Source organism: Ptychodera flava, chromosome 22, assembly GCF_041260155.1.
Source record: "Ptychodera flava strain L36383 chromosome 22, AS_Pfla_20210202, whole genome shotgun sequence".
Taxonomy (NCBI): domain Eukaryota; kingdom Metazoa; phylum Hemichordata; class Enteropneusta; family Ptychoderidae; genus Ptychodera; species Ptychodera flava.
Window position 1 is genome coordinate 17,582,340 of NC_091949.1, and position 72,072 is coordinate 17,654,411.

General features: G+C 37.5%; 1 protein-coding gene across 1 annotated transcript; it reads left to right on the forward strand.

Annotated features, from left to right (window-relative positions):
- The first annotated feature begins 27,521 nt into the window (after positions 1-27,521).
- On the forward strand, positions 27,522-60,131 carry LOC139122841 (bifunctional heparan sulfate N-deacetylase/N-sulfotransferase 1-like). The gene is given in 16 exon segments (XM_070688648.1): positions 27,522-27,991; positions 40,372-41,335; positions 41,338-41,757; positions 41,760-41,888; positions 41,891-41,916; positions 43,955-44,197; positions 50,714-50,899; positions 51,862-51,990; positions 52,413-52,595; positions 53,299-53,395; positions 54,212-54,285; positions 54,287-54,336; positions 54,676-54,850; positions 55,365-55,535; positions 57,085-57,194; positions 58,458-60,131. Coding segments are annotated over 15 exon segments (2,664 nt in total). The 5' UTR covers positions 27,522-27,991; positions 40,372-40,881; the 3' UTR covers positions 58,675-60,131.
- Positions 60,132-72,072: the final 11,941 nt, after the last annotated feature.

Here is a 72,072-nt window from a genome sequence, read left to right on the forward strand (position 1 = left end):
TTCACATTTACAAAAGAAGAAGTTCAGCAAAATTGTCCGGAAGAGAGGAAGTCTGGATTATTGAGATTTCAAGTTTTGACATCAAGGCACAAAACCAAAATTACAACTTTTTCACCTGAAGTTATGGCAATTACAGGTACATGTTAACAATTTGTGGTTTTATCAATCAGTGACAATGTCACCACAGATGAGGATGATAAAGATATCAACAGGAAAAACCCCTGTCTTATCTGAAAGTTAATCCTTCCTCTCAACCTGCCTTCGTGAAAGGGACAATAAATTCCTTTTTTTCCCATAATACAAATATCTGTGTATTCCGCTCCCTATGTTGACATATAAAGTATTCATCTATTAACCAGAGACAGTGGTCTTTCCACTTCACTGTCTGTGGCCTGACCAAATGTACATGTAATATTTTGTATATGATATCCAACAATAACATTGTACATTGAACACATCCAGTACAGTCTGTGTGGAGAAGTTAGACTCTTGGCATTTTGACACGAATTTTAGTGTTAGAAATGGTATTTCACAAGCAGCACTAAAAATATTGGAAAATACATCAACATGTACAGTATGTACATGCAGCTAATGGAGATTTAAAACCTGTAAGGTTAAAACGCACCTCATGACAGATTTTTGGACTCTCAAACTTTTACTATAATTTTTAGCTCACATTTGGTATACCAATGTGAGGTAATCGTATAAGCTGAATCAGTTCATTTGCATGCCATTTGCATGTCTGTATGTATGTATGTATGTACGTATGTATGTATGTATGTATGTATGTATGTATGTATGTCCGTCCACATCAAAAACAGCTAAACGGCAGAACCTACTGTCTTAGTATTTGGTGTACAGGTGCACCTAGGGGTGGAGATGTGAATTTGTTCAAATGAACTTGTCAGTGTCAAAATATGCAAATGAGGGGGAAAAAAGGAAAAACCCTGCAAATTGCTAAAACTCTGTAACCGTTGGTCAGATAGGGTTGAAACTTGTTGTGCAGGTTCCTTTAGGTATTCTAAAGCAGATGTGTAAAATTTAGGATGAAATTTGCATGTTTCTATTTTTCAGGTAATTTTTTCAGTTTTTAGTCAAAAAATGTTTAACTCTGAAACCACTCATCTGATTGCTCTGTGCAGTTCATAAAAGATGTTCCTACATGTTCCTCAGGATGACATCAGACAAGTGTATACAAATTGAATTGAAATTTTTATATTTGTAATTTATTTTCAACTGCACTGTGCAGTTAATAAAAGAGTACAACATAATTGCTATAACACTAACCCATCTCTCTACATTGGATTTTAATCAGATTGTGCAGATAATGAAACCTCAATTTGTCTTCCTTGACAGGCTTTGCCATTCATAACACTTGCCAACCCGTTTTGCCAGGTGTAGAGATCAAAGACCGTAAGATCGTGTGCCACCATGCGGATTGAAAAATTTCCCACAATGTTTATTTTCTGACACCTGCCTATGATTCATTCCCACTCCAATGGAACTTGTCAGCAGTTACTACAAGACCCTTGATGAGTCATGGATTTGAAGTATATCCAAAGAATGCCAGACAATTTAAATCTCACTGAGCCAAACCCATATAAAAATCCTATTATCCCTTCCGTATGCATTTTCCCCCATGATATATTATTCTCACGTATCTCGTTTTCCGTCAGTGATTCTCACAATAACACATTATAGCCTTCTCTCAGTCTTTTTCCGTCAGGTGATAAATTTATCTATTGAGTCAGTGTCAAAATTTTGACAACCTTAGCCAATCAGTAGAAACAAACAGGTTGATGAAAGAGAAGAAGAAAGCTTTACCACGAATGTTGCATTTGTGCCTTTTCCTTCAAATTCAACTCAGGATCACCTATGCTAGATGGTTGACAGACACTTGTGCAGTTGTAGCCTCAAATTTTACTTTCATCTAGCTGTGAAAATTTAAAGCAAGTGTCAAGCCAAGCATTCAGCATTCATCTGTATGTATGGGAAAAATCCACTGTGTACTGAACAGTCAACTCATGCCCATAGTTCTCGTCCCACATATGTGCCATGCACAAGCAAAGTATACGACTGGCTGTGACATCAATCTGAACAAGCTTAAATTACAGATGAACTGCCAATAATCTACCTGTGTGTATTTTCTTGATATATTTATAATTAGCTATTTTACCTATGAAAAACAGAAACTAGATGTATTTAATGAAACAAATTAAAAAACAAATTGGTTGACTATGGAAATAATAAACATATGCAAATTATATAAATACAATGGGATTCTTAATGTGATTGAGATCATAAATTTAATGAGGGTGTAAAAAATGCTTATCAAGTTTGACAATGTGCAGCCTACATAAATAGATATTCATGCATAGTGTACAAATGCCATGGTATATGCAGCTATAAAAAAATGACCATTTGTCATTTTGATTGTTACAACTTCCTGTTTTGAGATTCATACCATGGTATACATGTATGCAGCAATTAAAAAATGATCATTTGTCATTTTGATGGTTACAACTTCCTGTTTGAGATCGAAACAAAGGAATTAATACACACATGTAGTTTAGGTCATCAGATTTTACGGGATTTGCCAGGAGATACTAGTAGTAGGGGCAGTCAGAAAAGAGGATAGGGAATTTGTTTTCACTTTTGATTCAGAGATTTTACATACCCTATTTTTATAGCAGTCAGAGCATGAAAGGTGTTTCTATGGAATTCCAAGTTTCAATCACGTGCCAGTCACTTGCATGTTTGTTTTGCCCCAATGTGGAGGCTAAAAAACTTTATAAAAGTAAGCTATCTGCAGATATATTTTCAGCAATAACCTCCACTGCAGACGACTTGGTGTACATGAGATTTGGGTACCATGCACAATATAATAGCAGCAAGTGCAATATGGAGCAAATTGTACCCATTTGAGTATATACCTACATCTGCCAAGGTGGGTTATTGCCACTATATTGTATCAATATTTGTGCTTATGGCAGTTTAAAGCTGTTACCCTGGTAGTTTTAGCATGAAACAAGGGAGAAAGCAGAATCTGTCGTACTGGCTATCGTCATCATACTGAAATTCGGCACCTGGGGGACTGAGCGTTGTTGATGTGAAGGATGCATAGAACACATACTAGTATTCCTATTGCAGTGGAAGTGATGTACCAGTAGACGCCAAGTGATGACGCTGATTTGGCCAAGAGCAAGCCAACTGCTCTAATACAACAGTTCTAACATTCTAAACGTCTACTGTGTTTAGTTTTAACACCAATTTGTCCTGCTATCAAAATGCTCTCTCTCTCTGTCTGCATTCAGTTTCTATGCTAGTTGAGGGGCCCATTTTAGCACAGGTAAAAGCATTTTACAATGGCCAGCGTGTGCTCTCGTCCAATCACAATGGCCAGCATGAGCTCTCATCCAATCATAACGACGCATTGCCGTGACTGACACGCTGATATAATATAATTTCTATTTTTTCCCACCCTTGGAAAGAATTATTTTTGTAAAAGATATGTTTGAATTGGAATGTATGAACAGTAAAAGGTACAACTTGAGGGGTATTTTGAAATTTACGAGGGATTCTTTTTGAATGGATGAGAAAATATCAAGCTAAATTTAGGAAGACAAATGACAGTTTGTAGACAGCCTGGCTAGAAATCCCTCAGAGGAACAAACATTCTGAAAAAAAAATTGAAATTGATTTTGAGATTTTGAGATTAAGCTAATTCTCATTATATGATATAAGCTGATTCCTTGTCACATCAGGTAATTAGCGATCTCTCACCAGGATCTTGTTATTCATCCCCAAACAGGATATTCAGAAACTTGTTTTATGTTCACGACATCTAACATTTGAAGCATGATGTCATAGTATGCATTTTCTCTGTTGAGGGGGAGCCCCTTTATATACATGTATGGTATAATGAATTAATTTTGTTGAAGCAAGAAAATGAAATGGTAATGATACATTATCTAAAATGAATGGCACATCTGAGAAACACCAGTCTCAATTCTCATTGTATAAACAGTAAGGTTCTCTTAAGGGGCTCTCCTGTACCTCTGCGGTGAACTAGACCCCTTAGGGTTATGTTGATTGGTAAAATTGCTGTATGCTGGCCCACTGTTCTTCAGTCTTGCCGAATGGGTGTTCAGAAGTCACACATGGAAGACTTTATTAATTCACAGTGAGTCGTGTGGTTTCTTTCATGGAATCTGAGATTAAAAGATCCTTCCTGCTTTTTAATAGCAGCAAGGCCAGGAATATAATTCATACCAACTGACTGCAAAGGGGAAACCCAACATGCTGTGTAGACCGGTTATCAATCAAATCGGTCACGCTGGGTGGCATTTTATTGATTTCAATTGATTGCAAGAGTGTAGAAACCCTGTAGTTTATCGACAGCCTGCTGACTAAATACAGACCTTACGCTGTGTTTGCTGGTTTGTTATTTCAGTACTCCTCAACAACAAAGAAATTATTTGAAGGTTGTATTACATTACAATTTCTCATAAGGACCTTCACAATTTGTAAGTAGAGAGGATATTGAAAAATTAGGGTTGTAATCACATGTTCTATTTTTACCGCCGACATGAAAAATGAAAGTGATCAAGAGCAAAGATGATATATTGCACAGAAAAGTAATATATCACATATACGAGCAATTAGTAGTGTTCCCTGTAGGTATTTATCGAACAGTCTAGTGGATGCAATATTGGCATTTAAATTGAAACAGGAATGTCGAGGCATTCTCATGGCATTTTATCTCCTGATTTGAAATTCCACTCGACAGTTCCATGTAATTTTTTTCCTGGTCATTTGGAATTCCATTTTATGTATGAATATTTCCTGAAACGTTTGTTTCACTTCCCCATTTTCTTCTTTCAGGTGTCGTGACTGGAAGACGTGGAAGCCATATGCACATGTACACTTCACATACACCATAGTGCCATCGCCTGAAAGTAGCAAATGCATTTTACAAAGATACCGTTGCAACGAGAGTGACGTCTCGAAGCTGAAAGGTTCAGTCATAACAGTGAAAGGTGCGTATCAAGGAACTTTAATTTTAATAACTTTAAACTGTAAAGAGTACAGAAGACAAACAAACAATGATTAGGAAATAGATTTTAGAGATTTACAATGTGTAAATATGACTGCATATACATGTAACTGTGATAACAATGCCCTGTGTGTGAAGTGTCAGGCCTGCAAATACAAGACGTTTTGTACCCTTCTATCTTTACATGCATACAAACACACACACCAGGTATGTGTATCTGCACACTCACCGTATACACACACAGACACACATAGACAAACACAGAATTCAGCCATGTGTTTATGTATGTTCAGGCATGAGTAAGACGGTCAATTACACCCTTGTGGATTTTTCTTGTCAGTTCAGAATAGTGTCATAGCCGGCGTCATAGCCTTGTATCTCTTCCTTGTCAGAGTAGTGTCATAGCCAGTCTGACAGTGACCAGTCAGCAGTGAGCAATTATAGGTATTATAGTGAGCATTGTAGGTAGCAATATGCCTTAAAGCGTATCCCCCACATGTAGTGGCTCTCCCCATTGCCAAGTGAACTTACGACAGAATTGCTCACTCTCTGGATGTTCAGAGTTTATGTGAAATTAAAAGCTAAAACCGCGCACAACACGCATCATTGTACTTGTGTATTAACTAGTATGTGTATCTGATACGTATATGTCCATGTATGCATGCAATTACGACACAGATGAGAGAACATGTAATGTAAATTATGCAAGTACTGTACAGACAGATTTAAGGAAAGGTATTGGATTTAAGGAAATGTTAAACTGGTATTGATGCTCGCCATTATTATGATACTGGAAAGCAAAGTAAAGTTAAACTAAATAGATGGGATTAGTCTTACTCCAAGACTGTAAGATACGAACGTGAGTGACACACTGGGAACGTGTCTGAGACACGATCCAAATCGTACCGTCTTGTACGTTTTCATAAACACCCTCTGGTTATACAATGTCTGTTTTCATCCTCATACTTTCTGAAAGTCCTACACGGAGGGTCTATTCATATCAACTCAGATTGTGTCTGCCAATGCTGTGTGGCTTCCCATTGAATTCTATCGAACACACACTGGTTGGTAGTATCACCAATCTTAGCAAACTGTACAGCGTCCAAGATGTTGTACATATAAAAATATGTGGAAGCTCCGTGCAGCGCCCTTTGGTTATTTATCTGGTAAAACGAAAGATAGCACATAATCATATCATCTTTGATGTGAGTAAGGAAGACAGCAAGACTCAAAGAAGGCGACACAAGAGAGCGAAAAGTTAGCTTTTCAAAATCAGGATAATGAAGTAATGCACACCATGGTAATATGCAGTGAGTATGTAAAAGTATTAAAACACATTTATATTTTAGAAGAGCTTTTAGGAACTAGCCCTAATTTTATTGCATAGTTTGATTGAATTTTATGAAAGGACTCTGCAGGTCGCTGTGAACCGCTGCTGATGCAGTGTGCCCACTCATAAATCTAATGTATAATTACGATGTTATTAGGAAACTCTCCCGGGATCAATGATTAATGGATTATGCCTTAGGTCAAAATATCTCCTTAGCTGACCTTCCCAACATTGCTAAAATCCTGGAATTATCAAAGTGTAGATCTGGGAAAAAGTTGTTTCGGCTGAACTGTATGGCCAATTATTGTACATACAGACATTGGAAATATACTATGACAGCTTTGTAGAGTTGATTAGCCAAACGAGATATCTCTGAGGAGTACACAGCCCATTATACAATTTAGTTTGTTTGTTCATAGCCTTAAAAAGGACACAAATTAGGTTGAGGGTAAAGGGGTCTTTTAATTATTGACAGTCAGTACAGGATGTGATGAACTATGGAAAAAACTGTCGAGTGAATTTGATACACACTTTCAGATATCAGTTTCTACTTTCACTGTCAAATTGTAGGGTTTCTGTAATGTCAACATTTTGCAACTGATTATTCTTCTGAGGCAACAAAATTCTTAAATACTTACTCATGCAAAAGTCAAGGAAACTTTTGAAAATCAAGTGATAAGGTTGTGTGCTTTAATATCTTGCAACTTTTTTCATGGCAGAATAATTTAGGATGAAAGTCTACCAATGTTTGAAGTTTTGAATGTACTGCCATTTACCAGTGAAATTGTACATTTCAATTGTTGATTATCTAGAGTAGGTATTGAATATACTGAAAAACCACCCATTGGCAACTGACCAATCACAACCAATCGCAACACTTCATTCTTGGGTTTCACCTAACGATTGCGTCATCGGTAAGGTTACAGTCCTACAGCTGTAGAGTTTTTCTAAATATGTGAAAGCCCTGTTGTGCTTTCTCTGTTGATCTTCCCGCCATCTGATGCATTTCAATGAAGTCCATCCCTACTACAATTTGCAAAATGTTTTGATCTGTGGCTTTGAAATTTTAAGTAGAGTTAGTCTATACAAGAAGATCCTCGCTTTCAGGACTTCATTCTATATAGAAGCTTGTGTCTCTCTATTACTAGTATATAAGCTTTTATGTCTCTCTCTGAGATATTTTATTAGGTAATAGCACTAAAATGTGCAGCAGTGATGCATGTCAAGGTACATCTCTCACTTTGGTTTTTACGGTTTCCATGTAGATAAGGCAATATACATTTAATACAATATTAGAATTATCGGCAGGGTATCGATCACAAACGCTACAAGGTACACAGATCCATTCCTAAACATGGCTGGTCAGTCAGCCAGTACTGTTAGCATTGTATGCCTTGTGCATGTAACAGGCTTAGTACTTTAGACATACACTTAACAGGTGTTCATTGAAGTTAGTCTGTATAGATATGTATACTGTACACACTCATTAACCATGATTCAATATGTTGATATGTAAACAGAGCACTCATGGATGGGTGAGTTTTTGGGAACTAAAAAGGGTTGAAGACAAATTGACTTGGTTTGACTTGAATGATTTATCCATTAATTGCCTGTTCATGTTTCTAAATTGCATTATTTGAAGACAGCAAAAGCAAGAAAATTTCTCATGAGATATGGTAATTATTAAGAGTTTTTTAAAATATCAGATTGGTAAAATATATGATATACATGTAGGTTCTCACAGTATATATCAATAACATTGTCATAGGTAGATCAGCAGGTATGGAGAATCGCAAATGTGAATATTGAAGTAACTATCAGGCAGACATACATCCATATTTACAACATTGGAAAGAATTTTTTGTGTAAAAGGTATGTTTGAACTGGAGTGTTATGAATAGTAAAGACACAACTTGAGGGGTATTTTGAAATTCACGAGGGATTCTTTTTGAATGGATGTGAAAATATCAAGGTAAGTTAGGAAGACAAATGATCAGTTTGTAGACAGCCTGGCTAGAAATCCCTCAGAGGACACAAACATTCTGAAAAAAAAAAATTTAGAAATTGATTTTGAGATTTTGAGATTAAGCTAATTCTCATTATATGATATAAGCTGATACATTGTCAGGTAATTAGCTATCTTTCAATATGGCCGCCACAAAGTCTGATTGGTAAATTACCTGGTGTGCGCACATATGTACATTCCATTAGACAGGGCAAAATGTGTCTCAATATCCGTGTTCGTGTAAGGATGTTGTCTCGTGTCGTATAATTGTGTTCTGCAAATCTGTGACCAGGTAAGATGCAATACCCGATCCTTCCTATGTGCTCTTAATACACTTGTCATTCGCTAGTCTTGGTCATAATGCTGTATTCAGCCGTTGAAATTCCAGGGCTTCGGATCATTAGACTGGCCAACCTTGTCAATTAATACGACATCAGATCCACATGTACAGGATGATTGCATTGTCTTCAGGAACATATACTCAAAGGTTGTATAGTCACATCGCAGTTTAACGAGACCAAGCGTTACGTTTATACTGGTAGCTATTAACCATCCATCCTTCTGCTGCAACTTTTGCATTTTTTTCTCTTTGTAAAATAATTTTTTTCTCACTCTATTCCCAAAGTCATGTCAGAATTTGAGTGTTCAACTTTAAGGACACAGTCCATATGTATGTTATTTCAATATTGTTGACCACTGAATTTTTAGTGCAGACTGAAATTCATAATGTTAAATATAACATAATTGTTAATACTTTGTGCAGCATACTTCAGGGAGGAGAATAAGAAAAGAGGTAGGGTAAGGTAGAACATGCCTTGGTCACAGATATTTGGACTCTCAAACTTTTACAATTCTTTTCTGATCTACCACGTGTGGGGTTTCACTTTAAAGCTCTTGGAGCAAGAAATTTGTCACTGACTTATTTTTTGAAAAAAAAAAAATTTCCCCGTAGAGTTAACACAGGGATGGTGGCCATTTTGAATTTCAAATATCTGTAAATGTGAGATAATTTGTTTCTCTAGTACCAAACTTTGTGACCCATGATTTCTATTCTTGATACGGTAAGAGATTGGTTGAAAGTTTCATGGAGGAAAGTTTGAGCAAAATTTTCAGTCTTTCACTTTTGAGGCGCGTACTACCTTGGTAAAACAAACACATAAATTCTTAACAGGAAAATTCCTTAAAAAATGCATCTTTCTATATTTCCACTTTAAAATTTATTAGTTATCATAACATTGCTGGTATTTTAAGAGCCAAGCTAATTGTACATTCCCAGAATATGATTTATCTATCAAGATAATTTAGAAGGACTGCAAAACTCCTAAATCATATTTCCAACTGTAAAATTTATTTCTTGGAAATTCAAGTCATTGTACAGTTCCTTTTGCCATCACTGTGCTCCGAAAACCAAATTATGGCATGCCTCCAACATTCAAATATGCTTGAAATCTGGGAAATTTTATATATTTTCATGCTCTGATGCAGAATTGACGCAATGAATTTTCCAAGTGCACTGTATTCCTAAACTGACTGTGCAAATCTTATGTAAATTTATGCACTCTACTTTCACATTTAAGTCTGGTGCATTACTACACTTTTCTACTTGATATTCAACTATGAAAATCACAATAATTTTATGTCTCATATTCTAAAGTCAATGACACAAGTGTATTTTTTACAAAAAATGTCAACTTTTATTTATCGTGCTTGTGTGCGTGTTTAAACATGGATGAAACGCTGATGTTAGAAGTTGATATTGAATTATGTAGTCAAATGACAAACATATTTTTAGAATATACCAGAGCTCAGCCTAACAGTGCCAAGAAAGGGTCCGTATTACAAGTTACCAGTACCATTAGTGGCATATACACTGCAGAAAATTTCAAATCAATAAACCTTTTAATGATTCTTTCAGGCTGAAAGAAGTTTCTGTCTGAATTTTTTTTCTTGAGATATTGGATTGCGGGTGGCTTTGTCTGATGTCATTAGGTAATCAGCAACCAGACCTGTACTGGGGATACTCCAAGCTGAAAGTAATGTTCTCAAAAATGTTTTCAAGAAATTCTTTCAACCAAGGGGATTGCATTTCAATGGTTTCGTTAATTTGAAGATTAAAATGTCCTTTACTATGGATGCTGAGAAGAGATGAGACGTGAGGACAGTTCTCACAGGAGAAGAATTACCTGCATAACATTCATTGTGCTGTGAGATACCGCATACTGCTGCAAGACTACGGGGACACAATCCGCATCTGATAGTATTGAGTGTAGTGTTACTGTTAATCTCATAATCTCATTGCTGAGCGATGTGGATTGGATGAAATCCGGTTTCCGTGTCAATGCTCGGAGCCTCTGCTGCAGGATCTCCTTTCTGCCATATCTAATGTACCACCTCTGTACAGCCAGTCATAATCCCTCACATTCCCCCCCTCATACTCCCCCCCCCCCAGTTTTCAAAATTAATAAATTAATAAAGTACATTTAATTTGTAAGTTTGGGAAGATAGTGAGTGAATTCAGACCACGTTTTTTTCCACAATCGGTTGCACACGCCAGATTCTTATTGAGCACAGTGTGAGCCAGGGAATAAAAGGAAAGAGATGTAATTGAAAAAATGCGTACTGATGCTTAGCTGTATCAATTGCCGTAACCAGAGGAGGCGGTAACCATGGCAACTTGAACATAGCTGCAACAAGCCAACGGAATGTAGGCATTCAATTTGAACAAAAGCAAACAGTCACCAGTGATGTTCTTATAGTTGTTGTCATTTTTTGGCTGCCAAGATTTATGAAACTCTTTTAACAAATTTGCCCCAAGTACCGTTCATACATCAGCATGTAGCCACTGGTTTTCACGTCAGAGCTTGCTTAGGTCGTATTTCAATTTGTACAGGGAGATTTACAGCAGATACATGTTGAGTCGACGTAACCCATGAACCTCTTCAAACATTATTTTCACTGTGTGTTGTCATGGCGAAATGTCATTGAGGGCAGCTTAATTTGTCCATGATTGAAAACACGATTAGTTTCCACAATGGAAGCACTGGTATCATGCAGCACACCCCGTGAAGTGCTGAACCATTGGCATTTTCAGAGATGAATTGTGGTTGACTGTCATTTCTTGCTCATCTGCGTTCCCTTAGATAATCAAGCTCATTCTGTTCCTACGAGTTTCTGCTCTTTGGCAAATCTTTCAAGGAGAGTGGTAGCTCTGAAGGATCGATAGTGATGGAACGTAGATTTTCCCCAGGGATATCAACAGTAGTTTTCGCTATTTTAGAAGTATTCTTGCATATATATCAATGAAACATTTATTAACATCTTACAATATTTACATCTTTCAGAAAGATAAGCCATTATAATATTAGCTAATGCGTCTTCTATGTGTAAACCCCCCATCCCCCACCCCCATTCCGGTACAGCTATTTGTGATAGTTATATAGGAGGTTTTTGGCATTTCAGTATTCTAGAACTAGTGTTTTGGAACCTAAATGCTTGGGAAATTTGGGACCAACTGTAACACACCCCATTTTCAGCAACATATACATCATGTATATGATGTAATTTACACTTTGGGATGTGCGCATGGTATTTTATATTCTCCTCCAAAAAATTTGGGATCTCTCGTAAAGGTCTGAAGTCACAGCAATGATTGAGAGACTTCATAATGACCCTCATGACACGCAGCTTTCTCATGTAATCTCCCTGTAGGAAATTGAAAGCTTAAAACTGCGAAGGATTGTTAAAATTATTGGATTTGTGATGTATCACTGTCGTGTTGATAAAATGCCATTGATGCGATAAATCTCTGGTTTTATGGCTGTCTTTTTCATTGTCTCTCAGACTTGAGAGTGTATTCATGACGGAATATTGCGTTTTTTCTCAGCTGCTTATCAAAGTGATAGTAATCATAAAAACTGAGGCTGTGGAAGACCCATGAATAATTGTAAACTTGGTTATTTTAGCTAGAGATAGTTAAGTTAAACAGCTCACTATTAATGAGATACATTTCCAACAACGTACAAATCAGTTACTTATGCCTGCATTGAAGAAAGAGGAATAGTGGGAATTCTAAATCTACAGTTTTTAAAAACTGAAGCATCAAGTCAATGCACACATATATAATCCTGCTTCATTGTAATGTTGAAGACGGCGCAGAGTTTGTTTTTGAATCAGTAAATGTATTTAAAGGTAGAAAACCCCTCAGGGACAGATATTCAGATTCACAAATTTTTACAATTCTTTTCTGATCTACCACTTGTGGGGGCTCATTTTAAAACTCTAGGAGACAGAAACATTTTTAATTTCTTAGTTTTTATAATCGGAAAATTTTATTTTAACCTAAGGCCTATAGAGTTAACACAAGGATGGGGCCTATTTTGAATTTCAAATAGCGGTTATTATTAGGCAATTCGCTTCTTTAATTTCAAACTTTGCACAGTGACCCCTAAATTTTTATCCCTGATTTGGTAAGAGAATAGTTGAAAGTTTCATAGAAGAAAGTTTGAACAAACTGTTAGTCTTTCACTTTCAAGGCGCGTACTACCCATATACCTACCGGTATTTGTATACGCCTCAAGAACACAATCACATTGGAGGAAAAAAATTGTCTACAGAGATATCAGTCCTTGTTTAAAATGTCTCATTAATGTCCGCATGGTTTTACAACAAAACATTCCAGCAGTTTTTCTCTCAACAAATTTTTGACTAAAAGCCTCAAGGCATTAAGGAATTTAAGTTAACTGTAGTCCGGAATAAGAATTCACCATTCTGATTCATTTTTTCCTCATAGTAGTCCTCAATCAAGAAGGTATAAATTGTTGAGTCAATAGTACCGTTTCCTCTGCCAGCCAAGAATGCAGGTGGTTTTTAAGAGTCCAAATAAAAAAAAGGCAAACTCACAAAGTAGCCATGATGTCTTCGTGCTCTCAAATATGCCTGTTCCATTCTCCCTTTTCATGATATCAGTCTTTGTGTCTCACTCCCATTCCTGTCTCTTTTCCCCACACCCCATTTTTCACAAATTCTTATGCACTGAACAGGTCAAGTATCGTCACTTTTCAGCAAACTTTAACTTTCTTCCAAACATTCTGTATTCTAATTGCACTAAGAAATGACATCATAGCGTACACTAAGTTGGCGCCAGTCATTTATTCTTGAACGTCTACTTCAATCCTGAACTATGCATGCAGATCTTGTCTGCTTCTAGTTCCAATTCTATAGATTGTCTGCCGATAGCTGTGTTCAAAAGCCAAGGCTGATGGGCGTTGCTCACAGGTAGTATCCGATATATCGTAATGCCGGAACATATTGCTCATAAAATAATACCATCGGATAATAGGCGTAGCCGTCATTCTTCTTCCAGAATATCTCCTAAAGTTTTATGAACATGACCAGTGTAGTAACAAGTATATTTAATGCCATGTCTGTGTTTTTTGCAACACCTTGTTCAGGTAATTGTGGTTACCTAGAGAAGTTACAAAGGAAGATAAGACAAGTGTTTAAGTCGTGATCCTCGAACATTGTCCAGAGCTTTTCTTTCGGCCACACATTAGGATTTTCTTTCAGGGATAATCTATTTTGTTTGAGCATAGGTTAGGTAACCAACACAAAACTGCCAAAGGTCTTTAAAGATTTCATTCAAAATTTTTTATCAAGAATATACACATATGTGCGTGCACATTTATTTTATTTCGGTTACAACATGGGGCTATCCAGTGATCATAGCAAGCTCTCTTGGTCTTTTTTTTCGGCTTCAAGCTAAATATCAGCCCTTCACTGTCAAGTAGCAGGCTTTGAGAATTCCCTCAAAGAAAGAATGCGGTTTGTTGCCACAGTAAAGGGTATGGCTTTTGCCTGAAAGGTTTACTTTCTCAAAGAACATCCGTCAGGGCCTTTGTGTTCAGCCACTGTTTACCAAGCTAGTAGATTATCCGTCAGCCTATCCTAGAGCATCTTTCTGTAGGAGACACAAGCTCAAATTTTGTTATTATTGCTCAAATCATTTTCGCTATCTCAACCATGCCATTCTGAAAGGTCACTGATACATTTTCATGGGATGTCTGTTTGATTTTGTCTTTTTGCTGACTTTGTAGGATTATTTGATATTTTTCGGTAATGGGCTGCGATAAAGATTCAGTGACAGTTGTCAGGCAATTCACATTCATTAAGAGAATTTATGATCGAAAGCTGGATGTCATTACAATGACCTAAAAGTAGATTGAAGAAAAGTTTTGATGAGTTATACAATGTGTTGGAGTTCCGGTTTTGCTACATGTATGTATTTTCTTTCGTGATACTGAACAGTATATTGAACTGACCTTTCGAAAACAGACCATAGATGGTGTTGAGTTTACTCTTTAATGTTGCCCACACTTCCTGTCAACAGACTAACCCATGGCAAGTACCATTTTACAAGTTAAAGCAATCATTAGGCAATCCCACCCTGTGAGAATGAAACGGTGGTGACCTTCCCTTGACATAAATGGTTCAGTCCTCAGGGAGGCATTTACTGGTGTGTGTGTGTGTGGTACGTCAGTTGTACGAGGGCGAGCAGTAATCTGCAGTACAGACATGTGGGTGCATAGGGATTAGTTTTCGTCACAGATTTTTCGCTGCCTACGTCTCTCTTCGAGGAAACTGAGAGAAAGAGGTCATTGTTTTGAGAAGCCTGCCACAGGTAATTCACATTGTGTTTGGATATTTTTAATTTGTACCATTCTTAAGCCTAGTATGGTCAGACAAGAAAAATTACATTGACTTGAAAACTATTACTGCAGAACCTAATGGGTGAAGAAGTCTGTATGTAGGCAGATATATTGTTCTAGGCAAAAAGAATTAGCAATCAGGTGCAGACATTGTATGGTAAAAGGAACTTACATGTGAAAGAGTGAATTTTAAGAAAACTAGGTAATTTCATGTAGTTTTAGTAGATAATTTAAACTATTCGCTATATTTGACTTGGTAGAACTGTATCTACAGCTGTATTTTTACTCACGTTTGGGAACTTAGGTACACGGTTTTGGAACCCGGTAAGTTACTAATGGCCCTACAGTGGGAACTCCAGTAATATGACCGGGTAACTGTGGTAAAACATTCATGTAACTACCAGTAGATATCACTCCATACAAAAAAACCTTTCCACTACTTTAGTTTTCATGTCCAGCTTTCAAGATTATTAATGGTCCAATTTTTATGCCACTGAAGCTGAAAGGTAGCATAAGAGACAATCCTTGCAATGGTTATAATGTATGCTGTGCGTTGATTTGACAGGTCCCTTGTCTGAGAATAATAATTGCCTTACAGAGTGTCATGATTCATTGAAGTAAGGTTTCAGCAGCTCATATTTTTATTGTACATGCAATGTGTACGTGATTTTTTTGAAAAACTTAAATATTACTTACTGTATAGTGCCACCTTTCCTGTATCTTCTGTCTATTTTTTGATGCCAGTTTCTGTAATATTGGACTGTCATTTCGCATTGTGATATCATTGTATGGAAGTATTCTCCAAACTTGGCTTGCAAAGTACTGAAAAGTTGATGTTGCATCAGTGTATATAGTTAAACACCAGACTGTGTACATGATGTGTGGTTTGGTGAAGTGTGACTGGATCAACAAATTTCAAGCGGCAGTTACAGGTGCCTCAGAGAAATAGGTGTATACCGATTCTTTTCAATGAAAGACAAGACATGTTGAAGTCGAATTCATCGTACACAATAGTCCAGTGTACATCCTCCACATTGTCACAATGTAACTGCCCAGACTTCTGATTCAGTTTGTTGGCTTTGTGAATTCTACTGTGAGACTTTCTGTTTGCTAGCAGTAATTTCAGGTGTTCATGTCAATTTTTCCCAACAGCACCCTGCATATGCGTATTCATTTACCGTTGATAGTTCTTCCAACCTTTTGTTCCAGTGGCAAAATCTGTTTCTTCTTTCCTTATTAATCTGCGCTGTCTTTATTTCCTTCTCAGACGAATCATCTGAGCCGTTTATGCAAAGTTCCAGATAAACTTTTATCCCCCTCAGGGTAAGTAGAAATTTTTTTTTCAAATTTGTATATTACCAAGGAATCTACTGGTGTCAGCATAAATTTCACATGAGAAGCTAAGATACGTTTAAATTTATTCTTCTTGATGAGCTGATCTTGATATTTCAACACAGACGCTGACCATTTAACTGGCTGGGAAAAGTGTAATGGATCCTAGTCAAACAATAAACGGAAGTTTTTAGAATGATTTTAGCTTCATGTTTATAGAGTGATTTAACATCATTCAATTGATATCAACGTGATATCTGTGAATTCATGTGAACCCCTTGGCAAACCAGGCCGTTAATTTCCTGTTCTGCTGACTCTATACTATGACGTTAATTCAGCTTGGAAAGATATTTACTTGATATGTATCTGACAGTCTGAAATTGAACCGAAGAGTATGAGATACTCTGATATTTGTGCTGTATAACCAAAGAAAAATTCATTTGGAAGTAAATTGGCACAAGTTGCAATTTGTTCGCTAGGGCTTCATGACAAATTTGTCAGAGAAATTTCCTGAAGCATTTCTGACGGTTTGGCTGTTCAAGAAATATTGTCTGATTTTATAGTCTTTTGTGAGTATCTGAATGATTGAACACAATCTGCTGGCATGCTTTCACTGTACCTTGTAGAGTTGTACTGCGGAGATGATAAATAGTCATGGCTAAAACCATTTGTCTGAGCCGCCACCATTGTTCACAAGGTTGTTTCTACGACTACGCAATTGGAACATTGATGGAACTTCATAATCTAGGATTTTTCTACTCTATTTCACATCGATCACGACTTCCTGGAAAATACCTGTGCACTTATGTCACAGGAAAAAGGCCATTTGCATAGTTCTTCAGGTGATGCTGACCTTTGACCTCGTTTTCACCTGTGATCCAAAATTACTGCTTGAATGAACCATCAACAGTTGAATGCTGAAAATACACTCTCATAACATGGTTAGGTAAATGTAAAACTTTTGAACATCTTCATTCAATCATACTTAAAATATGACAATGCTAGTGTCAAATACTTTGGTAATATTAGAGAAATTGTCTCACATGTGAAAGGTGTATATATATATATGTATATATATATATATATATATATATATATATATATATATATATATATATATATATACTAGACAAAATACTTGTGATATTTTCTATAAGTGATATTCAAAATTAATAAATCTGTAGATCAGTCACAATTGGATTTAGTTCAATATGAGCCATCTGTCATCTTGTCAGAGAAAAACGTGTTCTAATGACTTCAACTTTTGAAGGAAGACTTTTTCAATTGAAAAGAGCAGCAATTTGGCACGTCACAATTTGGCCCAGCAGAGTAGCCGGTATTGTGTAGAGGAGAGATATTATGCTGAAGATATTGTACAGACAGTGAAAAGAAATGAAAGAGAAATTGTGGAATGCGCCATGAAGTTTCTCTACTTCCTTTTCAGACTGCAAAAATAGGGAATCTTGAAAAAGATCTCAAAAATACTCGATTTGTAACACTATCTGCCGTCATCGGCATCGCCATGGTTACAGGCTACTTTTATCATGCCCATCAACTTCTTCTGTAAGAGCATGTGCAATACTGCCTTTGACAGCCATGTCGGAATTTGACTGTTGCCATGCAGCCCCAGTCAAGGGCTTTCTCCTCGTACTTATCAGGGAGATCTGTAAAAATGTAGTCGTCATAGCAACAAGGCAGTTTCAATGATGTGAAAAGGGGGAAAAAATGGGACGAGTGCCAGCCTTACGTGTAGGATTTGTGATGACGTGATCTAATACCCTGAGATCTGAGTCCAGGCTATAGATCGTACCGTCCTTTGCAAATTAGCGTTCTGTGTCAATCTCTTGAAGACTGCAAATTGATACGACTTTGAAGAGTAAACTGAAAGCTCCCTGCAAATTTGCTGTGAGGCAAGCACGATTGGTGAAAAGGTAGATTTTGTTCTTTTTACATTTGTTCAGTCAGTATTATTTGTGTCTGGTGTACGTAATTGAAACTGTACATACACCATAGATACAATAAAATTAGACATTTATCATTTAGAACTACACATACAATCTCTTAAGTTATCAATACGGCTCTTGCCTACAGAAAGCATTGTCCCACATCTCCTTGTGATGAAGTTCTTTTACATTTTGTTTATTTTTTTATAATATTTGTTTATATAACAAAATTTGAATCTGTCAAATTAAGCACCAATTGGCCGACAAGGTAGAGTATGCAAATATTTGTTCTCAGGTTTATCTTAATTTCAGATAAGTCCACATTGTAAAAATGAAATAAGTGGCACACGTGTAAGACGTATCTGGTGATTTTTATGACAGACGCGTATAATGTCACGAGCAATCTTTTAGCCACATCTGATTTATGTAGACTGGAATTGTAAGAATTTAAATCCATTTTGAAATTAAATGTCTGGTCGAGTTATGGAAAAGACTCATAAGTACCGTAAGGAGTCTGAGAAAGATAATATTCTGAAAAACTGTATGAAGTGAGAGAGATTTTGATAACAGTGGATTTGATCTCATTGTTGAAAACAGATCCCCTGATTTTATGGCGTAGAGCTTTCCGTCCAAGTGCTGAAACTTAGTTTTATCTTAAATGTCCACCTCTGACAGGTAAAACAGTGTTTTCCCTCTGTGAGATTGTGCTCAATTATGGATGCAGCCGTTGTTTAACGTGTAGTTATAGGGCAAACGCTGTTTAGCCGAGCCAAGTCGTGATTTGCCCAGTGAGTGAGCTGCATACGTAACAGCGTGCCGTTACCTTCACCCATTTACCCCCCATTTCATAGCATGATGGAACCAACCGCAGCATTTGAAATGATTGGAATGCACCAAAGTCTGATTTAGTGAGGGGGTGTTCTGCGGAGTGGTTTTAATGAGTGTTACTTTTGCCAGTGATGGGAAAGATAAGGAGGAAGAGCAACCACAATGGAATCAGCCAGTTGAAAGAATTACCCATGGATGAGTCAGAGACCTTAGCCAGACTCTCTAGAGTGATATAGTATGCTGTGTATTGTGGGCATGCATGCATTTTACGCAGTGGCAGCCGTGTAGGAAACTCCGAGCCTTTGTGGAAGGACTGAGGCTTGTAACGTGAGTGCGCCAGTTACCGTAGCGGGGGACAAATACGATCAATCAACACGTCGTCGTACATGCGTGTATGCAGCCCCGCAGTAGCCGCAAGTGCTCCTTCTCTGCCCTTTGAGTGAGCTGTAAAGACTGAATTTAAGCCCCATGAAGTACGTGTAACCAGGTAATTTCGCTCTTTGTGCCAGTTTTTCTCTACTCTCTTGCTTGTGAGAGTGTTGTTTTAGATCACCCTGTTTTGCTGTAGGCTAACTGTGTTTCTAATGTCATGGTAAGCGTTATACAGAAGTTGCTACCAAATTTTTTTTTTCAATTATACTCCTGAACCGATCCCCCTCAGTAGTCATTCAGTCAGAACACTGCATATGCGTGTGTGTTTGGTAATATTGGATATTGTTACTGTATACATGAGCATCATGTTTCTGGATAGCACTTGTAAATCAGTGGAGCTCCGATATGGCTTATCTATTGTACGTCTGCCATTACCATCACAGGCCGGAGAGGTGTGCGCTTGTTATCAGGGCTGTCAACCCAGCATCAACCCACTATCTCCAAATTGACCCCAGTGGTAGAAATTTCAAGGAGATCCGAGGTGAATTTGTGCCTTCCAGATTTGTTTTCTTTTCCTTAAAAAAAAGAGACATAACCTGAATGGGATCTTTTGTCATGCTGCAATCTGTTGGAGTGGCCGCTGAAGTGGTTCAAGGCTTTTAACTGTCAAATATTTGGCAAACCAACTCGAGGGTCATTTTCTCACCAGCATCTGGTTTGGCTTTAAAGGTCCGTTGTGTCCGTGTGTGGACGGTTCATGTTTGGTCAGTGCGCAGCAGTAGCAGATGGGAGCAATCGGGTTCTCGATTACAAAGGTATGGGAGTTACTCTCGCCAAAGCAGGAACTTTTATAGACTATCGCTGCTACGGCTACGAGTGCATATTTATTTAATATGAGTTTTCAATATGACAAATGGCTTCGTTCTAGACTTGCCTTGCTTTTTCACTTTTTTTAAAGTGGTCGATTTGAAATGTCAAACGGTCAGTGAGAACCAAGTCGGTGAGTTGTATACATGATGATATGATTGTGTCATTTCACAGGGTAGATGTATCCCCTGTTTGACACCAATCAATACCAAATGTATAATACTTTTGATCGCAGGTCATTGCTTTATGTACTGCAATAGGCTGCTTGTATCATTTGTCAATAGACTATGGGAAACCATCAACAACATGGGGCAGCATAATGTCAAACCGCAAAGGTACATACAGTAGTCAGTGGACTCAGTTAATCATCTAACAGTTTTATGTCAGAGAGTTAAAATGTTTCTGTCCTTCAGATGACAAAGGATGCATCTAGTAAAAATAGGCCGACAAGAGATTTTTTTTCAAGGGTCATTCTACTGTAGCCTGGCCTCCTTTCTGCGTGTCCTTGATGCCCCAAAGAGACTTATCCGAAGGTCTCTCGACTGGATGTGTTTACACTGTCCATACATGTACATCCAGGCATAAGCAGCCATTGTTCAGTTCACACACATCTGATACATCTTACACGGCTGGGTACACACACACACCAATGTGTGCATACATTGCATATGTGCTCCCATTGAAAAGGTTTTCTGTTCGTCAAAATTCCACGCTTTAAAAAGCCAATCAGGAATTTCGTGTCGGAATCAAAGGTTGTCTTTTGTACGATTGTTGATTTGCTTGTAGTGTTCATGTTTCCAACTTTGTGGCCGTCTTTTTCTCTCGCGGTCATAAAAGTTTTTAATTTTTATGAGGGAATTTTGAATTTTCGGTTCTCAGAGACATGGCCTCATCTAAGGTCCCAAGTGACAGCTAGCTGCAGTGTGAAGCACTCTCAGCGGCGTCTAGAGAGGTGACCCATCCCTCTGTTCTGACAGCTATGTATTTGCATACAAATAACTGTACAGAAGATGACATTTCCAAAACAATAGGCTATGCAAAGTATTCATTATTATGTAAATTAGTCACTTTACCCTCAATATTGACTAAAGTGGTTGCTGAGATTGATGTACATTGTTCAACTGATTTCAAATGGGTCTTGACACTTTCATTTATAGACAGTATGCTTCATTCCTGTTTTTCCATTTCAGAGGTCCAACTCCACAATTTGAACAATAGGGCTGTTCCACAATTTTATAGTAACAGGGTTTTTTCCAACCTAGAAAAGTAACCATAATCAAATAAATTCTCATGTGTCAGAAAACGAGAATTTACAATAGAGGGGTGTTTACTTCACAAATGCCATCAAATTAGAATGTGTGAGTGAGAATTGTATGTCAATAGCTTACCAAAATAGTGGACATTAAGGTGATTTGCCTCTCGAAAGTGAAAGACTTAAACTTTTACCCAAATTTCTTCAGTGAATCTTTCAACCATTTTCTTTCAAAATCAAGAATAAAAATCGGGGTCACTGTACAAATTTAATACTAGAGAAACAAATTACCCAAGATTTACAGATATTTGGAATTCAAAATGGCCGCCATCCCTGTGTTAACTCTATGGAGAAAAATAAAATTTTTGATTTTCGAAAAACTAAGATGGTAAAAAGTTTTCTTACACCAAGAGCTTTAAAATGAATCCCCGCAAGTGGTAGATCAGAATAGAATTGATAAAGTTTGAGAATCCAAATTTGTGTCCCCTAAGCGCGTTTTACCTTATTAGGTTATTTTCACTCTTGAAACACTACCTGATAAAGCACAGAACAAATAATTATCTGTATATCGATAAAACAGTTTGCAGTGAAAACTCAAATGTATCTTCTCCAATTGTCACTTTAGAGAAACCATGCTTCACCATAGACAGTCTATGCTCTTCATTATCTATGGCTTCATGCAAAAGGCTTTGGGACTTTCTCTTTGTGTCTTTTTTTCAACTTTCAAAAAGACGCTTCGGGTTTTTAACTCGAAAAGTTTTTTATTTACTTTGGCATGCACATCCAGAGACATCAAAACTTTTCCATTAATTGACTCACTGCCTTACTTTTGATCAAACAGAAAATCAATTTCAATATTCAGTTAAAAGTGTGCATCCTTTTACTTTGATTATGAATCTACTTTACAGTATTAGCTAACTTTGTCTTTGTTTTTCTAATGTGGATATCAAATCTCACTCTAAAAAATTCTCACAGACTCAGTTTTCAAATATTTATCAGATAGTGGAGACACCGAAAGATGAAGACGGCTTGAGTAAATCTCTGAGCAATTTTTTCCCGACGCCATTGTGTATCCTGTACTGTCAAATTAAAATCCCAAGGCCCCAACTTTGTTACAGTGACATTTTATCATTCAGAAATCTTGGGTTTTAAGATTACTTTCAGCTTGATTCAGTCTGATATAGGACACATTGCCTCGTAGATTACTCATTTACCATTGGAGACAAGTTTCCTTTTTGATTCCCAAGACAGACCCACGCTCCTAGAGAGACGGGAGAGCAACAAAACGCCGGTAACTGGAGTGACGGATAATGCATACAAATGACAGTCATGATTTCGTTATGATTGCAGAGTTTCCAATTAACTTTTACATAGAAGAAGTCAAATGGATCAACATACGTGTTGGAGATGCAGCCAAGTCCAATTAATGTTGAATTTCCCCCCAGATTTCTGATTGTTCGAGGCACGCTCTATATTCTAAAGCCCGATTAATGTGGAATTCCCAAAGATTTTCAAGTTTTGGGTGGGGGGTGTTCCCCCCTCGAAGTCTTTTCCTCCCCCCCCCCCCCCCCCCCCCCCCCCCCCCCAAGTATTTCTATAACAGAAGTTGTTGAGAAGTTCTTGTTGCGTGACATTGGTATGTTGAAGTTTCTTCTGCAGAACAAATCTTTGCATATATATTTTAAAGTGTCCTCAAGCATAACCCTTCAGCAACAACAGACAGTTTCATTTTCCAACATAGATTGACGTAGTTGACATATTGCAGTACATGTAGTAGCCTAGCATATATCTCAATGCCTGAGAGTCTGAAGTCATTATGCATTTGTGGGTTAAAAAGAATGACTATATTTACCCTTTCACCACCATGGTTTGGCCCAAAGTCATTGTCATCAGTGGTAATTATGGAGCTGTTTACAAGGAATTGGGGTGAACAGGTTAAAGAAACTGATGTAACTTGAGTGCTGGCGTCTTTTGCTAACAAAATTATACAGTACATCTGTTAGTTTGGCGTCTTTTGCTCCTGTCTTGTGTTTCTTCTCTCTCAATAAAAGAATCCCCACTTCAAGCAAAATTAATTGTGGCTTCTCTGTTGAACGTTGTTGATAGACTCTTTTGTTTTTTATGGTGGCGTCTTGACTCAAAACTGTGGCAAATTTGCTGTCAGGTTGTAATATAACATGTTATATGAGAGCTAGTTAATGTCAAATAAGTCCCTGAAATTCATGGAATTGTAAGAAGGAGGGGTGTGGGAGGGGGTTGCAACAGTTGAGTATATAACGTGGCTTTACTATTTGATATGTATTTGTAAATCTGGAAAATAAAACACGATAATGTAGTATAGTTACTGAGAATGGAGGAAGTAAAAATTCATAAATGTTCGTAGTAATCATAGACCAAATTACCACATTATTCCATCAATTAATCAGCAAATATTATTAGAAAAATTCCTTTTTTATCAAATTTCATCAATGGTGTAAATTTTTGATGCAGAAATTTTCATGGTACGGTCAACTATGAATTTATTACATTACAAAGAGTTTGTCAAATTTTCCTATTACCAAAAAAATTCATCTTTCGATTTTCTCGATTTTCTTTATTTTCTAAATACGTACATTTATTTGAATATGCAAATATACTGGTAATGAGTTCTCATTGGCAAAGAATAGTCATTGGCTGAAAACGAGAACAATCTAAAGAATGTCTCAAAAAGGTCTTATCTTGTCACTCAACTTTTGTATCGTACATTTGTAATCAAGAAGTATAGTTTATGTTCTTCTATATAGAGATTTATCATACAGTCAATATTGTGAATATTAGAGATAAATTTTTGAGTTTAAAAAGGAAACCGGGAACACAGTAAAAGGAGGTAGGCAGACAGCCGAAAGAAGCAGTCAGTCACTCAATAGAATTGAACTGCAATATGGAATGTAATAGAAAAGCATCAAAGGAGGCCATCCTTATTACTACAGTGGATTAAAGGTTTTGCCCCATCTGATCTGATCGTAGCGTAATTCTCGCCTGCAGGTTTAATATTCCATCTAACACGCATATATATCCCAATGGTCAAGATTGCACTAGGTGATCCTGTATTAAACCTAAGTGCTCGGTACGGTCTGATATTTGAACCCAAATGCTACGTTCATCATGAAAAAATGGATAAAAGATAATTTACTTGCATCATGATAGACACTCACATCTAGCCGAGAGGAATCTAGATAATGAACGCTGTGATTACATAAGAGCATTGCATTCTGGGTAGGACGGCCACTGATTGAAAAGCTATTCACCGACGTGCAGTGTACCAACAAGGTACCTTGTGAATTATTGTCTTTTTAAGCCCCATTATCTCCAGGGTTTATATTTCCGTGATGGGCTTCACTGAATGTAATTTAGTGTTATTTTCCATCTGCCGCACAGTCGCTACAGTAGTCCGAGATGTCCCTTCTCATCTTACTCCAGAAAAAAAAGCACACTCACTTAGTGCTGGGGTCTACCCATAATGATCATCACAGTGAAGAGGTGAGTGAGTGCATATGCCCACGATAGTAACCTTGTCATATGCCTGTCATACTGGAATGATTCTTAAAGGTCAAAGGGCTACAGAGAGCTGATTATTGCTGTGTTCATGTCGTTAAATGATGTAAAATCGTTTGGATACAGGGATGGTTATTGTTATTAGTACCTGATGGAATTTTACGCATGATTTCAACATAATCAACTTCGGAAATTTCTACTCTTGCAGTGAATTCACATATTTTGTTTCATGTCATGAAAATTTCAACTTTATCATAATTCACACATTTAAGACGGTAAAGCATTGTATTCTGTTTTGTACTGCTCTGTCAAAATGTTTGCTCGTATTTTGAAATCTTATCTTGGAGGTGTGCAGTCATATTTTCAAAATGTTTCACACCAGAAATGATAAAGCTCAATGGCTAAACATATTTCATGACACAAAAACAAATTCATATTCTGTTCTAAATATCAGAGTCTTTGCTGCATGTATAGGGAACTTAATTTCAGATTCATACTCGTGTACCATCGATTTGCTATACGCAAAACTTTCGAAATCGAGTTGTTAAATTCCCAATAATAGCAATCCATGAAGCTGTGAAGGCAGGTTTAGGAATATCCCTGCATTGAACGGTGGAAAGAATGACAGTGGAAAGCTATGGAAAAGGTCAGAGTTCAACATCCCAAGTGTCACTGTCAAGCAGGAAGGAAACTGCAAACAGCCAGGAATGTGATACAGCTTTCTCCTCATTGTCATTGACAAAGAGATGCATCAGTTACATTCCTGGCATGATGAAAGACCCTAACACCTGCAAAAAATGTATTATTAGACTCCTAAAGGCAACCAGTGACAGGAAGCTTTTTGGAAAGGGCTCAAAGAAGATGATTTCCATATTACAGATGAAACGATATCCTGTTTTCTGTTGTATAGGTACTAGGTCTTGATGTAGCTTTGATGTAGAGGTATATTTTGTACGCAGGATTTGATGGATCGGGCAGAAAAACCTTTTATACATCTGCAGTGTTCTAATTGATCTGGGACAGAGACAAGCCCCTTTAGCTCATCATTCAGCCGTGGTATCGCAGATACACATGGGTCTGCAAAATAAACAGTTGAGTTGTATCATCCTGCGCTGACAAGGTCGGGTACATTCTTGTTTTCATTACGTGGATGCTGAAATCACAAATCAGAATGTAAATGTACATGTACTCGATTCCTTGCGTATCCACACAATGGAAGAGAGATGTCAATAGCACCTCAGCTGATCAGACCAGTAACAGTGCCACCTGCCCCCATTGTACCGTGGCTTTGGGAGTCTCGGCTGTGATCAGACAGCAAGGACAACTGTTTTGACTTGATTTCAACAGAAATAAGTCATTGTGATGGTTTCAGCGCAAACAATTGTGTCAGTGTCTTTATTGCATCATTGAGGAAGATGATGCAGGCCGTTTATTTCTCAAAGGAACAGTGAAAACCAGAGCTGGGGAAAAAAGAACATTTGAATGGGACTGGCTTTGCGGGCTGTCTGTGCATGATTCACACTTTGGGAAGCCATACAAGTGCCAGCTGGCGACTTTGTTGCAAAAAAAATTGCATGTTCGCAACAAATAATTACATTTGTATACTTTACATTCCACATAGATCTTCTTCATTGTACATCATTCCACAAAAAACAATGTTGATGCAAGGCCTTTATAGCAGGGACTGTATGGTGTGACTAGATTTAATGAGGAGGTGGACTTGTGAACATTGTCAATGAATTATCCAAATTACCGGTTCTGGTAAATGGTTTACTTCTATATGTAAAACAAAACACAACTGTTGTCCCATTCTGGGACAAGACATGTTCTGTTTCCTCAGGGGAAAGAGTGTTTCAAAGTTACTAGACAAGAGAGTCAGTGGGCAGTGTCAGGTATTGTAAACATTACAGTGATTTCTTTGATGTTTGTTGGTAGAGTGGGGGTTGCAGCTATGGTATAATGTTTTAGTCTACTCTGTCCTTGCTTTTTGTGTGGTAAAAACTGGAAGCTGTCTGCAGCCGGCAATTCAGAGGTGGCATTAATAGGTTTAGGGGCTATTATAATGCTTATGGCCAGTACATCCCCTTTGTTTGGCCCGGAATGGTAATGGAACTTATTTGCACAACAATGTATCAATTAAGTGTAAAAAGTTCTCCCCTCTTGTGGGTTACACTCTACTGATGTATGGAAATAGGGTACCGGTTTTTCACAGGGAGGTCGTTTGTAAGCTGGACTGTTTGTTGGCTCAGTGCATATTCCAGTGTGGCATGGGTTACTGGCTTTCAGAGTGTTGACTGCGGTAATCCTAAGCTCGCCTTCTGAAAGACTTTCTCCATCGGCACGTCAGCGTAAAACGATCTCCAGTGTCTGGTGAGTGATCCGCCTTCCCATGATGCAACCCGTCCGGTGACAAAAGCACGGAGTTCTGGCAGGCAGTGCTGTCGGGAAGGTCAGAGGTTAAATGCACTGTTGGTCCTGCAAATTGCCAGGAATGCTAAAATACGGGCAGCTGTGAAAGGCGCGGAGTGTTTACATAGAACACAGGTGATTTGGCTTTACGGGAACAGCATGAGTTGCCTGAAAAGGTCACTCGCTACTCTCTCTCACTGCAACGCACAACTGACTCTGTATTGCTGCCGGCGAGCTCTTGTTTTTGTACAGCGAGTGTAGATCATGACGATCTATGTACTATCCGGTGACTTGTGTGTTTGTATACTTGTAAACATGCAGTACAGTACTTGGCTGGGCACTCACTGTGATGCGTAACCGTAAGTTCACGTTTTTAACTTCAGTTTCAATCATTGTTAAGCTGTAATCTGATTTTCCTTACCAGTCAACATCGGCTTTGCTGTGCTTTCACTGATATTTCAAGCGTCATTGAGTGAATTACTTCAGCTGTGGCCTGAATTCAAGTTCATATAAAATCTTTCCATTCTAAGTTTTATAGTATCTTTCCCCTCTAATGCTGAGATACTTTCTGTGTGGATCTTAATTTACAACACACTAGTATATAGCACATTCTTCCATTTGGGAATACTGAAGTGGCGCTTACGAAGAGGAAAACAAAATGCCAAAAGGAAGAAAAATTTGTACCCAAGCAGTCGCTTCAACTGATAAATCTGAAGTAGATGGTAGACTTTTAGTAGTCAGTTTGTATATGTGTACCGTAAAGGGGTTAATCTTCACAGAGTCTGCGGTTTGGATATTCAACATCTGTTTCTTACTGTACATACCTAGCAGTTACTGTTTATTGTTTATTGGAAAGCTATGGGTTTGAGATCTTTTGAACTCACAATGATCCAACTCTTTCCCCAACATTTTCCAATACAGAGATCTAAATTTCCATCGCAAACAACAAGGTTGGGCCCAACCATGCAGTGGTTGTGAAAGCGCCAAAGGAGAAGGTGAAGAAATCTTGACACTGAAAATATACGTGGGCTCCGTCGCTAGTTAACTGAATGAAACAATTTATTTTTGTACACTGACAAGCTATCGTGTGAAATCACGACTCATTCGACGGAACATTTCTTCACATTGTTAATGGATATGTCTGTGTAGGCTGTTAAATTCATTTGTCATTAAAGCTACTCTGTGGCTTGGTTTATCGTCTGCATTACCCTTCGGAAAGGCTTTTTAGCTGTCTGCCCTACGTTTCGTGATATATGATCGTCTTTGTAGATACAGGCAGCTTTCAGGGGCGACCTGCCTGTGAAAAGGCCGTGACAGCACACACATTTCTCTTTTGGGATTGTGTCTTGTGGCATCTGCCCAGGAAAGAATGGTTTCTTTTCAAGTGTGTTGTAATGTTTACATCTTTAGTGCGTGTACACGTACGGGCTGTGTCATTCTCCGAGCATGTAATGACACATCAAATTGGTTTTTAATGAAAGACGCTCCTGCACAGGCACTCGCTGGTCAGCAATTACATGTTATATATTGTATGGGCTGCACATGTCCTTTTGAAGACCGGCTTTCAATTGAAATCCAGAGGGATGGTCTCTCCACTGTAAAAAAAAAGCCAGTTGTATCATTTAAATCAGATCTATTTGGTTTCCCTGCCAGTGTAACGTCTGCCTGATCGCCATGGGAATCTTCTCCACAGTGAATTCATTCACACATTTCTCTTTCATTGGCCAGATTTGGTGAGTTAAACCATTTTGCCGTTCCTATATATTATAGGAGATAACCTTCAAATATATTCAAGTATTCTTTAAGAAGTAGGTCTGTGTGGGCAAGATAAAACATTTTAAAAACACTTCCTCAGAGAAGAAAATTGGAAATTTACTCTTCATTTAATATAATATCACATATAATATCACAATTCAAATAATTATTCATGTGAATTGCATTTCGTATCAATATATTACAGACAGTTCTGAATGGTCTCTTTATAGAATGCAAATATATAATAATGTATTTTTTTTCTTGTATGTTGTCATATTTATCAGTTCAATACTTTGATTTTATATCACGTTCTTTGATACAGATGAATCAAAAGCCTTTTCTCAAATTCAAGAATAAAAATTGAACTGAGAACTACCATAGCTTATTGTGGAATGCAGTTACATTGACAGATTGAAAAGACGTCATTCATTACTGCGGGATTTCAGTACAGAGGCTATTTGCCCCGAGGGCGAATATGAATCTGAAAGGGTTTGCCGTAATCTGACTCTGAAAATGGCAGATTTACATTTTGTATAGAAAGTTAATGGACTTGAACACAGAGACTGAGAGGGTTCTGAGAGAGGCTATTAATTATTCATCCATCAGGGCTATTTTCATAAATTGTCGTGTCCCTGAACATTTCATCAAGATATACACGTAATGATCGTGGTACATTGTAAGGCCCTGTCTGATGATTTCGCTTTGTGTGTTAGCAATCCAACCATGTCAGTTTTATTGATTTCTTGTCTGTGTATGCCCCTTTGAAAATATGGAGACATATTATCGCATGATCCTTGTGACAAAGGCAGTCAGCTCTATGTGTGAAATAGGCAGTAGTTGGTTTCCATTACTCAAAATTGATATGATGCAGCTAATTTAAATATGATAATGGATCATTTGCATGTAAAATTATTGTTAACTTCATAAGATTTCAGTTGTAGCCTGATGACATTTTAAAGGTCATAAGTCTTGTTCATTATTTTGAATTTCTTTGGAAACAACGTTGCTGTTATTTCAAGAAGTTTTTTTAAAGTGATTCCACAAACTTTATCAATGGAACGTAATTCTAAAACGTATGTTCTCATTTTTCAATAGCACTTACCCTGTTGTCGTCACCACTTTCCATAGCATGCTTTGTGTTTCCTAACTCAGAGAGAAGTTTTATCCATCAAAGATATTTCTTTGCCCATTGTATCGGCTAACCACACCTCATCAGCAGTTATCTTGATCTAAATGTGTATGTTCACAAACTTAATTTAGAAAATTGTTTCAACCATTTTTCCAATCTACAAATCCCCCAAGTGTTCATTTGAAAAGCAATCACTGCAGTTTCCATGATATTTGAAAATCCAATTGAAACATGCCCTTTTTGCGTATTTTTAATCTTCCAATACATATATGTAATCCCACTGCCATCTAAATCAGCACTAAATTGATCTAGGCATTTTAATGTATTAAAAAAGCAACTAAAAACGTTTAGGCAAAGTATTCCAAGTCACTTTGGTATTTCACACAAAGAAGAAATGATAGACAGCTCGCTGTAATTTCCAGGAAATAGATTTTTTTTTGTCCCTTCACGCTGCTGTAGCTCTGTGATGTGGTTTTCCTCATTAAGGGTGGGGAGTTAACAGGGAGGTGAAAACTCCAACATCCTTTTTTTTACCATCTGCCAATCAAAGACGTATATCATTAGTTGTTGTGAAGGGCATATGTACGACTGGTTGGGGTAAACTTTGGATTGAAATTAGCTTCATTTTAGTATGAGCGCTTACGAGATTCTGTTGTTTATTTGAAGCCAGGCACACTTCTTAACCAGATGATTGTAGACGCTGAATTTGTAGAGCTAAGTTGCCAGTAGGTACATGTAGGTGAGTGTCTCACAGTTTTCATTTGAGTGATTTATGCAATACAGATAATTGGCATTATAGCCATTGCCAGATTTCTATTACAGTCCTCAAACAAGTAGTAAAATGTTCTTCTTGTCATACTTTCCTTTTTCTTACAGTATACCGATTTGAAAGCCTGATATAATTTTGTCCAATGGTTTTATGAAAAATAACTAGATTAATCTTAGTTTGTATTATGATATTATAAGTCAGATAAATATCACAATTGTCTGATCAAGTCTGTGTTTTAGCGAAGACAATTAAAGAGAGCCAGCTCCTACTGTTCATAGTTTTAGATTTGGTTTTAGATTAGAAAATCATGTAGAGTTTGTAAAATGTAGGAATTACAATCTCTGTAAAGTTTTTCCGCTGTGATACTTTCAGTGATCTCAGCAGATTAATGCTTGATTATGATATGTTTTGCACTTTTGGTAAGATACACACAACCTTGCGGATTCGATGGCACTATCTACAAAAAATAAACATAATTGGCAGGAACCTGAGGGTAGTTTATAACACCACTAATTACAGCATTGTAGTCATGGGCATCCTTATGCAAATCATATAATTGCAAAATAAATAGATCAATTAAACCACAATTATTTCATGGTGCAATCATGTTTATGGTTATAATGACATTAATATTGACCTTGATACAGTTAGTGTAGACTGTCTGGGACTGAGGTTAGACAGACGTTAGGTCTGCCATTCTGATGAAAGTAATGATTGCTTGTTCATACATCTGCTTTCCAAGGTTAAATCTGGCTCTACATGAGGTTATCAATATTCTTGGGATGAAAACCTCTTCCAATAATTTTAATTGAATAATTTCTTAGGTAATTTTTAGGTATAATATTGTTTTATTTTATCTGCCAATTTTTTTTTATCCGCTTGTCATTTTTTGTTTCAAGAATGAAAGGACTGTATACAGCAGTATATTTGAAAGGACTATAGTTTTGGTTTCTAGGGCTCAATTTCACTTCAGTATCTGTGAGAAGATAACAGTATTACTACATAGGTATACATGCCAAAAGTCTAATGCATTTGTCAACCTCTACGCAAGCTGGAAGTTGTACAAATTGGGGTGTGTTAGGGGGATGATGGCATGTGGGTTATCAACATGTATTTTTCACGCTCACATTCCGCATCCGAGGCACAGTGTCAGGTTTCAGTGTCTAAACACCAGAATGTGACCGGCTTGTGTTCATGCGCTGAAAGTGTGGAATTTTAACCACACCGCTTGCACTACCGCCCTTTTCATACGCCTACCCCCTGCATGACTCTATTTCTACGGGGAGTTTCTTGTATTTCATCGGAAGTTTATTGTAAATTTGATATATACATATAGAGTATGGCATACTTATGACAAGTCAAGGAGCATTACCTTATCCCATAGGTTGATTTTGTCATTTTCGTTGTTTATAAAAGTTAGAAGGACGTAAAATTTTTGTTAAGTAGTGATTTTTGATTTTTTAATTTACTGAGGTTGGTCACAGGGAAACTACTAGGATTTTCTATGATGTACGTAGCAAAAAACTGCAGTCAGAAAAGAACATACAGGGCGGTATCGACCAAGCTTAAACTATTTATCCTCAAAAAAAGGAGAAGGTGTGAACAAAGCACACTAACAACAAACTAATTGTTGTCGTATAGGAGCAAGCACAATGTGTGGAATTTAGAAAACAAGTTTAGAGTCACCAAACAAACAGCCGTAACCGAAAACACCATGTGTGCCAATAGTGAGAAACAAAGTATACGGAGAAGATGACGGTTTTTGATAGACATTCCTTCGTCGATGACCTTACAATTACTTCAGTGAAGTCAGCCATTTTACTATAATTAGATAATGAGTAGAAATTCTTTAATGTAGTGTACGTGTCCCACCCCCATCTTGACCGCCCCGGCATAATCTGATGTTAGCCATGCCATGCCTTCCTCCAGGGCAGTGTAGGTCACTTATTGTTTGGACTGACACAATTATTTCCCCACGAACCTCTTGACCCCAGCGTGGATTAGCTGATCAAGCAAACATTTCATTGGCTAGTGCTCACACTGCAGAAAGGAGAGACAACCACAGGAAAACATGCAGCGTATGAGGCTATCCGAGTGACACTCATGGAATTCACAGAATAATTAAATGTAAACATATCAGATATGCTCGTTCAGCAATTGATACCACATCTGCGTTGTTGATGCACGAGAGTTTTCTCGTTATGCGGTGACAAGTTATTCCCTTCAAACTTGTCCACATAAATATTAACCGCGTTCCAATACACTATTGAGAACACATGTTCTGATTTTTGTCTGATATTTGTTAGGTTATCAGGTCCTGCCAAATGACTTGATTTATGTGATGAGAATTTTATCAAAGGTGATGAGAGCGGAAACATACTGGGATGTTTTATCCCCTTATCAAGCCCCCCCACCCCCACCCTCCTCCACTATTCTGTAATGATTGATCAAACTAAACCTTCTCACCCTCCAAGTTGATATTTTTGAATCGCCTGATAGCAACAAAGTGCCAGTCTTTATGTCAGTCCTGTCTCTCCCTGGTGTCGGACCAATCTACGTTTTAATTTGGGGTACGTGCATCTCAATTCAATGAAAAGTTAGCGCTCCATTAGTGGCAACTTGTGATGTATCGTCCATTAAAGGTATTCGGTCACCTGTTTTGTATTAGCCAATCATAGATTTTACGCGGGTGGCCGCTTTTTAAAAAGGGCGCCTCCACTCGACCAGCCATGGCATACTTAGCAGCGTCGTCTGCATGTTCTTTAACGCATCAAATATGGAGGACTGACAGCTACAGGTGTTACGGGGTAGTACGCTAAGCCCCGCGCCCTTTACCATATATGGAATATGCAAATTTACGGTGACCGTGTACCTTTAAGGTAGTACGCACCTCTAAAGTGAGAGACTCACACTATTGCTCTAACTTTTCCCCAGTGAAACTTTCAACCATTCTCTCAATAAATCAAGAATATAAAGTGGGCAAATTTTAGTTGCAGAGAAACAAGAATTCACTTGTCAACAATGTGTTACATTTGCATTGCTGATACTTTTTACTTTATTTGAAGGGAGAAGAAAAAGAAAATCTATTTTCCAGAGTAAAATTATAGAAAATGTCTTGAAATGTCATAGCTGTTGCCCCTAAAAAAGATACAAATGATTGTGAGTCGACAAACAATCGTTGTAATAATTAATTAAGTTAAATTTGTTTGAGATGCAGCATATAAACCAGACTGAACTGGTAATGTAGTTATCTTGTTTTCTCATACTTTCTCATCTCTGATGTGTTCTTGTAAAATCATCATTTTTTCCTGACGTGCATGTACTTTGTTACCAGTGACCTTTCCCATGTCAGTGTTTCTTATCCATCAATAGGGCATTTTCAGACCAAACAGGACTGTAGAGCTTTGTATGTTGCTTTGTGTTAGTGTAAATTTGTGAAAAGAACAGATAGACAGCACTTTGTGTTGTAGCCAGAAAGACGTAAGGTCAATCCTGCTATCTGAACCATTGAGAACTTTTCACTTCTTGTCACATCAACAACAGCAATTTTGAAATGTTTACCAGTAAATGGATCTGCAGTATTCAATATTATTTATCATGGATGGCTGTGATTTCATTCCTGGCTAGGATGTGTTTCCAATCCAATGAGGTTACTGTCATTTATGGCTGAGTGATAACTGAAATTCATGGCGGGTGACAGTTCAAATCATTAAACTCCATTTTGTACGATATTTTTTTTTTTTTTTTTTTTATCAGTCCATCATCAAACGGGCGTTAGCCCAATTACAGGATGAGGTACGCATAACCCACTAACTCCCCCCAATGGAGCGATGAGGAGTAAAGTGCCTTACTCAAGGGCACAACACCATGCTAGAGTCTTGAACTCACCGTCCTCCGACAGTGAGTCCATTACTCTGGTCATACCGGGTCTTGAACCGAGTCTCGAACCCACCATCCTCTGATAGTGAGTCTGTTGCCCTACCCACTGGTCCACGGTGCCTCCTTCAGAAGGGAAGGTTACCCACAAAAATTTTGCCAAATTACTGCACGTTTTCCAGTTTGCCCTTTTCATGACATCTGTGTGGGTAAACATCTGCTAGTTTCAGTACCTCTTCTGGACTGATGTATACAGGGAAGAGGTCGGATAGGTTAATTAACGGTGGATGTAATGTCATGATTTAATTATTAGATGTGTGTGCATTCCATTAACCACTTCACGCACTAGGCAATTTATCAACATGTTCAAACACACACAGATACAGAAAGAGATACAGAAAGAGAGAGAGAGAGAGACCGCCTCCATCTTTGTGATCTGGGAAATATACACATACTTCTAGTTGCTAGTGCAGTTAAAATTTTGATCAGAAACTGATGGTTAATGTCTGAGATAATCAACTCACACAGTTATAACTTCCATACTCTCATACCATAGAATGATGTCCTTTAGACTCAGTGGTTCAACTGACACAGTAAAAAGGTTTTCAGTTTGTTTCATTTGGTTTCATTCAATCAGCAGAACATTCATACTCATTTTATGCAAATTGTACCAAATTGCATATTGTTGAATGTTTTATTCTTCCCAGTAAAACTGCATCAATGTGCTATAATCCCATAGTTCATAGGTCATAGGTCGGGGGGGGGGGGGAGGTGAACGCTGATAGGATTATTGGGCCAGTCAGTAATGTAAACATCTACAGGAAGGAGCCCATTGGCCGTCTCACCCCGGGGAGCTCCATCAAATCTTTAGGAATGATGAAACTAGCATGTACAAATGATTAACGTCACTTCATGGCGTTGAAAATAGTTATTATGCCCCGTGGGCGCAGTGTGACATTTGTACCAGCAAAGTTTTATTTTGCTTGCTGGGTGAAAACATACGCTTCTAGGAGCTTTCAAGGTAGCATCAGAATATAGCAGACATATACAGGCAGTGTTTAGTATTCGTGTCATCATAGCTCCTCAGTGCTTTACGTCAGCGGGTTGTTCTGAAAGGCCAATATCATCACTCTGCCTTGCATGCCAATATGTGGCATAGAGTCAAGGACGTTGTCTCTAGACACTTAAAAATGTGAGATTACAATGTTGGTCTGATTCTAGGATCTCAAGACGTTGCACTGACTGGAGGGTGTTCTGTTTGTACTTGTGAAGATTTAGATATAAATTGTATTTATGTGTTGAGATTACTCATAGAATGTCAAGATTTGGCATTGACTTTAAGTGTTCCAAGTGGACGCCATTATGTTTAAATGTTACTCATATTTGAGTATTTGTAAAGAGTCAATGCAAATCATTCAAATACATGACATTGACTTAAGGCAGTTTCTGCCTCAAAATTAAAAGAGTTAAACTTTTGCTAAAATTTTCGTCAAGTAAACTTTCAACCATTCTCTTTCAAAAATCGGTGGGTTACTGTGCAAATTTTGGTACTAGAGAAACATATTACCCAATATTTACCGATATTTGAAATTCAAAACAGTCTGAAAGGAGGGTACTTCATTTGCATGCATAATTAGGGATTTAGTTCAAATTCGAACAGCGCCCTCTAGCCAGTGAGTGACGGTTATGGCATTTTTCGCCAGAATTTTATCCGCAGATATCTCAGCCTTCGTTTAGCATCCAACCTGTTTCCAGTTAGCGGCTGAATTGTACTCTTAGTCAGTGTTCGCCGATGATTTTTTATGGGGTTTTATTGATTGGTTTTTGCGTTAGCCTTATTTTCATGGTTTTCGAGCGACCGAAAATGCCGTTCACTAAACACTGCCGCAAAAGCATATCCAAAGTCAAATTTCCATGAGAAGTAGGGAGGGGACGTATCTTGAGTAGGTCCATACGATCTGAAAAAATCTCAGTGGCTTAAGCCTCCGTTTTTGAAATAAGTCTCGTTGAAGTTGACTATGCAGCGACGTTCATGTGTTAAATCTAACATGGCGACCTACAGCGCAGCGTGAATGTACACGTAAACTCTTTCAGCTCTTTCTCGGTCCTCACCGGCTAACTCGGTTCTGTTTATGTTTTCAATGATTGTGACAAGGAAGCAAGACTGCAAGCTTGTGTTACCTCACTGGCCAACACAATCTGCCTGGCTGGCTTCTCGGTAAAGTCGTGGACAGTGCAAATGGAAAAAAAAACACTACGGTGACAGAAGGGCTACGTTTATCACTGTCTGCGGCCGTACACGTAGTATAGTGGTAGACACCCGTCGTACTGACTAGCAGTGCTGTTTCGTTTATGACTGATTTTTTCCGTTTTCGCATTCTAGTAGCTAGCAAGCATACAAAACTGTAGGAAATAACATCGACTGCAAAAAATCTCCGTGGATAAATACGGCTACTCTGTATCCCGCACACGAGTACGTGAATATAGATGCGGCTAGAATGATAGCCGGTAAACAGCTGCGCGTTGCGGCCATCCCTGCTAGCATTACCGTGCGTGCTCGAACTAGACTGGCACATTTTATAACTCATGTAACTGGCAAAAAAATTTTTTAAGTATTGATGTCATAATGTGACATTAATTAAATACTTTATTTATATGTAACATCAGTGACCCGAGATTATAGGAGTAAACTTTGAGAAAAATGAAAGATTAATCGTGTAACACCCGCGCCGTGTGAACTACAAGTGGTTTGGTCGCGGTAAACAGCGTGGAGTGTACGTAGCGTAACGGGTGTTCGTATACTCATAGACCCTCGAGATCTACGTACACAGCGATATGGTAACTGCATGCCAACATTCAACACTGCCGCAAATACATGTCCATGGTCGCACGGTCATGAAAATTTCACCAAATGTTGATAATAGTTAAATGAATATTTTCTGAAATTTTCGGCTTGGCTTAAGACCTCTAAGGTCATTATCGAGCTGTTTACGAAAAAGGTGAAGTTTACTTCCGCATTTGGCGGGTCGACCTCGCCACCCACTTTGTAGCGATTTAAATAAAATCTTCTCAACTTTTGTGAGTTTACCCAAGGAAAACAGATCATTAGTATGTATGCTACAACTGAAAGCAAAAATTATAGTTCTAGCTATTGTACGTTTTGCTGCACGTCGATATTTAAAGACCACCTTTCGCCGTATTTTATCCCTCACTGCAGTGGCGGTCAGCGTAACGAAAACGAGGCTCTCTAACACGAACTTTTATGCAAATTTCATAGGCTCCTTTCAGACTGAAAATGGCCACCATTTCTGTATTATCTGTAGTGATCTGTATTGGAGGGGGGAAATAAAATTCCCAATTTTCAAAAAAAGAGAGCCAATGAAAAAGGTTTTTTTCTCCATAGCTTCAAAATGAGCCCCCACAATTCAAAGGCAAAAGAATATTGTAAAAGTTTGAGAGTCTGCCTGTCTATCCGTCACGCACATTCTACCTTAAGTGTATCCTCGCTCATGTTACATGTATTTGAAGTGATTTTACATACTGCATATATCATTATGGGCCAGGCCTAACTCAAAACTGACTCAGAGAGTTCATAAATTATGAACGCAAGAATATGTTTTTGTCGCGAGGCATACTCTCATGGAGGCGTATAAAAAAACTCGGAATATCTGAACACCTAGTATTTTCATGTTGTGTATGTGCCGTGATCCATCACGTTACCACCCCCTCCATTGTATGTCCTAAGGAGTGGTAGGGTTATAGGTGACAGCAATCACGCTATTAGGCAACGGTTGATCAATAAGGCGGATTAGTTCATGTTTGTTGTGTGCCTCTACTCGTAGTTTAATTTATTTACACAGCCTTCCAGAGGAATGAAGTAAATTATAAATGTACCCTGTTTTATTGCTCTGTACCGTAAGAACACCATGCTGCAGCCGATTTTCGTGTGATATATAGCACGGTTACTCCTTTATGGCTTTCTAATATCCGCAGTGACACGGCATTTGTTGTGATATATAACATTCTCAGCTTGTTAAATTGTGAAATGTGTCTGGAGATTCTCTTTCTTTGTGAGGTTGGCTTTACTTCAAGATTTAAAGTTATTGTCTGAGTGGATGAACAGCCATTAAAAGCATTTATGGAGCTTTCACTGTGTGTTTGTAGAGATGAAATGGTTATTTTTTTCTTTCCTATCAAGGATTCTTATCAGCATGTGGGCAGTTAAAACTTTTCACGTTCCTGTTTATGACTTCTCTGTCTGTGTTTCTGTCTACTGAATGACCTCAAACTAATGCTATCCTGTGAGGATGAAGATTATGAATCCAAAATTGCCTTACATTGTGCATTCTCTAACTTTGCTAAAATGTTAAAAAATCGCAAACTTCTTAAGACGATATTGCAGTATATAGAACATTATACGAAATATTTACTTACATGCATACATTGTCTGTGTAATTTGTTGTTGTTGTTTTTTTATCAATTTATTAATTTTTACTGAGCATACGACGCTTCGATAGTTTGGATAAAGAGTGATTCCACTCTATAGGTTATAAATCAGTAAGTTTCAAACCACAGAAAATTCTTCATAGAAAATCCAATTGTGAATGCAAAGTCTGAACAGAAAAGTATAAGGGATATTTGAAGCTTTGGAACCCATTGACCACAAATATGTGGTATACTCCCCACTTGTTGCAATGCAAGGTAGGTCTCATGTACCAGTAAACAGGGGTCACAGCGCTGGTGGTACAATTACTCGCAATGAGGACGTTAGTATTAAGGTAGTATGCGCCTCAAATGTGAAAGACTTAAACTTTCGCTCAAATTTTCCTGTATGAGACTTTCAACCATTCTCTTATCAAATCAAGAATAAAAATAAGGTGTCAGCATTCAAAGTTTGGTTGTAAAGAAATAAAATCCCCAACATTTAATGATATTTGAAATTCAAGATGACTGCCATCCCTGTGTTAACTCTATGGGGAAAATATTTTCAATATTGAAAATATTTTTTTGAAAAACTATGATGGTGAAGAGTTTTCTTTCACCAAGAGTTTTAAAATGAGTCCTCGTAAGTGGTAGATCAGAAAAGAATTGTAGAAATTTTAGAGCCTGAATATCTGTCCCCGAGGCGCATTCTACATGTACCTTAATGTTACAGCTGCCACTTTTGTCATCTTTATTCTCATCTGCTCTTTTTTGTCTTTAAATTCCAGATTCTGACAGTCCATTAGGGTTTCTGCAATTCTACAAGTTCCTGACCGATCTGTATCACTGGTTTTGATTGGGTACAAAACATTACTTCACTTGCAGGGAGTTGGCCCTGAACTGTTGCAACGGATACAAAGACTCCCGTTAATCTCTCTTCAGTAAAAATCTCCAGGAGGACACAAACTTTGGGAAATGTCAGGTGAAGGAAATTCGTGAGTGAAAAAGAGTTGCTATAGTCTGCAACATAGCCTGCTTGGTGCTTCATTTTGCTGTTTTATTCGAAAGTGGGCGATATTGCAGATATTGCACTCAGAAGATAGTCATCGCTTCATCTTGCTGTATATGGTGACAGTGGCTGACATTGCGGGGAGACATTGAAGATGATCAGAGGTATACATGTTGATATGCTGTTGGAAAAATCATGAAATCTCTCAATGACAATGTCATCAGATGTCCGCTAAGATACCAGTGATGAGAACTACACTATTGGCACGCCAGCAGTGTAATTTGAAACCATGATCGTAAGGGGAAAGATTTTCCACAAACTCTCGAAAATGCTGAACATCAGTAACATGCGAGTGCGATGTGTACCCACCCAACCAGCCATAAAGAAGAGCATCATTCTGCTCCTGTGTTTGAGCGTGGTGTCGCTATGGATACTAGCCTACTATGTGTCTTATCCAAGCTATAATCAGGGTCTAGACAGGAGCTTGCAAACGGAAATTCTCTGCAAGCTCCAGCCAAGCGAACACGGGCGGCATTTTGCAAGCCGCGAGCGTCACAAGCCCTCCAATAGCTCCAGCAACAAAGCCCGGGCTCTGGTCTTTGTGGAGAGCTCATACTCAAAGCTTGGACAGGACATATCAGCTATACTGGTGGCAAACCGGTACAAATTTCATTTTGAGATCGCAAACAGTAAAAGTTTGCCAACATTGACGAGCTCTGGTCAGGGAATATATTCAGTTATCATTTTGAAAATCTTGACTCCTATATTTACATGGACATCTGGAATAGAGAGCTGTTGGATAAATATTGCCTGGAATATGGTGTCGGAGTTATCCTTTTCACACCGGTCAAGGAGGAGACTCTCTTTCATGTTCAAGTTGGGAATTATCCACTCTACATGCACACAAATTTGGGTCTTCGAGACTATGAACTAAACCCCTACTCTGATTTGCACTACATCATTCGACCAGGGGAGACCTTTTACGGCTACCTGCCAGGTGTGGACTGGTCAGTGTTCCAATCAAATCACAGCACGTACGAGCCAATCGCGTATGCAAGGACTAGCACGACAGAGTATGTCAACCTGGGCTACAGCCAAGTCCTCCACACAACGGTGCTTCTGGATCACGGCCACATCGATGGAGTTCAGAAAGTTTACTTTGGAAACGGGTTCAATTTTGGTTACATAATCTGATTTTCTTAGATAGTTTGTCGTATTTATCAAAAGGACGATTAAGCAAGAGCCTGGAGCGGCACATTCTCATAGACATAGACGACATTTTCGTAGGATCTGTAGGATAAGAATGAAACCAATAGATGTTCAGGTGAGTGACCTTTCCACCTCTGTCCTTTCAACTTTGACCCTTGATCTACACATGAGGCTCATTTGATTTGCATGATCACCATCGTGATATTCATCAGGGGAAGGCTGCATTAACTTGCATGGTACCTGAAACCCGAGTCCTTGCCTGACCAACTCGGGTGACAAACAGAAGACTTTTAATCCCCAAGGTGTGAATGTTCCATTGTTATGTTTATCTATCCAGCTGGTGACATATATACTGTGTTCCCACTAGCCAAACCAACGCCGCCGGTAACTAACGGTTTTGATTGGTAAACACCTGTGGATTAACCCTTAATCTCTACTTATGTCCATACACGGAATTTCCTCCGGTGTTTTGAGGAAAACACCGGTGTTTTGCGCCCTCTACGTTCAATATATGTCTATAGTACAGGTTGGATATAAACAACAATGGCGGATGTCCAGGACGCAACTGTAGCGGCGTGTCTCCTGTATTTTCACCTTCATATGCGATCCAGACGGATTCAACAGTTCAATCGTCGCCTCAGGAATGCCCAGCAACATGGACACAACGTACTTCAGTTTGACCATGACGAGTACGCAAGAAATTTTCAAGAACGCCGTAGGCGATCGACCATGCGTTTCATGTACATGCTGCTTCAGCATTTAAACAATGCATTGACGCCAGTGGCCCGAGCATTCTGGACAAGAGAACGCTCAGATAATTGGTGGCAATCAGTCGTATGTATAAAGTGTGAAAGAGGCTGCCCACCTAACTATCCAAAATGTTTTTGTGTCGAGTTTGTGTTTGGTTCGTTTCAAAAATGTGTTCCTACATTCTTATCCGATTGTTTGTGTTAATAAAAAATGTTTGTTTCGCCTCGGATATTTGTAGGGAAGTTTGGATTAGTGTGTACGGTAATGTTTTGTTTGTGTGGGGAAAGCTTATGGTCTCTTGACGTGCCGTCCATCATCTGTTGAATCCCAGAATCTTTCCAGATGGAAATCAGGAGGGCTACTTCATCTTCCGACCAGTTATTTCCCCTGAAAGCTGGAGGGCATTGAACGGGAGCGAGAGATCTGTTGTCTTCCATGGTTCGTGTCGAGTCCAGCTATGCGTACTGTGCACTCGAGCTGATAGGTCAGAGGTAATGTTTTGGACAAAAGTCGTCGCGAGAGGGCGTTTACACCGTCGTTAACCGTTCTGACACACAATTTGCGTCGGCGCGCCGTTGCAGGTCTGACGAAATTCGACGCCGTAGATCGACGCCGTCGCAGCACCGTCGTTAACTGTTCTCACACGTGGTTTTCGTCGTTGTTTACCATAACAACGGCGTTCACAACGTTGTTAAATGCTGTGTCAGAACGGCCCTTGTAGTGCCATTGTAGGAAAGGCAGGTCTGTGAAATTGATCCTCTAGGGAAGTAGGGTATTCCTAAGTTAATGGAACTTTCCGGTAATGTTGACCAATCACAATCATTGTTATACATTTGAATACATCCAGAAAAAAAACATGATTGGCGACAGAACGATTTGCATAATTACAATATGGCAGTCAGGAACTGAATGTCTTTTGAAAGCAGTAGAACACTTTCCTGCACCGCCAAAAATTTCTATTCCCTTTTTCTGTCTTGTGTAAGTTTATACCACAAAATAAACCAAAATGTTAATAATAGCCTCTTCAATCTTAAAACTAAGCATTATTATCTTCAAAATGTGAACAGTTTTACAATTTAGCAAATGAACAGGAAATGGTTTACTATTGCACCAAATATTTCCAAAGTACTGGAAAAAACTTTAGTTTGTCTACAAAGTTTACTAGATATGGTAAAAAAAGCAAGAATCTAGTTTCTAGATGACCGACAAAGTCATTAAAATTTTTATCAAAAAGTTTTCCATTAATACTCCAAACTTTAGAATTGGAAGAAAATTCATAGTGTGGAAAATATATTACAATTTGATTATTAAAATTTGATTGATATTTAGAGGAAAATATGTCCTGAAACTGAATTTTACAGCAATAGAAACCTCACTTTTTATTGTGTTATTTTTCCATCTAGGCATTAATCAAAACTCAAGAGACTCTGCAATCACAGGTTCCAGGATTCCGCTTTAATCTTGGATTCTCAGGGAAATTTTTTCATTCGGGCAACGACGAGGAAGACAAGGGTGACGACGCCATCGTTGAGTATGCCCACAAATTCTGGTGGTTCCCCCACATGTGGAATCACATGCAGCCGCACTTGTTCGACAACGAGACGGTGCTGCGGGCTGAAATGGTGAAAAATAGACAGTTTGCCAAGGTAAGTCTTCTCGTAGTCTGAAAAGTCTGCTAGACGGTGACGAACACCAACCAAAAAAAGCCCTCTAGCCTGTGTTAATACCCACGCACTGTGTACTTAGAGGATCAGCACGCTTACACTGGTCTAGAAGCTCATTACAAAGATATTAAATGGATCACAATTACTTGGCAAAATTTGCTACTATGCATTATCTTCTTATGACAGTTATAGTCATCCTCTCTCTTCCTTTGGTGACATATTAACAAAGCTATCTTAAAAGACTAATCTGGACACTACCTACTGTCTGCTAGAGATTTAGCTGCGTCTTGCATATTTCATGGTGTTGTTCCTCTGCGCCACCGGGAGAAGATGGCGTTGCTTAGTTACCATTCAGATTGCTTATGTAGGAGTGGTGTAGAGTTGCGATGTTGTTCGATAGAGCTTTCAAAAAGCGTAGGAACCAGCGAGCGTTGTGTATGCACTCAAAACTGTTCTCTTCACACAACAAAAAATTTTACACATTAAATATATATTCTACTGTAAGGCCGATCCAAGCCATTTTCAAGAAAGTGCCTGAATATATAATTAGATGGCTCACTGAGGATATTTATGCAAATGATATGCAAATTATACCACAACTATTGGCCATAGAGGACAGTTTGCAAACCCTGTTGTGTTGAACTTATTGCATACGCATGACTGTCTGTCTTTGTCTGTTATTATTCAGTACAGTAAAATGATGAATTACTTGCTCAATTTTAATTTGGCTAATTTGTCGTTCCACTGCTAAATCCCGTGATAACTTATAATTACATTAGCCATCCCTCATTCATCAACACGAATCTTATTTTTATGAAAAATTCTTAAGAAGGTGACAGAAACAGGATGATCAATCAATGAGTAGGATAATGACTATGAAATGGTGATAAAAAGTGGAATGTTTTTGATGGTTGGCTCATTCTCTACTTTCACTTTTTGAATGTTTGTTCATTGTTCATGCAAAAAAGATTTACATTTCACGGGAGAGTCTCTGTGGCTAGGTGTTTGGATCATATTGAGATTTTGCCAACATCCATCATACCGAGCTTCTCTCTAAAAAGTGCACATCTGTTTTAACAACCAATTTTATTTGATGTTGAAGAAATGCTTGCCTCACAAAAATGTGTCTTAGGCTACCTTCAAAGTGGACATCTTCCAGTGAACAAAATGGTTCAAATTACTTGTACATCTTGGCTCTCTCTGTCATGGAATCACTCACTTATAATACTCTTAGCCAAACCAATTCATCAAATATACATTTCTTGCTATCTTTTCATCTTCTCAAACCCACTATGTTTACTCCAGTGCATAAACATTTTATTGTAAGTCTCTAGAAACAGGTTTTAATAAATTTAAGAAGCACAATTCTCTTCAGCACTCTTGAGACATACTCAAGTTTGCATTTCTGAGCAGTTTTCCAGTTTCTCAAACTCACTCTGTGTACTATAAAATGTCAATATATATTTACTGTGTGCAGCTAGAAACATACTATGGTGAAATTTTATCCGTGTACTGCTGTCCTGAGACTAATTCTAAAGGTGAAGATACAGTATAGAAACTAAACTCTTTTTAAAACTGTTCACCCCCAAGTTCAGGTAAACAGGTCCAAAATCACCATTGATAATAATGGGATTGGGCCAAACCATGGTGGCGAAGGGATTGAAACAGGAGGATAGCTTGTTTTGGATTGAAAGTGCTTGTATATTTTTAGACGCACTTGAATTTGTTTGAGGATCTTGCAAAATTTGCCTGAGGTTACCTATTTAGATCTGCATGCATCTCTATAGTGTCCACAATGCATTGTACAACTGCCTGGATTTTGACTGCCAAGATTTCTCAGGCCTGCTGGTAATCTAGTTCCGTGTGATCATGTACCAGACTCAACCATGCAGAACATTTGTTCAATGGTAATTACAGTAGCTATCCTGCTCCAGTGATTCTCATACTTGTACAGAATTCAGGTGGCAAATTACCTCAGCATTAAAGTCTCTGCAGATTATAGCATTGCTGGTTGCAACCAACTTGATTATCAAACCAACTAGTATTACACTAATTCCTTTCAAAGTCATTTATGCACTTTTGAGAATTGCTATGGCCACTCTACCTCCGTCTCTATCTTGTTTCAGTACTCTTCTCTCCTGTATCAGAATTCACTTCATAGTTCTTCAACCCTTTGGGTGCTGTATTTTTTCCCACCAAAAATTTTAGTGCAACATTTTACCAATTTTCATTAACTTTTCTGTATTTTTTTTGATAATTTTGGACCAAATGAACACAACATTTCATTGGCCACAGTTTTTTATCAAAATTTTGGCAAAAATCTGACAAAAATTGACTGCGCGGTATATTTTTATAAGGGCGAAAAAATTGACTTTGGCTCTCAAAGGGTTAAACTGATTTGGTTTCTCTCTGAAAAGATCAGTATAAATCCCAAGTTATCGTTCAATACAGTGTAATGAACTTGAAACTTCAGACAGGATACGTTTCCTCCCGATTAGTTCTTATCTTGTCTTCCGTAATGGAATTTAAATACTTTATAGCTTCTGTGGCGTTCAGAATCGTGACTTGTGATTTTCAGAGAGCATGAATAGCCAAGCTTGGAATTCTTATCAGTTTAATCAGTTTTATCACAACACCGAACAGATTGACCAGCTGTACACTAATTTTCACTGTGTGTCAAAGTTTTTCTAATTGACAGAGGTGGATACAAAATCTCAACATTTTTCCTTTCCCTAGCTGCCTATCAAATTGACACCTATTTTGGAATATTGAACCCCCTATGAATAAGCACTCTTTCTTGTATCGGGTGAGGTTGGGAAACAGAGTGAAATGACAGAAAGAAATTCTCGTGAAAATATGATTTCAGGAAAATGTGTGTGCATTGAAAATTTGATGTGATTTCTTCCTCGTATGTCAAAAATGTAACAGCGTAGATTTTGACAAATGGTTCAGCTAACACAATTATTTACTTTGATGGAAATTGAAAGGGCAGTAAAAAGCCCTCGTTTTCTCTCTACATGAAACGCTGATCGAGAAAGCACAAAGGGGCTCGTTCCATTTGATGTGTGTGAGAAAGCCATAATGCTATTTCAGTTGCTACTTACAAATATCAAACGTGCAGGTGTTCTTTTTTTCATTTTCGGGAAAAACAAAACCATACACCAGCTAAGTCTGATATTCAACTGAGCAAATTCATCAGGCTTTTCTATGATGATGAGTACAGGTGACAGGTGACCTCTGAGGTCAAAGGTCCAAGGTCAAATCACTTTGGAGGTATAGATAACGATGAACTGTGATTTCATTTTCAACATGCGCGCCTTTTTATCGTAGGTTCCACTGGTAGGTGTTTCAGCCAAGCCTGTCTTCCATTATGCCAGTGTATGCCAGTGTAGCAGAATCTTTCATAAGTTTATTTCAAAATAACTGCAGAAAAATGCACTGGACTGGTTAATTTTCACTTGAACGTCATCAGGAATAAAATTTAAAGTGGCATGTACATTAATGGGAAATGTAACCTGTTTCTTGTTTCTCTGTCACTGATATTTCGTCACATAGAAATTTGATACTATATGTATTCTACATACCATGTTTTCCCCCAAGAAGAGTTTCGGTCTGATGTAAAACTTTAACAAGATCTTTTGTTGTCTTTTATCCAGATACCAATCTCTTCAACAGGGATCAGTATAAAATGTCATGATAAGTCTTTCACCACCTTAAGTTCCTCAGAAACACCAAATGTATACAACTAGATTTTATTCTCATAAAAACGATCATGGTAGATTCCAGGATATTGAGAACTGACAACTTAAATCTAGATAATTACTTGTACATGGTATTTGAAACATTACACTCATAATGCAGGTCAGTGAGTGATGCTATTAACATGTTATTGACTCCGTTATTGACTCATAAACCACTTCACTTCAGTATTCCTTACTTCTGTTAATTTTTACCTGATTTGAAAACCACCGACAATCTGAGTATGAAATGACCGTCTGTTGCCAGTGAAGTTACGGATTAGAAGTGCACACATTCAGTCTCAAGCACTTCCTTAAATACTTTGTGTCCCAGTCTGAATCAGTTTGTGAGTGTTACAGATGACAGTGTGCATAGCTCCATAATGACCTTTGACCTCTAAATGTTTCCGTGGAAAGATATCTATGTGCCGTGTATTTTTCCATCCATTTTGTCTACACACAAGTTTTCAGTGGTTGTTACCATGTTAATGTGGTAATGTGGGGTTGACCAGAATATTTCTGTACCTTTAAAAAAAAATAAGGTCAGACTGGAAGATAAAGACAAACAGAAAAATGGAAAACTATCTTTTCCATTTCACAGAAGATTCACAACAGCTTTATTCTCTTTAGACTAATAATAATAATAATAATGGGTTCTTATATAGTGCACGTATCCACGAGTACATTTGCTCAAGGCGCTTTACAATTATTATTACCCCTGGTCACTGGACTTAATTTTGATACCACTCAACTCCCTGGGTAGCAAACAACAGCTCACATGTGCAGCCAATCAGCGCAGCAGAGCTAAACACACACATTACAACCACTGTTCTACCAGGTACCCATCACTCCTGGGTTGGGAGAAGCAATGAGGAATAAAGCGCCTTGCTCAAGGACACAACACCATAGCCATGCTGGGGTTCGAACTCACCATCCTGTAATCGTGCGTCCACTGCTCTAGCCACTGGGCAATGACCCCTCCGTCATCATGGAGCTATGCAGTCTACCATCATCGGCTTTGTGTCCCAGTCTGAATCAGTTTAATCATGCACATGATAGTAAAGCCTATAAACTAAACGTTTATAGGCCTTATCATGTAAATATAACTACACCGGTAGGAAATCTAAACCAAATCAAAACTCATTTAAAATAGATTACAGGAAGAATTATTATAAAATGCACAGGAACAGATAACATTCGGTTGTGAAACTTTACCTATTTCCAGAAATAATATGCTTCATGTAGTCTCTGACAGCCGTTGAAAGATGAACAAAAATTTAAATATTTTATAGTCACCTGATTAAAACTATTCATGCACACAATCAAGTAATTTTCAGTGATAAATAATTGAATACCGTAATTTCAAATCTTATTCTCTTTCATTTTTTCAAAGACAGATAAAACTGATTTTGAAACAAGTTACAATGTATGATCCATCCTTGCTTAGCATAATTCTTATCAATATCAAACAGCTTTCTTTCCCTAAATGTACAGTTTTTGAAAACATCGGCAGACTGTCAAAATAGGTGTATGAAAATGTGCTATGTATTTTGCATCAACTATCAAATAAGAAATAAAAAAATCTAAAATTACAGATAAATGTGTATTCCTAAGTTTTATTTCTAGACTGAAAATAATTGTGCCAAAATGGCCAACAGTTCAAATGTGTTTTACGTTGATAGTCTTTTACATGTAAAGTAACAACTGAAGGGTGGATTTGAGGTTGCTGCAAGATGAGAATTGCATTGTATGTGGTTTCCTCCGTCATGTACCCGGAGCAACCCTCTCCTCGCCTACTGGTACTGCGCAATACTTCTTTAGATTGAGTCTAATCTAATTCTGATGGGAAACTCAGATTGACAGAACGGATTTAATATGCATTAGAGGTTGCCAGGGCAACAACGCAGATAAATGATACGGAGCAGCTCCCCCAGGGACAGTTGATATTGTCTGCGTGCACACAGTAAACACAACCTGGCAGATCTCAGCAGAGCTTTCCCAATACCTGCCAGCATAAATGTTGGCATCGGAGAGATAAGATCCATGGAAATAACCATTACTCCAAATACACTGGCATATATATCTCGTTTCCTCAGGGGTGTCTGTATGTTTGGTCCCATGAGCCAGTCTCACTGCTCGGTGACCTGACCCAGGTGTTCAATCTACGTCAATAGCCATTGTCAGCCATAATAGATACATTTTAGGCAGAGAGTTTAGATACGATTTCCCCAAGCGCATAACAAGTCTGAGTTGATGTAATAGTTTCTGACATTTCCTGACGTTTAAAGCATATCTCTCTGTTTCTCCTTTCTTTCCAGGCTCCTGTCTGTTCCCCATGTCTCCTCATCTTCCCTCCTCCACTCTCTCTATTTCTCTCCCTTCCCCTCATCAAACAATATACAAATGTCTCGTCATATACAGTCAGTTTTCAAGTAAGATTTAACAAAGGCTACACTGGTAGTATTTTAGGTTTCTTTACAGTCTGAAAATGGACATCTATAATTCAGTTGCCGTAGCAGTGTATTTGCATTATCTCGGGGACCAGAAAATACATGATTTGGGAACTGCATTAAGATTTATACTATCTCTTTACATAACTGTGCTGGTATACCAAGGAGAACCCTTGTAAAATTCTGTGAATCTGTTTCAGTTGTTAATCAACCAGATTTCTGTTTCATACATGTACAATCTGCCATATCAAGAAGTGAAAGAATGAATATCCTGGAAAAGTTCCACAAGTGTTTCATGTTCTCTCTTGTAGGACCATAATATTCCAGTGGAAAATTTTTATTCGGTGGCCCCACATCATTCCGGGGTATACCCTGTGCACACACAGTTGTATGAAGCATGGAGGAAAGTCTGGAATATCCGGGTGACAAGCACGGAAGAGTATCCACATCTCAGACCGGCGAGTAAAAGAAGAGGCTTTACCCATCGGAATATCATGGTAAATGAGAATCAGTTTCTGTTACCATATCATTTCCATGTTTTCATGCATACCTCTCCATTCGACCAATGTTCATGGATATCCCATCATTTGCATGTTGTCATGGATATACCATTAGTCACATATTATCATGGGCCCATCATTTACATATTGTCATAGACATGCCATCTCAAACTTAGTTTCGTGGATACTGCATCATTTGCCTATCGCCATGACTACACCATCAGTCACATATTTTCATGGCCACACCATCTTTTGTTCATTGTCAGGGAAACACATTTCCATATTGTCATGGAAACTTCATTTTCTAGTAATCATTAGTTGTGATTTGTTCTGTGAAACCATTTCGGAAGAGTAACTAGTACTGCAGGAACTGAACTGAAAAGTAAAAGTGAATAAAAACTTGATTAGTTTTTTATTCAAAGCTTTGAATATCAGAAAATACAAAGACCATTTTGGTAAAATGTGCCATGTTAATTTGCCCTTGCACTTTCAAGCCAAATGGGGATGCTCTAGGAAAAGACAACATACCAAGCATTGACGTGTATCAACTCTAGAGGGCGCTGTCGCCAACCTTCGCGTGTGATCTCTTTACCATGTTCTTTCACATAAAAGATAGAGGATAAATACTTTGCATCGAAAATGAGCAGATCTTTGGATTTTATATTTAAATATTTGACTAAATAATAGTGGGAACAATCCTAAAAGGAAGATTAATAAATTGATAGGAAAGTTCTTCATCTTTTTGAGGCCTGGTTGAAAAGAAACTACTTGATGGCCACAAAGGTAGACCATGAACTTGAGATCAATTGTAATCTGCATCAGAAAAGTACTTCATCATGTAAAACCTGCACTTGAATGAACATAAATATACACTAACAAAGTCAGTTAAACTCGTTGAACTTCATGACATCGTGCACTGATCGATCGCTGTTTGTCTGTTTTTTTTTCTACCATGGCAGGTTTTACCAAGGCAAACATGTGGCCTGTTTACGCACACTATTTTTATGAATAAATACCCAGGTGGAAGCTCTAAACTGCAGAAGAGTATTCATGGTGGGGAATTATTTCAGACTTTTATAAATAATCCGGTAAGTTTTAAAATAACATTTGTAGTTCAATACATAGAATTTTTGGAGGTAAAAAATATCACTGTAGCACATAATGCGATGGTTAGACTTGTACACTTGAATGTTTGAACTTGAACTTTTGGTACAGACGGTAAAATGTTTCACTGAATGTTTAATCTTGTCTGGCTGCAAGCAGAGTTGAGGTTGTGCACAGTTGACCAGTATTTCAGCATGTTTCAAGAAGTCAAAAAACATGAACTACTTTTCATATCAAACAAAATTCATGAAAAGAGATCAAAAAAGAATGTCTTTGTCCCTTTAGTAAATAAAATGGCATAGTTGTGAATTGCACTTTGTAGTGTAGGACCTTGTGAATCTGAAATTCATCATCTTATGACAATGAAATGATATAATTGCTAATTATTACACTTTTCTCATTTCAGATAAATATTTTTATGACGCATTTATCTAATTATGGGAATGACAGATTAGCTTTATATACGTTTGAGAGTGTTATAAAATTTGTTCAATGTTGGACCAATCTGCAGTTGAAGACTGTACCTCCAGTAGAATTAGCAGAGAAATACTTCGCATTGTATGAAGAAGAAAAGGATCCAGTGTGGCAAGTGAGTTAGCTTGTGAAAGTGTTAGGGGGTTCAGTCTCAAAGGGCTGCAATTTGACTGGTCACTTTCAAATTTTGACCCTTTAACCTGGTCATGATATTAATATTGTTCATCGCTCTCAATACTGGAATAAGTCTTCACATTCACCCTTGTGGTAACTGTGTAAGTGCTTCATGATGGCAATAGCGCCCTCAGCGACCAACCAGATCAAGATATTATAGTCATTATGTATTTGTATGCTGACAGGTATGCTGCCTGTCTGTGTATTCTTTCAAGGATAATAGCATAGCTGTACCCTTCAATAATACTTGTACTAACTTTTTCGACAAACCAGCACATCCTCTTCTACCTTCTACTGTAAATATATATTAAAATACCCAGTGTTGGCTTTGCTAACACAATATACAGCATGAATAATACCGGTGTTTTATGTCGTTGTTTATACACGAATCCTAGTCTGGACTGAAATTCAGTCGTCAACAATAACATTTTGATATTGTACACATGTAGACAGCTTTGAAAAGATTGGAGTCACAAACAATAAACTGTCTTCAACATACATGACAAAAGTAAATGGAAAATATGTTTGTTGAGGAAACAGAGGTTTAACTTGTACAAGTGATGCATATCAAATTTAATGATGTGAGACAGCCAAATATGATTTAGAATACTGACAGTTTAGATGGGTGTGTTTTTGCATTACAGAATCCATGTGATGATAAACGCCATCAGGGAATCTGGTCAAACAGCAAATCATGTGATAGACTTCCAAAATTCCTAGTTATCGGACCTCAAAAAACAGGTAAGTCTGACCAAAAAAAAATGTAGTTCCTGTTTGTGTTGATGCTTGCAATATTCATATCATTATACGACAAACAAACTTGTTGAAGAACATAGTGACATTCATTCTGGTGTTCATGCCACAACAAAAGGTGAAAATGTCTTTGCAATTCTACCCTGCCATGAGTGAAAAATGTCTCTCACAGTCTTTACAAGAAAAATGTTCCCCGTCTGCCAACATCTGTTTTAAGTTTCCTAGGAAAATCAATAATTTTTTGTTTGAGAAAATTATTGTTGGATCTTGCTCCTATAGGCCTTGCACTTCCTCAGCTGTAGACCTTACCTTTTATCCGTTTGTTGGCAAATTGTACTTTGGGACATGGATAAATAGATCTTGAACAAGGAGAAAACCCTCTGCATTTTACCTCAACCCAACTCCCCTATAAAAAAGATTGGAATTGCAAAAAACCACATGACTACATTCTACGTGAACTTGCTGGAAACACAATACATTTGCCAAGTAGCTTGTTTGAAGGTAGACTGCAGATTTATTTTGAGCAACATACCAAATCTGAATGATGACTGCTGAATGTCACAACTACAGAACTTCCTTGGCGTAACCATGGCATTTAGCCAGTACAAACTTGCAAAGTAGAGTACGACCCCTTTCCCTCTACACATAATGAGTTTTGTTTGTCTGACAAGTGTTTTAATTACCGGTATTCTCATTCCCTGAATGATGCTACAGAATGCAGGTACAGTAATTGTGACCGTATCCTGACATTTTACTTTCACAACTTTGTATCTTGATTGGACTATTCTATTTCACCACCATCAGGGACCACAGCTCTGTACAGTTTCCTAAGTATGCATCCATCCATTGTTAGCAATTTTCCAAGCACCAAAACCTTTGGAAGAAGTCCAGTTTTTCAGCGGCGCCAATTATTACAGAGGCATAGACTGGTAAGTGCGATTGAATTCAGTCATTGGCTGACTTTGGTCATGTGACTCTTAAAGCATGACTGTCATTGGTGTCTTGCTTGTCATACATGCTGACTTGCTGTTACATATATGTAAGTGTTTAATGCTCAGAATCAAATGGCAAAGGCAATTATTGGAAAAATTGTTATTTCAAGGTACTGTATTTTCAATAATTTTTGTACAAATTATTTTACATGAATGAAAATCAAAGCTTTTGTAATGTTCTAATGCTCTTTACTTGCATTTTATGTAAAATGTAAGATAATACTGAGAAATTTTCCAGTTCCTCCAGAATTCTCACCCTTACCACTTGTTTTGTAGGTATATGGAGTACTTTCCTCTGCCGTCAAATAGCTCCACTGATATTGTATTTGAAAAGAGCGCCACATATTTTGATAATCACCAAGTTCCAAAGAGGGCGTTTTCCTTACTTCCGCGTGCCAAGATAGTTACGATTCTAATCAGTCCCTCGAAACGTGCCTACTCCTGGTATCAGGTAAGAAACCAACATCAAGAAATGGTTTTCAGAGATGTGTGGTTCTCTTTGACGAGTGACCTCTTGAGGGCAGTGTTCAAAGTTAGCAATCCCGAACTTGCCATAGGTGGCGCACTCAAATCTGCATCTGTGTTCTGTGGCATGGCACACTCAAGCATCGTCTCCAGCTTCAAGACTGTCCACTAGTTACCTCTTGTGTATTTGAAAATGAAACTAAGGCAAATTCTCTGATGAAGATGTAAATTAAGAAATACAAGTCATTGTCATGGCAAACTTTGCCAAACAAAGATTTTTCCTGTAGCATAGGATCCAGAACTGGTAAAAGGAGATGCCATGTAAATGTTTATGATGTAAACAATGAAAATTCACAATCATCTGTACACTCTTTCTTGATTCATGGATTAAATTATTACATCTAAAATTGTTCCTAGCACAAACCTTTTGCATTAAATACTGTGACTTTGTATAAAGCAGTTCTGTATCTAACAAGAATTATATATTTTTCATTGCACAGCACATGAGAGCCCATCAGGACCCTACTGCCGTGAATTACACCTTTTATGAGATTGTATCTGCAAAACTAGATGCTCCCAAGGCAGTTAGAGACATACAGAACAGATGTCTCAAGCCAGGAATGTATGGTGAACATCTAGAAAGATGGCTGTCCTACTATGCAGCCAATCAGGTATTCGCTTAGTCTCCTATCTTGCAGCCAATCAGATGTTGGCTTACTGCAGTATCAAGACTTCAGACTTAAGGTGGTTGGAAAGGCTATTTTTGCACCAATTCTTTTCTCAGAGTTAATGTCAAATTTCAAGTGTTAGAATCAAGATATTTAGTTCAAATTTTCAGGATAATTCCCTTAGTTAATATTTTCTCCAAAGAATATAAAAATTGTATATTTGCAGCCATGATTTTGAAATATGACACCAGTAAATATTAAAATTTAATTTTTCATATTTTTTTTACATATTTGAATTTAATAATAATTGGATAGTATTAATATTACCAAATTAGTTATAAATATGTTGACACTATTTATTGTAAGATTTGTACGGCAGGATTTGTATATAAAATTTGTTTTTATGATTTTACATGGGTTTATATATCAAAAAATTATTAAAAATTCTTTGAAATTTCAAAATGTGATTTTCAAAAAGTACTTCAAATACAGGAAAATTGTGCTGTACAAATCTTATCTGTAACCTTGTTAATAGGCTGTAAAAATTTCATGTCCATATCTCATTTCAAAGTTGGATTAAATTGGTATACAATTATGTAGGAAAACTGTTATTCTGTCAAAAATGTTGAAAACAAGCCATATTTGCACCCCTCTTTTGAAGTCATAGAGCAGTTTTTTTTGGTTAATCTCACTTTTGACATCTCTTTGACACTCAAAGAATCTAAAAATGCATTTACAATAGCAGTCACTCACTCTGAATGCCAGCACCGCCTTGTCAAACTTTCCTGAAAAACAGCAAATAATGACTTTCCCTTTTCAAACATTTTATTAAAAGCTAGGGGACCTCTACCATAGTTAATACACTAAGGACTCCCCAACTTCTTCTTATTTGGTCAGTTTTTCAGAAGTTTTAACAGGCTATAACTCTGCAATGCCTTTGTGCCAAAATGTCTAGTTTTTTTTATTCCACAGAGAATGTTGACTACTTTTATATTTTAATAGTTTTGTTGAAATTTATAACTGACGCTCTAGCCTTTCCAACCACCTTAAAACTTTGATACTGAAATCATCAATTCAGTAGCATTTTTCTACTAAAATTATGATACACTCTGTATATTTCAAGCACTCATAGCAAAGTTTAACCAGCCGGTCAATTCTTGATGATGTTACTTTAACAATGATTTCCATCACGTTATGTGCAGTTATTCAAATAACAAATGGTGTTTTTCTGCCAACCGTACTCATAGTTGAATGGCCATGACAGGATCATATGCCATGTTTGTGTCTTGTTCAAGAAAATAATGTTACTCATGTAAAGATGTGAGACCACAATATTCGGTCACCACAAAATTCATGCTGCGTTAAACCATGAGAATAAAAAGATTGTTTTATTAGCTGGCTCTTTCAAAATTATTTTTAGTGCAGTAAAGAAGTACTTTAAAATGGAAAAGGGCATGTTTTAGTTTTGCAGTAAAGTCACAATAACAACTGTCCTGTTGCAAATTGCAATATAGTTGTCACTTTTAACCTTTACCCTTTAACCTTACCATAGGTGCTGATCCTTGATGGTGAGATGTTGAAGTCAGATCCTGTGTCAGCCATGAACAAAGTTCAGAGGTTTCTGAAGATAAAACCGTACTTCAACTATGAAGAACATCTCAAGTGAGTTCAACCCATTGCCACCATCAAACCATGGTATAACCCAATTGTTTCCAATAGTGTTGAAGGAACTATGCACTCATAGAAAGGGGTGAAAGCGTCAAATTTTGGTTTGTATTTCCATCTGATACAGATATAAGTGTAAATCAGTGTGGCCTCTACTTTTGAAGTTCTAAAAAGCTTACATGGGGTTCAAACTTTACGTAACAGTGTATATCCAGCCATGCGTGGTGAGAGCTGTACTCTTTGAATTTTTGATCTTGACCATAAAATGTCTCCCTGGATATTTAATCTTTTGTGGATGCAAGCACAGTTGAGGTGGTGCAGAGTTGACCAGTACTTCAGCATGTTTCAAAAAGTCAAACAACACAAAGCTTTTATTTCAAACTTTTCATATCAAACAAAATTCATGAAAAAAGTTCAAAAAAGAGAGTTTTTGTCCCTTTTATATGCACCTTGAAAGTGAAAGACTTAAACTTTTGCTCTAACTTTCCTCAAGGAATCTTTTAATCATTCTCTTTCAAAATCAAGAATAAAAATAGGGGGTCACCGTGCAAATTTTGGTACTAGAGAAACAAATAACCCAAGATTTACCGATATTAGAAATTCAAAATGGCTGCCATGCCTGTGTTAACTCTATGGCGAAAAATAAAAATTTTCGAATTTCAAAAAAATAAGCCGGTGAAAAGTTTTCTTACACCAAGAGCTTTAAAATGAACCCCCACAAATGGTATATCAGAAGAGAACTGTAAAAGTTTGAGAGTCCGAATGTCTGTCCCCGAGGTGCGTTCTACCTTAAGATTGTACACACCTCAAACTGAAAGACGTATCAAACTTTCCATGATGAAACTTTCAACCATACTCTTACCAAATTGAGAATAAAAATCAGGGGTCAATTTACAATATTTTGTTTCAGAGAAGCATATTACCCGACATTTACCAATATTTGAAAGTTAGATGGCTGCCATTCCTGAGTAAGCTGTATGGGGTCCAGGGAAAATGAAGTTTTTGATTTTTCATAAAACTAAGATGGTGAAAACTTTGCTCACTTGAAGAGCTTCAAAATGAGTTGGCACACAAGTGTGGACCAGAAAATTACTGTAAAAATTTTAAGGTCAAAATGTATGCTCATTGTACCCTAAGCTTGCCCCAACTCTTGATATGAAGTAAACTTCAAAAACAAAGTAGATCATGTTGCTTCAACTCTGAAATAAAATTATCTAAAACTTGCTTTTTTGTTTGATGTCCATGTTTTCTCATTCACAGGTTTGACAGCAAGAAGGGTTTTTATTGCCAGGTTGTAAAGGGGCAGACCAAATGCCTTGGCAAGAGCAAAGGTCGCAATTATCCCGCAATGGACCCCCTGGCACAGAAATTCCTTCAGCAGTACTACAAGACTCACAACGTTGAATTGTCAAAGCTGCTGACAAGACTGGGACAGCAGCTGCCTGATTGGCTACAGGATGAACTAAAGGGGGTCTAGAAACTGATGAGGAGGACCTTGAAACTGTGTGGGTTTTGGGGTGTTTAGAAACAGTTGCTAAGTATGAAGGATGATGTGGATTCTGATGACTTTGGTTAAGCAGTCTTTGAAAAAAACAATGCCAGTGACAAGCATCCTTCAGTTTTGTTGATATTTAGCAACAGTCAGGTTTATGCATTTAATGTCTTTTGGGTATCAAAAAACTGTATTATATAATGGAATATTGAAACTGTGTATTGGTATCTTGAACTCTGGGTGCCCTGTGGCGTGGGTATCTAGATACTGTTACACATGGATATCCAAATCAGTAGCTGGGTATCTAGAGACTGTACCACATGCTGGATATCTGGAAACAGTTCGATTTCAGGATATGGTGAAGTAGATTTTTTATATGTTGGATATCTTAAAACGTTTTCTAGTATTGGTAAACTTTCAACAAGTGGAAGAGTTTTGAGAACTTTGATGGAAAATTTGAAACTAATAACCTCAACATTTCAGCTAAAGAGATTTTTATCTTATTTTAATCATAGTTGTACAAAATATTTAAAAAAAGGAATTTTGGTGCTAAAATCATGAAGTGAAGATGAACTTTCTGGAAATATATTTAAAGAGAACACTTTTATATGGTTTTGAGCTCTAATAAAAAATGTTCTTTTCGTACAGTATGTTAGAAAGAATCAGATGTTGGGAGGGTAAACATTCATGTTATGTGATATCATTTTCTTTTGTTTCTAAGAAGCTGTGCTATTGGTGTAATTGCCTCAAGTGACAATCATGTGATTGCCATGTGACTTATAATACCATATATGGCAAATTGAACTGTAGGTGTTTTGAAATGCTTTTCTTTGCCTCTGCTTGTGTTTTTAACTGTTTTAGAGGTTTAGAGTACAGCAGAAAAATAAACATCTTTATATGAAAAGTTTGTAACTTACAGTTTTGACAAAGCAACTCTTTTATCGGATTTACTTGTACAGTGACCTTGATGGTGCATATATCAGAATCTTAATTAAAATTGAGAACTTTGTCAGGAGTTCATGGTCCCTCTCAATTACATCTTTCCTTGTTTAAATAAGAAGTGTCACAAAATCCATCTGAAATCTGCAATGATTGTATACATTGTGATATTATTATGATGAAACCAAACGATGACGCAATTCAGTGATGAACATCCACAAAATAGATGCTACGCTTTTCATTTCTAACAGCAATGGGGCAAGGAATGCTTTTCAGTGAAATGGATTTTAATTGAATTGTGCTGTAACAAAGGTCACATGAGCCGATCTGGTAATCAAGTGTTTTCTTGCATCCAGCCAGTTATCACAACAACCATTTGTACGTTTGCACTTGCTTGATTTTGCTTGATCTTTGACAGAAAGTGAGTGATTACAAATATTTGTTTGCCATTCACAGACAGACACCATGTTACTCAGAAATAATATCATAACATGTTTGTTGAAGAGTTTGTCCATTTTTTGTGATTTTGTTGTCCTCAAGGTAACATGTGGTCATTTTCAATTTATTTGTATTCATAATTTGAACCAACAGCGACACATACCTGCCTTGACTTGAAGATCTGTTTGCCATAGGGCAGTCCTTTCCGTACATTTTCTTACAAACAAGGATAGAAACGCCCTGAAGGAATGGCTCTTCCCGTCTAACATCTGCTCCACTGCTGCGAACATAAAATTCTGGGATCTTGAGGTACATCTCTGCTGATCTAGATTCCGCGTAATCTTTCAAGATTTTGCTCTCTGGGTGTAGCAAAGCGACGGATCAATGTTACGCTCCTCACTCATTAGTGTTGATTTGCTCCAACCCATGCACCATTAGACATTGGTACATCCCGCTTTATATTCAATAGGGTGGGCAGATCCAAAAACAAATGTATATGGGTGAAATCTCAGGAGTCATTTTGTCAGGTTTGTTCAGAAGACAAGAGGGCTTTGTATGTGCTAGCATAAGTGAAGTTTACTAGACACAAGCCTACTGATATGAATGAACTTACGGGGTTTTTCAGGAGGCCTCTAACCAAGTATCCTATCCCTAACTCACTGTGTCCCTTTAGGTTACTACTGATTAACGGAAGTGCTGCCTATGTTTAGTAATAATGGTATTGCATCTTGCTACCACCTCTGTGTAGCTTTCATCTGTTATCGGCAAAGATGAAATCAGCATTTAACAAGATGCGTTGACGCATAGACCCTCGAGAAAAGTTTTTCTGGAGGGTCTATGGTTGATATCACAACATAGGGTCACATGTTTCTTTCTAAGGCATTCATTGTACCTCTCTAGCCAGGCTTAACCCTTTCACCACCATGGTTCCCTGTATACAGGTCCAACTTTACCATAGAAAACAATGGATTTGGGACAAACCATGGTGGTGAAAGGCTTAAAGGGTCAGTCAGTAGCTGTAACTTTGGATGATTTGTTTTTCGCTGTTTTTTGTTTTTAATATCAACAACAGGTTCTTGTTCTACTCCCAAAAGCATATTGACATAAACAGTATTTTGCTTGTCAATTCAGCCTGTACATGTACAGACTGCATTGTTATTGTTGACAAGTGAATTCTGGTCCAGACTAGAATTCAAATGTAAACAATAACATATAGAGACACTTTGTTTATAGACTAAATAGTTGGTATTTCAACATGCTTTGGGGAATAGAACAAGAACTTGCAATTGATTTCCGACACAGAAGTAGTTAAAAATCAAAAAGGTCACAGCTACTAGCCATTTATGGCAGTCAGTTCCAACAGAAATATCCTCAGAAAATTTGACCTGAGCCAAAGTTTTCAGCCTGCTTGAAGTGATTTTTTTTCTGTCCAGTTGCATGTGTGTGTCTGTTCGTCTACCCATGACTGGGAGAGTTAATGTAAGTACCTATCTGAGTAATATGGTGTGAATTCTGTGGTATTCTTTGCATTGGACGTTTGTGTGTGTGAATGTCTCAAAATGTGTCACGTGTCGGTGATTGGTATTAGCACCACGGGGTATGTGTACATGTCTGTCTGTTTGTCTGTCTTTCAGGTCTATTGAATACATAGTCCTTTGAATACACCACCTTAGAGGCTGAGAATCAGATTTTATGAAATCCAGATTATATAGCTTTCTGTGATTTGCTATGCATACCCTTGCATCTCACCGAAGTTCTGTTTTCTCACAGCCTTTCTGTGTTAAAGAGGATTGATAACATGAGGTCAGCAAAAATAATCCTCATGAAATAATTGTTCTCTATAGCAATCTGAGACAAGGCCTCTGAAATTGTTGGGACAAACTTTTGTATCCCAATGCAAGTGTATGATGCTTGATTCTAAGGAAGGCGCCATTGGAGGGATCAAATTACAAACACCCAGTGAGTCACACAGGTCATAGGTGATAGGTCATTCACATTGAATGGGTAATTAAACATACATACTGATATTATTTTATTTTAACACCATTCTAATGATGGTCACTTCTTTTAATGAATTTGTTTTATGGTTAAAAATTATTTGCATGGACAGAAATTTGAAACATTGGTGTACAAAGTAAGTTGCTTCCTCAGAATGAAGCGATCCAAACTTTATTTTTATTTGCCAGTGTAATATAAACAAATACAAATATGAAATAAAAAGCTTTTTGTTAAACCATTTGGTTCATGTCTGTGTTTAAGATGATGTGAATGTGTACAAGTGTCGCATACATGGTCACTGTGCAGTAGATTGAATTCTAAAGTAACAACTTTGACTGAAATGGAGTCCGATGCATCGTAAAGGCAAAATGCGCCACTGGGACAGATATTCAAACTCTCAAACTTTTATGATACATTTTCGGTCTACCACTTGCGGGAAGCTCATGGCAGATCGTCCATGTAGCCGACACGAACACGAAGTGTCTGTGACTGGCTACCAAAAAGTATGAAAAATCGTAAAGAATGAGCTACAAAATCACTATCAGTTTTAAGTTGCAGGTGAATAAGTCTGTGCCTTTGTATAAATTACTATAAAAATAGTAGAAAGTGAACAAGCAGCTGAAAGTTAGTTGAGGAGACCTTAAACGCATATCATTTGCATCTCATTGTCGGCTACATGGACTGTGTGCCAAGGTCATGGAGTAAACTTTTTACCTGCTTATATTTGTGAAAACAGAAAATGTTATTTTTCCCATATAGTTAACACAGGGATGGCAACCATTTTTAGCTCATATTTGGTATGAATATAAATACCAAAAAGAGCTTATATGGTGAGTCGGTGGCGTCTGTATGTCTGTATATTTGTGGGTATGTATGTGCGGATGTATGTCTGTCACACGCAAAGGTTCCCATACAGCCAAATCCACCATCTCAGTATTTGGTGTACAGGTAGATGCACGGGTTGAGATGTGAATTTGTTCAAATGAATACGTCAGTGTCAAAAATGTGCAAATGAAGTAAGAAAAGAGGGAAATCCTGCAAATGTGCGAGTGATGGCATGCCAGTGACTTGAAACAGGCTAACTCCACTGACTTGAGTCATTTCCTGTCATTGTTTATGAACTGTTAAATATTAACAGACCTACTCAAACCATAGACAGTAGAGGGGAGGAAGACCGTCAGTAGAGGGGAGGAAGATCGTCTATGGTCAAACTAAGAGGGGCCAGCTGCCTTTCTGCTATGCATGTTGCTAAAGTTGACCTCCAGTACCTAAAGTTTCAGACCTTAATTACTTTTGTCATTCTTTTTTTTCTGGTTTAAATATTTCTTGTTGTTTTTCTGGTTGTACTGTGCAGAAATCATTGTCATAACATCAACGTAGAATTTTCCTGCACTGAACAGATAGAAACAACATTTATTGTTGATCTTTGGTACCCATACTGGTATATACCAATTCTCATCAAATTTGAGCGACACCGTATAATTGCGGTATTTTTAATTTCAAGTGACTGCAAATTATGATAATGGGTAATGTGTTTCTCAATTACAAACCAAAGTTTGAACACAGACCCCTGATTTTTATTCTCGATCTTGAAAAGCCATTGTTTGAATCTTCCTGGAGGAAAGTTTTGGCAAAAGTTTAAAGGCCCAATAGCTGGAAATTTTATGCATTATTTTCATGATTTTATTTTCCAACCAAAGTTGGTTAGTGTAAATGTTCTAACTGAAGGGCATGTATAGAAGTATCACTGCTCGCTGATTTGGACCATGCATACACATTTTAAAAGGCTGAATAATAAATGGATGCCGCACTCATAAAATGGCGCCCTCACGAACAAGTACAAAAAACAGTATTTCCTGCACGTAGACATGGTGATCATACTAGAAACAAGCATGAAGCCATTTATTTGAGTGCACAATTAATACACGATGGCTAACATTTTGCTGTTGTAATCTTTATTTTCTCTGTCATATGATTATTTTTTGACAATGGCGGGAAATCTAAAATGGTGTTAAACGTTTGAATTTACATGTCACTTTCAGCCCTTATGACAGTATCATAAACTTTTTCAGTCTTTAATGGGTCTTATTCAAAGAAAATTCTTGGAAAACTAGGGATACTTTGAGATCCTTTTATTACAGATTTACAGCTATTGGGGCTCTAAAGTTTGAATACAGTACATTTTGAATGAGCTGTGAATGCGGCTGTCTGAAAAACATAGGTCCTAACCTTCGCCATGAAAGCAATGGTTGTCTTGATAGGTTTCCATAGCTTTTTGAAGCAGCTTGACCCCTTTTAGGATCATATTGGTTTATAAAACTGCTGAGGGTGGGCCCAGGCTGCTTCAGTCTTGCCAGCATGGATCTGGACAAATACGGTGCAGGACCTACCTTTTATATACCAGATATGAACTGTAAATGCTCACGTGTTTCATTATATATTGCAGTTATGTGTAAATTTGAACCTTTTGCCACATGTTTGCAACTACATTGAAAGTATTATGATCAACATAATGAACAATATTCACCACAGATCAACTCTATAGGTCATTAAGTATTCAAATACGCAATTAGCTGAAATAGAAGTAATTAATTTCTTTGACTGCTGTCATTGTATCACCTTTTTATATAGCAAGTGTAATTGCCTCTTGTCAAGTCCTTGAAACTATATATTCCAAACTTTGAAAGCTCATTAGATATGCAAACTATAAATTAGCTGACATGAAAACTTAAGAGCGAAATGACTTCCAATATTGGTATAACCTGGTATAATCATCAATGTACATAGCATGTTATGCCAACTTTGATCAAAAAAATCAAAGTATATATCCCTAATTAGGAAAGCTCATTAAATACACAAATTAGGAATTAGCTGAAGCAAAAATGCTTAATGCCTTTCAATAATGTTAACCTACATAATGGTATCTTTAATGTACATAGCAAGTTTCATCAATTTTGGTCATGTACATTCAAATATATATCCCTAATTTCAAAAATTCATTAAATATGCAAATTAGGGGCTGCATGAAGTAAAAATGCTTAATGACTTTCAATAACGTCGTATCATAGTATCTTTAATGTACATAGCAAGTTTCGTCAACTTTGGTCTAGTCAATACAGATAAATATCCCTGATTATGAAAGTTCATTAAATATGCAAATAAGGAATTTGCTAAAGTTCAAATGCTTAATGACTTTCAACAATGTTCTTTCATAGTATCTTTAATGTACATAGCCAGTTTCATCAACTTTGGTCTCGTCAATTATGATAAATACCCTAATTAGGAAAGTTCATAAAATATGCAATTGGGAATTGGCTGAAGTAAAAATGCTTAATGACATTTAATAACGTTCTATCATAGTATCTTTAGTGTACAGAGCAAATTTCATCAATTTTGGTTTATGTAAATTCAAATATATATCCTTAATTTCGAAAGGTCATGAAATATGCAAATTACGATTTGGATGAAGTTTAATGCTTAATGACTTTCAATAATGTTAAATCATAGTATCTTCAATATGGATACCAAGTTTCGTCAATTTTGATTGAGTAAATTCAGATATATACCCCTAATCAGGAAATTTCACTAAACATGCAAATTAGTAATTATCTTTCACGTCACCCTTTAATATCTTTCAAAGCTGATATATCTTGATGTGATCAACCCTTGTAGCAAATCTCATCAAATTGTGTGCAGTCGTTCTCAATATATATCCGTATTTTCTAAAATCACTAATTATGCAAATGAGCAAAAAGTAAGTAAGCCACATCCACCAAAAACTAATCAGTTCTTGCCATTTGCAAACTGAATCTATGTACCAGATTTGATTCTGATCTGATGAGCCGGTTTTGAGATATTGAGCACACAGACAGACAGACAGACAGACACACAGACAGACACACAGATACACAGACATCGCTGCGACATATGCATGCTGTTTCGATTTCCCCTCCCCTAATCCTCCTTTCATAACTGTTGGCTACTCACGAGAAATGATTTGCAAACGATGAAAAATCGTTAGTCTTCAAAATTATTTTGGAAAAGCTAACGAACTGAAAGTATCTCTCTTTATCAGTAAAACCACCGACACAGAGGTGGTTCTTGGTTTCGAATCGCCGAAGGCCGTAGGCCCGAGGCGATTCGAACCACTGAGGGGGAGGTGGTTCTCTAACTTAAACCACGATGCCAAACGAACTCTGACTGAGGGAAAAGCCTTATTTGCCAATAAGACAACAATATTAGATTACTGTTTGACAAAGTGACTCAAGATATTTCAATAAAACAATTAGTATTGCTCATTTTGACAGCAAAATTTGTATGACCACCCCTGTAAGTGAAATGACCTATCTTCATTATGCAGCAGGTAATTCTAGAACTCCCTGCTGTTTCTTATAACAGGACCAAGACGAGGATATTTTTCTGACGCAAAACACGTACAGAGAAGTGCAGTCCAGTGGTGAGTCTAGTGATAATATTGGAATTTCTCCCGGCAGCTTTCTTGAGGAATCTACCCCGCACTATAGTGATTACAAAGAGTTTCCATATCCGAATGATAGAAAGACACCAGTATACGTAACAGAACATAAACCAGGTTCTCGTACGGTTGCCAGCGATAAAGGTTTGGTACGTTGCTTAGCGATAGTGATTTGGAAAAAATTTATCGAGAAAATATTCAAAAAAACACAATGAAAAAATTACAATGGTAAGTGCAGTTGTTTGAGAGTTGGTGTAAAGAAAGGAACAGGAGAATTGTGGATGGCAAGGCTGTACATCTGGGTCTTGTAGAACCATCAATTTATGAAATGACTAATGATGAAATGAATTTCTGCTTGGCAAGATTTGTGCAAGAAGTGAAAAAACGCGAAGGCTCGGACTTTCCGGGAAATACTTTGTACGAGATTGTGATGTCTACTCAGAAATACGTTAAACAGTTAGAGACGTCAGGTTCATGAATGACCCGATTTTTTGCTCACGTGTTTACACACGTGAGCATATGTCGCAGCGATGTCTGTCTGTCTGTCTGTCTGTTGGTCCGATATCTCAAAAACGGCTGATCAGATCATAATCAAATCTGGTACATATATTCAGTTGGCAAATGGCAAGAACTGATTAGTTTTTTGTGGGTTTGGCTTGCATGCTTTTTCCTCATTTGCATAATTAATGATTTACAAAAAAACCCCGGATATATATTAAAAACGACTACACACAATTTGATGAGATTTGCTACAAATGTAGATCACACCAAGATATATCAGCAGTGGGAACCATTAAGGGATGACATGAAAGATAAACGCTAATTTGCATATTTAATGAACTTTCCTAACTAGGGATATATGTCTGATTTGACTCGATCAAAATTAACCAAACTTGGTATGTATATTAAAGATACTATGATTTAACATTATTGAAAGTCATTAATCGTTTTAACTTCAGCCAATTCCTAATTTGCATATTTCATGAACTTTGTTAATTAGGAATATATATCTAAATTAACTTGATTGTAGTTGTTGAAACTTGCTATATACATCAAAGATACTGTGATATAACATTATTGAAAGTCAAAAGACATTTTTACTTCAGCCAAAACCTAATTTGAATATTAAATGAATTTTTATAATTAGGGATATTTATCTGAATTGACGTGATCAAAATTGATGAAACTTACTATGTACATTAAAGACACTATAATACAATATTATTGAAAAACATTAAGCATTTTCTCTTCAGCCAATTCCTAATTTGCATATTTAATGATCTTTCCTAATTAGAGATATATGTCTGTATTGACTTGACCAAAGTTGACAAAATTTGTTACATATATTGCAGATACCATGATACAACATTATTGACAATCATTAAGCATTTTTACTTAAGCCACTTCCTAATTTACATATCTAATGAACTTTTCTTATTAGGGATATATACCGGGATTTACTTGATCAAAGTTGGCAAACCATGCTATGTACATTGATGATTATACCAGGTACTAGGTCAAAACAATATCGAAAGTCATTTCATATTTTCATGTCAGCTAATTTATAATTTGCATATCTAATGAGCTTTCACAGCTCGGCATATATGGCTTGAAGGACTTGGCCAACGGTAATTACACTTGCTAGATAAAGTGGTGATACAATAAGAGCAGTCAAATAACTTTAATATTTTTATTTCAGCTAATGACATATTTGTATACTTCATGACCTTTCAGAATTAATCGGCGGTGATTATTGTTCATTATGTTGATCATAATAATTTCAATGAAGTTGCAAACATGTGGCAAAGGTTCAAATTTACACATAACTGCAATATATAATGAAACACGTGAGCATTTTCAGTTCATATCTGGTTAAAGATTTGCAAAGAAGTTTAGATTGTGTACAACGTGCGAAGAGAGGGCTGGGGTGCATAGAAGGCAGGCTCAGGTAATTAGCGTTAGCGAAGAAAACATTGTGGCAGAAGAAGCTTCTGGGAGATCATAACCCTCAAACACTACTGGACACTCAAATATACCTATTTGGCTTGCATTTCGCTCTTCGCGGTGGAAAAGAACATCGAAACCTGCGCCACGTCAATTCACAAATCCAATTAAAAGTCAATTCTCTCGATGTTAAGTATCTTGAGTATCGTGAGGACGTGAGTAAATCAAACCAAGTTGAAAACTTCAGCCCAAAGTGACCAGGGCTTACGAAAACATCAACATGCCAGACAGATGTATAGTTCGCCCGTACCAGCGGTATAATGCACTGTGGTGAGTATTTTAACTAGTGAAGTTTGTGTATTTTTCACAATAACTGCCGTGCCAGCGGTACTAATGAGAACTGTTTTCCTCGATACACATGTTTGATAACCGATACAGATTCAAGCATAAATACAGACCTGACCTTATATCTATACTGTCAGTGGTTTCTTTACAGTTAGTTATCTCCACTTTGTTTTACCTTTAGCCCTCCAAATCGGCCTGCAAATGCTTACTATCTGTATCCTTCTACGAATTCGACTGCAACCTGTTGGTATACCAATCGCCCACTGGGACACAATGCTCTGAATTCTACTGTCGCCAGTCTTTGCAAGAAAGCTGGACTTGAAGGATATCACACAAACCACTCCTTGAGGGCCACAGCAGCCACAGAAACTGTATGATGCCAGTGGAGGAAGATGATCACAAGATCAAATTCAACAAAGTTATTAATTTGTAAACCAAACCTTCGAAATGATAAATGGATGTCAGGTGAAAAGATAGAGATATGTACATTTATTTTATGAATTTAGAAACACCTATTGGTATTCCTTCTAACATCTTAATGTACTGGCATAATATTCTGGATATTGTTATTCCACTGGACAAAGTGTTTTTGCTTCCTTTCAAAATAACCATTGACACTAAATTAAAGAATTTTCAATACAAACTTATTATGAAGATTTTACCAACAAATCGCTTATTACACATTTGGGGATTGATTGAATCGCCAATGTGTTCATTTTGTAAACAAGTAGAAGAAGATTAACATCATTTACTTCGGGATTGTGAACACACAGCTCAATTTAAGTGGATTCACGACATTACACAGACAAAATTATTGTGGAATGCTATGAATTGTATCTGTGGTGACATAGATCCTATGGCTAGCTCAATTATTAACTTTTTCTCATGGGACGATTTTATATATTCAAATGTATAGGTACAGGAATTCAGTTCCAAGTTTTGTTAATTTTAAACATTACGCAAGGTCAGTGTACAATACAGAAACATGTATAGCATTGGCAAATGACGCACTGGAAAAACATACACATAAGTGGGGGACATGTAGTACACATTTTGCTTCATAGATTTGTTTTGTAAATGTTTGTTTTTGTTCTGTCTGCCTTTGTTTGCTTTGTTGTCTTTGTTTCTGGTTAAATGTGAATAAAAAAAAATTATAAAAAAAAAACAAAACAAAAAACCCCGAACATCAGACAACCAGCAACACGACATAAGTAGAATTATACAAGGTCTGTAGTATTGTAAACAACTTTAAGCTTTAGCGTATATCAATTTTTGTCGCCTTTATAAAATATAACCCAGTCATTATCCAGTCATTTTTTCAGATTGTTGCCCAAAGTTTGATTTTAAAAGTGTACCCACTAAAATTTGATGTCCATTCGGTCAAAAATTTCCTACAATATTTCAGAACAATTCATAATAATTGATATAATTTGTTCTACAATTTTAGCGGGGAAAATTACAGCACCCAAAGGATTAACATGGTGTCTTCGGAAATGTTCTTATATTTCATATGAGACATAAATGGATAGAACAAAATTAAATGCGAAAATGAACGAAGGCGATCAAATGTATGCAAGTTAAGTAATTTCTGAGTGATTGACTATACGGACAAAGAACCTCTTACTGTGCCGTGCTATCTTTCACATTACTAAAGGAATATTCTTTGAATTCGATTGCAGGGACCGTGACTGAACAACAACAACCACCAAAGAGAGCATGCCTTGTATCCCGAGAAGCGACAGTATGCCATGCAGTATGTGATGAGCGAAGCACTGAAGAAAAAGAATTATATATAAAGATATATGGAAAGCCTGTGCGGCCCGGCGGTCTGATGGCGCGTCGTTGGAACAGCTAAACTGGCCAGTAGAGGGCGCTCAATGGTGAGAGGCTCCATCACTACGTGTACCCACGGTCCCATGGAGGGACCCCGGTGTACCTACCGAATACTTTAGAACGTGACCTGCGAGCAGATTTTAGGCTCGTGAGGGGACTGCACAAGAAAACAGACTGACAATATCGTATATTCATGCCTTTCTTAGAACAGTTACTTCTTTAAAAGCAGACATCTGTTCGCAACTCAGTGAATTGCAAGTAAAACTTGTTCATTTGTGCAAGGTCCCTCTATCTATAGAGAGGGACCGTGATTTAGGCATGGCGGTCCCTTCGTCTCTATAATTTGAGCAGTTGACCATAGACGGCGCGGGAGATGTTTTGACGGAGAACATTTACGGTCAAAGGTATCCCTTATTTGGAGACATTTTATTATCACTGATCAAATTTTCTTCAACGTCTCTTCGTTGCATCATGGAGAATTGTAGAACAAGATAACGAAGAGACCGGCTCATTCTTTCTCAGAATGTCTAGCAGATCTCCCGCCATATAGATCCCCTTCTCCAACATTGAAATACAGGACAGATCTCACTAGGCCTAGGGTGTCTGTGGTGCATCAAGTATATATAAAATATCAACAATGAGTCCTTTCATTTTTGCGACACTCTTCTCACCACAAGAAGTTGTTTTACCATTTTAAAAGGGGTGAAGAGCAATTATTTCAATGCTCTTAAACTAGATGGCAAAAGAACATCTACTATTTATCCCCGGTGTTTATCCCCCTTGCTTATCAAAATAGTCCAAAAAGTATCGTCGGGGGCGTTTTCCTTCCGGCATTACAGGGATAGCCGTCAAGTTATAACCAGAGAGAAAGCACAGCAGAATTTTAAGCGGTGGTAATGCCATTTACTTCGTTCTGCTATCCTTTCCGAGCCGATAAAATAAATAATTTTACTCCAAAAAGCCCCAGCAAGGGTTTTTCGGTGGCTTTTGTGTTCCGTTTCTTAACTTAAAACAACACCAAGAACAATTGGACACTTCAAGGCGTCGAGCCGGGCATTGTGACGGACTGAGCTTCCGTGTAAATGCACTTCGGGCGATCGGAATTGATGAGATGTTTTTATAAAGGAGGTGTCGGAATTTGGTCGTTGCCGTGTCTACAGATGAAGAAATTAAAACAGCAGTAGAGCAGTCTTGTCGTTTTCTGGCCGTTTCCCTTCCGGTCACTTGAATGCGTCGTTTAAATTCATTAACTGTCCGTGTATCCGATTAGCAATACGCCGCTAGAGTTCATTGTTTCAAATTTGTTCCGGGCGAGTAGAACTGAATCCCGAAGCTCCGTGCCTTTGCATCCTCGGCGGATATGAAGTGCAACAAAACAAAGCAAAACAAATCAACCAAGATAAAAGGTGTCT